The following is a 72,089-nucleotide window of genomic DNA, read 5'->3' as shown; positions in this document are numbered from 1 at the left end:
TACCATCTGCAGCAATTTTGGAGCCCAAGAAAATAGTCTTTCAGTGTTTCCACTGTTTCCCCATCTATTTCCCATGAAGTGATTGGACCAGATGCCATGATATTAATTTTTTGAATGTTGGGTTTTTTCACTCTCCTCTTTTACCTTCATCAAGAGGCTTTTTAGTTCCTCTTCACTTTCTGCCATAAGGGTGGTATCATCTGCATATCTGAAGTGATTTCTGTTTCTCCCAGCAATCTTGATTCCAGCTTGCGCTTCCTCTAGCCCAGCATTTCTCATGATGTACTCTGTATATAAGTTAAATAAGCAGGGTGACAATATACAGCCTTGACATACTCCTTTCCCAATTTGGAACCAGTCCACTGTTCCATGTCTGGTTCTAACTGTGGTTTCTTGACCTGCACACAGGCTTCCCAAGAGGCAGGGAAGGTGGTCTAGTATTCCCATCTCTTCAAGAATTTTCCACAGTTTGTTGTGATCCTTACAGTCAAAGGCTTTAGTGTAGTCAATAAAGTAGAAGTAGATATTTTCCTGGAATTCTCTTGTTTTTTCTATGATTCAATGAATGTTGGCAATTTGATCTCTGATTCCTCTGCCTTTTCTAAATCCAGCTTGTACATCTGGAAGTTCTCAGTTCACATACTGTTGAAGCCTAGCTTGGAGAATTTTGAGCATGACCTTGCTAGCATGTGAAGTGAGTGCAAGTGTGAGATACACTGAACATTCTTTGGTGTTGCCCTTCGTTGGAATTGGAATGAAAACTGCCCCTACTTTGGCAATACTTTCCCAGTTTTAATTTAATCCTCAGAATCAATAATAACCTTTGTTAGAATGATAATAGATAAATGAATGGCTGCAGTACCTGAAATTCTTATTTTCCTTCTGAGAGTTTGAGCTGAGTGGGTACCATAATCTTAGCTTTTCACATACATTTTCAAATATATCATGATACAATAGAAACTATTTAAGAAATAAGAAGATGCCAGCCACTGTTGGCATTTAGAAATAGTCCATGATGACACAGAAGAAATCAAATGTTCCACTTCTGCAACATTTTTCAAAGACCTTCAGTCAGGCCTAATGCCTTCAGAAATAAATGAAGGGGAAAGATGGATTGCTGTGCTAAAATTTTGGCAAAGAAACAACTGAAAGCTAACTTTGAACCCATCAAACACATCTGCTTCTGTCTGATCCTCACCAAGAACTCTGTATATTTCCTTCAAATTCTATTCTGACTTCCTTCCAAATATCCATAGGACTTCCCTTCACTCCCAGGGGGATTTATTGTCACTAAGCATCCCAAACATGATGCATTTAGTTCCTTGGGCTGCTGTCTCAAACTACCATTACCACAAACCAGGTGGCTTAAACAAATGGAAATTTATTCTCTCACAGTTCTAAAGGCCAGAAGTCTGGGATGAGGGTGTCAACAGGGCCATGCTCTCTTTGAAGACTCCAAGGGAAAATTCTTTCTTGCCTCTCCCAGCTTCTGGTGGCATCCCTGGCTTGTAGATGGCATCACCCCAAGTTCTGCCTGGTCATCACAGGGTCTTCCCCCTTCTCTGTGGGTCTCTGTGACCAAATTTCCTTTTTCTTACAAGTCTTTTTGTCTAGGGGCCCATTCTCATCCAGTGTGGTCTCATCTTAACTTGACTACATCTGCAAAGACACTATTTCCAAATAAGATCCCGTTCACATTCAAGGCATTAGGGCCTCAACCTATCATTTCAAAGGACATCATTCAGCCCACCAAAATGCCCAAACTTTGGGTCTTCTACTCTGAGAAAATCCCACCATTGGCCTTCCCTCTTTCCTTCCTTTTGAAAGATGAAGTAAGAGTCCTACATTCAAAAGATTTAGACCTACCAAGTAGGAAGATTCAGAGTTCATCTAAATCACAAAACAAGATGGAAGGTGGTAATTGCCGTGAGAGTCATAAACACAGTGACACAAAAATACAGAGAAAAGCAATCAATTCCTGCTGGGGAGAATCAAGCAAGATGTTTGAGCTTGACCTTGAAGACTATCTTACATTTGGATTTTCAGAGATTAGTAAAAAAAATCTCCAGTTGAGCTGGGTGAGGCAAGAGGACAGAGGTGAGTACAGAGGCAAGAAAGCATGGCATGTTGATGTTTCTCTGTGTCAAGAACCCCTCCTGTGTCATTGCTACAAACACATTTCATAAGTGTTCAAAGAAAAGAGGTTAAAAGGAAAAGCACCAAAAAAGCAAACTAACAGAAATCATCTCCAGGAGGTGAAAATTTCCTTTGTGGTTTTATATTTTTTTCTAATTTTCTTCAATGCTTTATGCCTTTTTCTCTTTTTTTGCCACATTTTGTGGCATGCCAGGAGGATCCATTCAAACCTGTGCCCCCTGCAATGGAAGTATGGAATCCCAACCACCGGACCCTCTGGGGATTCCCTGAATTTTTTAAAATATCATGCATATTTTTATTTTTTTAATTTATTTGATTGGGTTGGGTCTTTGCTGGCGCATGCATGATCTTTAGTTGTGGCATGCGGGATCTATTTCCTGATCAGGGATCTAAACCCAGGCCCCCTGCACTGGGAGAGTGGCATCTTAGCCACTAGCCCACCAGGGAAGTCCTATCCCTCCTGCATTAATTAGCAAAACAATACTTGCTTTTTTTATGAAAGATTTTCAAATTATCTCACACAATTGTCTCCAAAAGGGAGAACAAATTAAATCTTTCCTGATACAGGATTATTACTGCGTGACTTTAATTGAGTCACTTGTGACAGGGAGGAAGAAAACCACCAGAAGATGGGAGCTGATGGATCAGCCGGTCGCTGCAGATAGCGGCATTTCATCCTGTTACTTGACCAAGGAGGTGGGGGAAAGGCGGGTTTTCCTTTAGGTGAGCAGTGCCTGCCCTCTGCTGGTGATTCAAAAGTTAGTCACCAAGGGCGAGAGTTTTTCTTCCCAATTTCCCAAAGTGATGAAGAGACAAGAAATATAAAAGTCTCCCTTCTGATTGGAAGGGGCTTCCCTAAGGGGCTTCCCTAAGGGGCTTCCCTGATAGCTCAGCTGGTAAAGAATCTGCCTTCAATGCAGGAAACCTGGGTTCGACCCCTGGGTTGGGAAGATCCCCTGGAGATGAGAAAGCCTACCCACTCCGGTATCCTGGCCTGAAGAATTCCATGGGGGTCCCAAAGAGTCTGCCATGACTGAGCGACTTTCACTTTCTGATTGGAGCGCCGTTCGTTTTGATTCCTCTGTCTGGGTTGTGAATTACTTTAAGCGGAGGACAGAAAAGTCTGCTGGTCCCCCTTTCCTTCTTGGGCCAGTAGCACAGCCTGTCCTCGAGGCTGGGACTTCAAAACGTCGCTTCCCCAAGTGAGAGGCGTTTGTTCAGTTGGCGGCAGGGCGGGTGCTTCTGTCTGCAGGCGGGTAAGAAAGTAGGGGTGGGCGGCGGTAGCCGCGAGCTCAGTGAGGCCTGGCCCGGCGTGGAAGCCCGGCGTGGAAGCCCGGCGTGGAAGCCCGGCGTGGAAGCCCGGCGTGGAAGCCCGGCGTGGAAGCCCGGCGTGGAAGCCCGGCGCGCAGCCCGGGAGCCTGAGGCCGGGGCCTCGCGTGCAGGCGCTGCCCGGCCGGGCCGTGAGCCGGCTGGTCTGCGCGGAGAGGCCTCCCCGATGCCAGCTGGCGCCCTGCGGCGCTGAGCGGAGGCCGTGCCAGGGCCGCGCGGAGGCGACTGCGGCAGCAAGAAGACGCCCCAAAGAAAGAGCGCTCCGCGCCATCCTCCTCTGCCTCTGACGCAGAATTTGATGCTGCGGTTAGATATTCGGCCGACATTATCATGGATGATGATTTCCAGAGATTACAGAGGCATTTCATGGACAAGTACCACCAGGATTAGAAGACATGGAAGGCAATGAGTTCACCTACACATCTGTTTCTAACAAATACGTTTCTTTGGTAGAAAAGTATATAGAAGAAGTGGAGAAGGCAATGGCACCCCACTCCTGTACTCTTGCCCGGAAAATCCCATGGACGGAGGAGCCTGGTGGGCTGCAGTCCATGGGGTCGCGAAGAGTCGGACACGACTGAGCGACTTCACTTTGACTTTTCACTTTCATGCATTGGAGAAGGAAATGGCAACCCACTCCAGTGTTCTTGCCTGGAGAATCGCAAGGACGGGGGAGCCTGGTGGGCTGCCGTCTATGGGGTCGCACAGAGTCAAACACGACTGAAGCAACTTAGCAGCAGCAGCAGCATATAGCAGCAGGGATGTGGCGGATTTCCGGATTTAACATGGCGGCTTCAAAGCACCATGAAGATGAAGTGACATTTTCCATGAGGTGCTCACCATGATGGACTCTCTGGCTTTTAAAGATGATTCTGGACTGTCCAGCCGAAAAAAGGGTCAGAGACTGGACTTCAGCTGCAGTTTAGTGGTGACTTTATTGTGTAAATCATCTTCTGTGCACCTTCCCAGAACAGTCTGCCACCCTAGCTCCCACCTCCAGGTAGTGGGATCTTTCTGGGCATCACCAGCCCAGGAGACTGGAGAGGCTTTGAATAACGATGTCGGAAGAATACATCTCGGAAAGACTGACTCTGTTCTGCACCTCTTCATTAATGTTAAGTATTGATAAGTCAGGTGGAAAATTACCTGATGTTTCTGGGACATCCTCTTATCTTCAGTAACCCTAGTACTCCTCCCCAAATGACACCTCTCAGGGGCTTCTGAGGCTGGCTCCTGCAGCAAGCCCAAGTCTAGCGTTCCACCTGGGGGCCCTTCCCCAGCCTACATATTGGTGTGTCCCTGGGCTTTGTGGGCTAAAGAAGGGTCAGCTAATGAGCACCCACAGGCCAGCTACACACCTTTATAAATAAAGGTTTACTAGAACCAACACATCCACAACATTGAAACCTTTAGGTGGCACTTGGGCGGGGGGAGGGGGCGGGGGGGAGGGGGCGGGGGGAGGGGAGAAGGGGAGCGGAGGGGGCGTGGCTCCAAGGAGCTCCAGTCTTTTATGTCTCAGCACAGAAAGAATTCAGCAAGAGGAAAAGTGATAGATAAAAAGTGATTTATTAGAAAAGGATCCTTGTGAGATTTATAAGCAGGTGGGCAAGAGGGTGCCGTGCCAAGAACTTAGTGGGGTAGTTTTATATTCCAAAAAAAAGTGAGGAGGGCAGAGAAGACCACCTTCTGCATTACTGAGTAGACGTCACACTTCCATCATCAGCTTGTCCTCCAGGTTGGATAGGGGAAATTTTCAAGCCTGGACTGTCCTGGCACTATGGAAAAATTATTTCATATCTCAGCACAATAAGGGTCTTTTGTTTTGAAATATCACCTTTCCATAAATTATTGTTTTCTATGTGTGCAGACCATGTTCCAGGGGTCATTAACTTACTGTGCTCACTGGGCAGGATGTGGGTCTCATGCCACCATTATTTTGCTGTTGGGAGCCATGTCCATGCTTCTGCTGCCTAGGTTTTGTTGCTAAGCAAGCCTGCTTGGTTATGTGATTAAGCAAATCTGCTTTCTTTTGGGGGGTGGATTTTTTTTAATTGATTTATTTTTAATTAAAGGATAATTGTTCTACAGTATTGTGCTGATTTCTACCAAAAATCAACATGAATCAGCCGTAGGTCTACCTAGGTCCCCTCCCGCTTGAACATCCCTCCCACCACCCCCTTCATCCCACCGTTGTCACGGTGCCCCAGCTTGAGTTCCCTGAGTCATACAGCAAATGCCCATTGGCTATCTATTTTACATATGATAATGTATGTTTCCGTGTGGCTCTCTCAATGCATCCCACCCTCTCCTTCCTCCCCACCCCCCTATCCATGTTATTCTCAATGTCTGTGTCTCCATTGCTGCTCTGCAAATAGGTTCATCAGTACTATCTTTCTAGATACCATATATGTGTGTTAATATACAATATTTATTTTTATTTTTCTGACTTACTTCACTCTGTATAATAGGCTCTAGGTTCATCCACCTCATTAGGACTGACTCAAATGCATTCCTTTTATGGCTGAGAAATATTCCATTGTATATATGTACCACAGCTTCTTTAACTCATTCATCTGTTGATGGACATCTAGATTTTGTCCATGTCCTAGCTATTGTAAATAGAGCTGAAATGAGCATTTTTTTCTTCTTCAATTGAAAAATGTCTTTTTCAATTTTGCAAACCTGCTTTCTTGAGGAATCACTAACTTCAGGGTCTCTTATATTCTTTCTTTACTTACAGTCCCCTAATGGGATTAACTATTTAATCACCTACTTTGTCACTCTACTCTGTCCCTATCAACATCATTTGTGTGGTGTCAGGGCAGCTTTTGTCCTGCACAAGCAGACTCTGGTCTGCTCTAAGTATGCAACACAGGCTGTATGACTCTCAAAGCCTAAAATAGCTCCTAAAATGCCTGTAAAGAAAACTCCCCAATCCCTAGGTGTAGGGATAGCTGGAGGGGTTATGGTAGGGAAAGCTGTGAAGGGAGATAAAAGGCAGGAAATTGCTGAATCAAACCCCTGAGAAGAATAGCAAAATGGCAGTGTGTAAGTTAGCACTTGGCTCAGCTGCATATAACAGAAAACCCAGTCTTAGACTCTAACAGAATAAAGGTGTCATTGCTCTTACATAAAAGCAGGCAAGTGGTTGACAGTCCAAGGTTAGTTTGGCAGCTCTGTGACCATCAGGGACCTCGTTTCCTGTTGTCTTTCGGTTTCCATCATCTTTAGCAAGAGCTTTTCTTCCTCCAGGTTGTCTTATGGCCCAACATGGCTCTTAGAGCTCCAGTAATTATATTTGTGTTCCCAACAAAGAAAAGATCAGGCAAAAGAATGTACCTGCCTTCTACCTAAGTCAACTGCCTTTAAGAAAATGACCTGGATTTCCCACTCTACATTTCATTTCCAACTCACTGGCCATGTCAAGCTATAAGAAAAAGGGACATGTAGTTTCCCACAGTACTGTGTTCATGAATCCTTCATATTTTTTCCCACTGAGTCCCAGAAGGGGGTATTAGATGTTAACAGGTGCAGTAGGATGCTCATGTAAGAAATAGATATATCTCCTTGCCCATCTTGCTATATTAATATTTTTTCATCTCTCAAATATTTGTTGAGACTCTACTGTGTACCACATACTGTGTTTGCCCCTGAAATGGTCTCTTTTTCTTTCTTTTGTTTTTGAATATGTCAGTATTCTTTTTTGTTATTTCAGAAAATGGAAGGATAGAAGGAAATTTTCAGCTATCATCTGAACCAATGTATTATTCCATGATTAACACATGTGAGCTCTTTTTCCTTTATGTGTAATTGTTACCAAGTGGTACATGTCTTTAGACAGTATGTCTAAATTCTATGGGTTAAAGTAGTTTTGTGATATGGTTAATGTAAAGGGAATGTGTCTTATAAAAGTGCTTGTTCACTATTTTTCTGGTGTTTCTTTCTCCCCACTAGACTATTAAATCTACTATTTAAGAACTTCTTTGTGTTTGCTAACTACAGGTGCTTAACTAAGGTTTAATGAGGGAATGAAAGAATGATCTTCCAGCCTTCAGGCTGAGGATCTTCTGCCTTTATAATTGAACTTGGTAACTATTTCCTATTCTCCTGAGACAGGCAACAGAGATGCAGATGAGACTTTAAGTTTCCATGCTCTGTTGCTTCAGTCATGTCCAACTCTTTGCAATCCCATGGACTATAGCCCGCCAGGCTCCTCTGTCCATAGGATTCTCCAGGCAAGAGTACTGGAGTGGGTTGCCATGCCCCCCTCCAGGGAACCTTCCCAACCCAAGGATCAAACCCTTATCTCTTAAGTCTCCTGCACTGGCAAGCCGGTTCTTTACCACTAGCACAACCTGGGAAGTCATTTTAAATTTAAATGAATCCAAAAACTACAACTTGACGATCGGAATGGTATCAGGTTTTCCTTTTACACTGACTGTCATTAGGAGAAGTTGTTTCCTTCCTTCCAATTGGTCTACTAACTTGGTCTTTACATGCAGAATTTGAAGGTGTCCATTTCCAAGTGCTAGAAGAAGCATCACTACCTTCTTCAACTGAAGAAAAATCAAGTAGCGAATTTAAACAGGCTCAAAACCAATCCAGGTTGAGACTTAGTAAAAATTTTCTGAACATAAAATATGTGAAGCAGTGGACTGCTTTCCTAAAAGAGGTACAGAAACAGCATAAAAATGGTGGTTCCAGAACCACTCTCATTACAGTTTTCCTATGGAAAAACCTGCAGGAAAGTATTTGACCACCAGAGGGTACTCTACCAAAATCCAAAGGCACTCCCTCAGCGAACTCCCTATGAAACGCCTCAGGTATGAAATGGGCTTCCCTCATAGCTTAGTCAGTAAAGAATCCGCCTGCGATGCAGACCACGGTTCACCCACTCCAGTATTCTTGCCAGGAGAATCCCAGGGACAGAGGAGCCTGGTGGGCTGCCGTCTATGGGGTGGCACAGAGTCGGACACGACTGAAGCGACTTAGCAGCAGCTGGTTTACATTTGGAGAAGGGAATGGCAATCCACTCCAGTATTCTCGCCTGGAGAATTCCACGGACAAAGAAGCCTGGGGGGTGGGGGGTGGGGAGTGGGCTACAGTCCGTGGGGTCACAAAGAGTCGGACACGACTGAGCGACTAACACACACACACACACAGATATGAAAGACCTACCAAGGACTAGGTGCAAAGCTTTCATGGTTATTTTCCCAACCAATTGTTGGTAAACTGTACTCCACGGAAAGCACTGTATCTTTGGGTCTCGATTTCCAGATCAGGACACCATTTCTTAGCGGCGGAGAGTCACGTGGGAAACTTTGCCCCAAACTGGTGTTCTGTGCCAGCTATAACCCTCTTGCACTAGTGACACCTGCCTTATTGTTGCATCTGCTCATGAATATAGAAATTTACATATGGTTAATTTATGTTTTCCGATCCTCTTAAGTACATTGATGATGAATAAATCAGAACAATATGAGAACATATGAAGCTGTTGCATTTAATTTAGCAATTAATATTTAAGATTAAAGGAACTGTTTATCATTTAGAAACACCAGGATTAATCCTTTTAATTACCATCTGGATTTCTTGCAAATTATTTGATTTGTTTAATCGTTGTTCACTTCCATTTAAAAGCCCTCCGATTTCACTGATTTCGCTAGATTTTCAGCTAATCGCCTCTAGTTGAAAACGAAACAAAATATAAGGAACTTAGCACTGGAACCACTCTGGCGGTTGAGAAAGAATGAGGGATGGGAGAGACCTACCTTCTAATCCCAGCAAGCCACCTGTGGGATCCTGGGCAAATCACTTCCCGCCTCTAAACCTCATTTTCTTCCCTCATAATATGAGAGAGGGCTGAACTAGAGCGGAGGACTTTTCTTTTTAAGTGGATGCATTCTTCTGTAATGGAAGGGGAGTATTCTATCAATGTCCTGACTCTAGGGTGATGGAAAATGGGTTCCATCTGGATTCACCAAAGTACGGGGGGGTCTCCCTTCCACACCGCACCACCTCTCCAGGCCCGCAGAAGCATACCCCCCATCATGTATGTGGGACAGGTGTTCCAACTGCAGTTGTCCACACAAAGTCAAAGTCGTGGGGCCCAAGGGTGCTCAGTTAGATGTTTCTGAAACTAAATAGTGGCTTAAGGGAAGGATTTATTTCTCTCCTGCAGAAAGGAAACTGAATAGCAAGTACCCAGCTCTAAAGTAGTTGGCCCCTCCACGTCTCTGCTCTGCCATCCTCAGCAAAGTGTCACAACACATCTGTAGCGTCTTTGAGCATCATGTCTCCATGTCAGGCAGGAAAAGAAGGGAAAGGTGAGGGCAGAGAGCCCATGCCAGCTGAGTCTGTCCATTTTTATTAGGAAAGCAATAGCGTTCCTGGAAGTTTTATCCAGCTGAAGATGGAAGACTTTCACTCACATCTCATTGGCCAGAACTATCTGCATGACCTTGAAGGAAGCCTGGGAAATTTTTGATGGGTCCATTGACCTCCTGAACCAAACTGGAGATAGAACAGCAAGGGAAAAGAGGTGAATGGAAATTGAAAAGGCTGCTGGCTGCTTATATCACAGGGATGAGAAGGTATTGGGACACGGAGGTCCTCATGCTAGTTATTAGATAACACGCACATGTCTGTCTAAAAGGGAGTGCTTGGGAATTCCCTGGCGGTCCACTGGTTGGGACTCCGTGTTTTCACTGCCAAGGGCCTGGGTTCGATCCCTGTTTGGGGAGCTAGGGTCTCTCGAGCTACGAAGCACAGCCCTTTTTAATTAAAAGGGAGTCCTCACCAGACACCAAGAAATCCATTATCAAAACTCCTTGTCGGGGATGTAGCGCTCACTCCAATGGAGACTTGACTCGTTTGGGACCCAACACAGGAAGCCATTCCTCAATGGCTCATAAGTCAGGGGAGTCTGGCAGTCACTAGAAGCTGACTGACCCTGCATCTCTCAGAATCTAGTACCTCACTCAGGCCCCACAGACCTCCCCACTGTTCACGACCCTACTTCCTCTCCTCCCAGCTCTGAGTCCTTCCTCAGGCAGGAGTCTTTGCCTTTCCTCATTTCCCAAATTTCTAGTCTATGCACAGGAATCTGTCCTTTTGGAAGCCCAGGACTTGGAAATTTACAACCAAAGAATGCTTTCTTTTCTTTGTCCCTCTGTTTCCTCTGAATCGTCTTCTCCCGAGGCAATGAACACAGAAAGTATGCTCACCAAATGGGTCAAGGAGCCAGGGGAATAAAGAAACACCAGAAACAAAAAAACTTAGATTTTAAAATATTATCCCTCTGTTCTTCATGTGAAATCTTATCCAGAAAGCCAGAATGTAAGAGAGATAAAAACTAACCCACGTGGTTAAAGGGTGGGTGGGAGATGGGAGGGCCCCAGGGCCCTCCCCATGAGACCTAAGAGAAGTCAGCCAAGCAAAGTTTGAAAATTCACCAAACTGGAAAATCTCTATGGTCTCTTCCAGCCTGAAAGTTCTATGATTCAAAGTTAAAGAGCAAACATTTAGTCTATTTTCCCAAAACTTGAAAATAGTCCCACATAATGAGTGTGGCAAATGAAATAAAGGATGATTAATGCGGGCATGTTCCCGGCCTTCCCTTAATCCTGACCCTACTCTTGTGGGATTTACAGCTGAGTAGGGTTTTGTGATGGTGAAGGAAGGGTAAGCCTGGCACGCTGCAGTCCATGGTGTCACAAAGAGCTGGACATGACTGAGCAACTGAACAACAACAGCAAAGGGTTTTGGATTAGGAACCAGCATGGAAAAATGAGAAACAAGAAGAGACACTCCGTCAAACAGCTAAACACAGAAGTAATACGTGTTGTTGATGTTTAACAGAAAACAACAAAATTCTGTAAAGCAATTGCCCTTCAATTAAAAAATAGATTTTTTTTAAAAGCCAAAAAAAGGCTATATGACCAAACAACTGTACTCCTAGATATAGACACAAAACAATTGAAAACAGATACTCAAACAGACCCTGTACCTTCATATTCATAGCACCACTCTTCACAATAGCTGAAGGTTAAAAACAACCTAAATGCCCATCAACAGATGAATGGATAAATAGATTGCGGTACATAGATACATACCATGGGATGTTATTCAGCCATCAAAAAGATACACTGCAGATACATGCTGGGTGAATCTCAAAAACATTATGCCGGGAGAAAGGCTAACGAGACGCAAAAGGCCATGTATTGTAAGATTTCATGTATATGAAATATCCAGAATAGGTGACTCCATAGAGACAGAAAGCAGGTTGGGGAATGCCAGGGGGCTGGGGGAGGGGAGAGTGGGGAGTGGCTGCCTCTCAGGTTCCCGGTTTGGGAGGATGAAATATTACAGAGGTAGAAGTCCCATAATGAGTCCCACACTCATTATGTAAGTCCCTGGGTTGGGTCCCAAAGGAGTCAAGTCTCCCACAGACTCAGAGGTAGTGATTGCACAATATTATAAATTTATGTATTAAATACCACTTAATTCACCTGAAAAAGGTTCATTTTATGTTTTGTGAATTTCATCTCAGGTTTTTTTTTTAAGTCAGTTGAAGAAAAATCATAAGAGACAGTATCAGGGAACGTTTGCAGGGAGAGGGTTTGCGGGCAGCTGCTGAGAAAGGAGCTACTGAGTATGGGGGTGGCGGACAGTGGAAAGTTGCTGGCCATTTTCTGTCCCTTCCTCATCCCTGAAGTCCTCATCCCTGAAGGACTCTAGTACTGTTACAGTCAAGAGCACAAGTTCTGGAACCAGACTGCTCGGCTTTAAATCTGTCATAGACTAACTGTGACCTTGGGCAACGTTCTTAGCCTCTCCATACCTCAGTTTCCTCATCTGTAACTTGGAGATGATAATAACACTTAGTTCATAGGAGTTGTTAAAAGGGTAAATTAATTAATCTACACAAAATACTTAGAAGAGTATGCAGGTTTCCCTACTGAAATCTTCTTCCTTGGCTTCCAAGACCATGGAAACTCCTAGTTTCCTCCTTAAGTCTTGGGAGGTCCTTCTACTTCTGTCTTATAGATTTCTCTTTCCTGCTTGTACTTTGAATGTGAACGTTCTCCTAATAGCCTCACCTTGGCAGTAGTCTCATTTGCTCACTTGGGAGAGCTCTCTCTCATTCTCACACCTGGAGAATCTCCTGGTTATTAATTACATGCAGGCTAAAAATAGCCATCTGTATATATATTATTTCCAAACTCCAACTGCCTACGGGACGTTCTCTATTTTGATGTCCACGAGACCCAAAACCGCACATCCCAGTCTGAAATTCTCTGTTCTACATCCTTCTTTATATTCTGTATCGAGGTTTTAGAACATCACCACTGACAAAGAATCTCTCTTTGACTAAACTCCTCAGGACTTTTAGAACTCTCTTCTCAATGGCTGACTTTTGGGCTTTCAGATTTGTCTCTCTATTATTCAATTTTAAGAAAGAATCCTGTTAAGTCACTTTAACTAGAATCTCCAATCCTGAATATCTGATCACGTTTCTCATCCTCTACCATGCCCCAGGTGACAGCTGATCACCTTGGTCTGCCTTTAGCAAGAAACCTGTTAGGTTGGTTTACCTAGAATCCTCCCTTACCCTGGTATTTCTTCTCAGTATTTTTCCATCCACTCTGCTCTTTGGCTATAAATTCCCACTTTTCTTTGTTATATTTGGAATGAGTCAGTCTTTCTAACCTACTACAAAACCCCACTATAATAGCCCCCCTTGAATAAAGTCTAACTTTTTTTTTTAAGTCACTCAGTCATGTCTGACTCTTCACGACCCCATGGACTGCAGCCTACCAGTCTCCTCCGTCCATGGGATTTTCCAGGCAAGAGTACTGGAGTGGGGTGCCGTTGCCTTCTCCGAAAGTCTAACTTACCACTACTTTAAAAACAAAAAGAAGAAGAAGAGTGTGGGCCATCACAAAACTACAGTGAACATTACCTTGTGTTGTCATTTTTGTCTCATAGGTCTTCCTCTCTGACCAACCCATTCAAGAAATGAGTATGTCAGTGTGCTGTATAAATCTTATATCAATGTGGACCTATTCTATGATTTTTTAATGCAGACTTTGAGACAATTGTAAATAACACTACCTCCCAAAAAAAAGGGTGGTGTAACAGGGTACCACAATCTGGGTGGCTTCAAACAGAAATGTATTCTCTCACAGTTCTGGGGGCTAGAAGTCAGATACCAAGGCCTTGTTCCCTCCAAAACCTCTAAAGATGGATCCTTCCTGGCTTCTTCCAGCTTCTGGTAGCCCCAGGCATTCCTTGGCGTGTGCCTGTGAAACTCCAGTCTCCGCCTCCATCATCACAGGTCATCTTCCTGGGTGTCTTCATATCATCTTCCCTCTATGCATGTCTGGGTCCAAATTTTTCTGTCCTTATAAGGACACCAGTCATATTAGATTAGGGACGCACCCCACCGCAGTATGACTTCATCTTAATTTAACCAATTACATGTGTAAAGTGTGCTGTGCTGTGCTTAGTCGCTCCGTCGAGTCTGACTCTTTGCGACTCCATGGATTGTAGCCTGCCAGGCTCCTGGGTCCATGGGAATTATCCAGGCAAGAATATTGGAGTGGGTTGCCATGTCCTCCCCCAGGGGATCTTCCCAACCTCGGTCTCCTGCATTACAGGAGGATTCTTTACCATCTGAGCCACCAGGGAAGCCCACATCTCTAAAGAACCTATTCCAAATAAGGTCATTCTGAGGTTCTGGGGTTAGAACTTCAACATATATCTTTCAGTTCAGTTCAGTTCATTTGCTCAGTTGTGTCCGGCTCTTTGTGACCCCATGAATCGCAGCACGCCAAGCCTCCCTGTCCATCACCAACTCCCGGAGTTCACTCAGACTCACATCCATTGAGTCAGTGATGCCATCCAGCCATCTCATCCTCTGTTGTCCCCTTCTCCTCCTGCCCCCAATCCCTCCCAGCATCAGAGTCTTTTCCAATGAGTCAGGTCTTCACATGAGGTGACCAAAGTACTGGAGTTTCAGCTTTAGCATCATTCCTTCCAAAGAAATCCCAGGGCTGATCTCCTTCAGAATGGACTGGTTGGATCTCCTTGAAGTCCAAGGGACTCTCAAGAGTCTTCTCCAACACCACAGTTCAAAAGCATCAATTCTTCGGCTCTCAGCTTTCTTCACAGTCGAACTCTCACGTCCGTACATGACCACAGGAAAAACCATAGCTTTGACTAGACGGACCTTTGTTGGCAAAGTAATGTTTTTGCTTTTCAATATGCTATCTAGGTTGTTCATAACTTTCCTTCCAAGGAGTAAGTGTCTTTTAATTTCACAGCTGCAGTCACCATCTGCACTTTATTTTTTTTGGAGCCCAAAAAATAAAGTCTGACACTGTTTCCACTGTTTCCCCATCTATTTCCCATGAAGTGATGGGACCGGATGCCATGATCTTCGTTTTCTGAATGTTGAGCTTTAAGCCAACGTTTTCACTCTCTACTTTCACTTTCATCAAGAAGCTTTTTAGTTCCTCTTCACTTTCTGCCATAAGGGTGGTGTCATCTGCATATCTGAGGTTATTGATATTTCTCCCGGCAATCTTGATTCCAGCTTGTGCTTCTTCCAGCCCAGCGTTTCTCATGATGTACTCTGCATATAAGTTAAATAAGCAGGGTGACAATATATAGCCTTGACGTACTCCTTTTCCTATTAGGGGTACACAACTGAACCCATAATACCCCCTCAATTGCTATAGCTCTCTTAATGTGTTCATCAACTCCACTGCCACCAGTCTGTGGCCCATTCCAGGCAGCCAGCTGCTGGAACAGTCCTGAAGGAGCAAAACACTTTCCTTCTGCAGACACATCTCATGTGATACAGGCGTACTGTACTATAACAATCGGTTACAACAGGTACATGTGCTGTAACCATTGGTCACACTTGGTTCCATAGTGGATGGTTCCTCATCCACTATGAACCCCCTAAGGGTAGGGGCCATATCATATTTGACTCTGAAGAATGAGAAATACTAGAACAGTACCTAGTACTCAGTGAAGTACTCAATGGAGCCTTCAACAGGAAGAAGGGAAAGGAGGAAAGTAAGACTCAGATGTCTGCTGGCTCAGCGGCCCCCACCTGTGAGGCCCCCACCCTTAGCACTCCTTTCTGTTTGTTCCACCTCTTGTTTCTCTCATATGGGCCCCATCTTTGTTTTCATCAAGGTTTTGCTCTGGATTGCCAATAGCCATGCTGACCACAGGCTGGAGCAGATAGCTCCCTGCAGCTCTTGCATGAAAAGAACTTCTCTTATCACTACAGACAAGTCTTTAATGGGCTTAGAGTCAAAGCTCTCTTTCTTACAAGACCAGAACTAGAAGACACAAGCCCTGATTACCTGCAGCTCAGCCCAATGCCTACATAAATAAGAGTAGCTTAGCCTAATTGAGAACTTACTATATGCAATTCTATTCTATTCTGTTCTCACATGGATCAGTTCATTAACACCTCACAATAATCCAATGTGGTGGAAACTGTTGTTATCTCAGCTTTATAGATGAGGAAACTGAGACTTAGAGAAGCTTATAACTTGGCCAAGACCACAGCTCATGAGAATGGGAACCAGGGTTTGAATCGAGACAACCTAACTAATGTTAAGACAAAAATATCCAAAACTTGGAAAAGATGGCTGCCCATCTTTTCAGAGTCATGCTAGAACATTACAGAGCCACTCCAGAATTAGTCTAGTGTCTAGGGGGTTGGTTTACCCTAATGACTGATTCTCTACTCTTGCTTAAGATATTCTACAACTTCATAAAAGTAAGTGTTAACTGTTCAGTTCAGTTCAATTCAATTCAGTCGCTCAGTCACGTCCGACTCTTTGTGACCCTATGAACCACAGCATGCCAGGCCTCCCTGTCCATCACCAACTCCCAGAGTCCACCGAAACCCATGTCCATCGAGTTGGTGATGCCATCCAACCAGCTCATCCTCTGTCATCCCCTATTCCTCCTGCCCTCAATCTTTCCCAGCATCAGGGTCTTTTCAAATGAGTCAGCTCTTTGCATCAGATGGCCAAAGTATTGGAGTTTCAGCTTCAACATCAGTCCTTCCAATGAACACCCAGGACTAATCTCCTTGAGGATGGACTGGTTGGATCTCCTTGCAGTCCAAGGGACTCTCAAGAGTCTTCTCCAACACCACAGTTCAAAAGCATCAAATCTTTGGTGCTCAGCTTTCTTTATAGTCCAGCTCTCACATCCATACATGACCACTGCAAAAACCATAGCCTTGACTAGATGGATCTTTGTTGGCAAAGTAATGTCTCTGATTTTTTATATGCTGTCTAGGTTGGTCATAACTTTCCTTCCAAGGAGTAAGTGTCTTTTAATTTCACGGCTGCAATCACCATCTGCAGTGATTTTGGAGCCCAGAAAAATAAAGTCAGCCACTGTTTCCACTGTTTCCCCATCTATTTCCCATGAAGTGATGAGACCGCATGCCATGACCTTCGTTTTCTGAATGTTGAGCTTTAAGCCAAATTTTTCACTCTCCTCTTTCACTTTCATCAAGAGGCTTTTTAGTTCTTCTTCACTTTCTGCCATAAGGGTGGTGTCATCTGCGTATCTGAGGTTATTGATATTTTTCCCGGCAATTTTGATTCCAGCTTGTGCTTCCTCCAGCCCAGCGTTTCTCATGATGTTAATTGGGGGCGATTCAAATGATTCTTGACCTATACCAGTGCAAGTGAGTTTTTCTCTAGTGGAAAGAATAACTCCAGCGGTTATAGTTGTATTGTTCTCTAGGAGACTAGCCTGCTTTGCATCTAATTTAGCAGTCTCAGACCAGCATTCTTTCTTTCAGGGACTATTAATACTTCTGTTTCAAATACAACCCTCTGAACCAGGTCCACCATCCTGCTAGTTCCCTCATTAATGAGTTAATTAAATGTGTGGCACATTCATTCTGTATTTGTATGAGAATTACATTTTTAACTTTTTACTTGGCACACCAAAGCCCACATGCTTATCTGCTATACTAGAATGAATTAATGAATGAGTGAGTGACTGAAATTAAATATATGTTGATTATGTTTAAGAAAGGAGTACAAGGGAGTTGGGGAGAGATGGATTTGGAGTTTTGGATTCACAGATGCAAACTATTATATATAGGACGGATAAACAACAAGGTTCTACTGTATAGCACAGGATATTCAATATCCTGTGATAAACCATAACAGAAAAGACTATGAAAAAGAATGTGTATGTTTATGTATAACTAAATCACTTTGCTGTATAGTAGAAATTAACACACCACTACAAATCAACTATATTTCAATAAAGTAAATTCTAAAAGAAGGGAGTGCAAACCACAATTGGAACCCATCAGTCCCTAAAAGGGCAAGGAGTAAAGTGGTGAAAAAGAGAATTACATATAATCTATTAGAATACATTATATATTTAAAATATATATCCCACAAAATATCTAATGAGTGAGTGAAGTCACACAGTCGTGTCTGACTCTTTGCGACCTCATGAACTGCAGCCTACCAGGCTCCTCTGTCCATGGGATTTTCCAGGCAATAGTACTGGAGTGGGTTGCCATTTCCTTCTCCAGGGGATCTTCCTGACCCAGGGATCAAACCCAGGTCTCCCACATTGTAGACAGACGCTTTACTGTCTAAGCCACCAGGGAAGTCCAGATATCTAATACATCCCCACAAAAGACAGTATAGACACAGAACAACAGAAACTGCTTCAGAGAAATCCTGTTGGTTTATTTGGGAATTTGGTGGAAGCAAGACAGACCTTTCCCCCTAGAGAATGAACTGTGTGTCTCTCAAAGGGTGTATTAGAAAACAAAATTCAAGTGAGTAACTTTTAAAGATCTTATCGGCTTTATTCAACAATTAGTGAATCAGACAGCATCACATCTAGCAGATGGAGAGGAGCTCCAAGGAGCTGTACAAAATGAAGGACTTTTATAACCAGAAGGGAGCAGAAATAAGAAAGTTATGCTAGGCAAAAAAGTAGGTGGATTATTGGAAGGTCACTTTCCTTTACGGGATGGTAGGGAGCATCAGGAGGATTACCTAACTAATGCTGATCAGGCCATTCCTGATTGACTAGTTTAAGATTCCATTTCTGGGAAAGCCGAAACTGTAATTAACTCAAATTTCAGTTTGATAATGTGGGGCTTAGCATAAGCAACTCCACGTGGGGCCCTTTGGCTTGTTTTTAACAGGTATAACCTCCTGGGGATTCTTAAAAGGGAAAATAATTAACACCTTTACCAATGACCTGGTTCGGCAGAAACCGAACACCCTAATTCAAGATGGCTAACAGAAGTTAACAAGTGAAATAACAATGATATTGTAAGCATGATATTGTTGCTTGGAATATAGAAGCTGCTTAATAAATATTAAATGAGTTCAAAAATTGACCCCAATGCAGAAAAATGACTTCTGTAGAAAATACAGCCAAGTTGAACCAATTCAGTCAAAGACATCTTTCAGAGCTATTAAAGTTGTTTCCTTTATTTGGGAAAGATTATGACACACCTACTTAATTCCAACTCACTGCTAATAACTTGCTAATGGTGCTAATGGAGTTCTTAATGGTATGGGAAAGACTGTGAATGACCTATTTACCAAGTGTTCAGAAACACAGGCATACGTTAAAAATCCATTGTGTTTCTGTTTCTTCTGCACATTTCTGGGATGATTGCAGACATTTGTGGTTTCTGTTTATAAATAGAAGGATACCAGTGGCACAACACACAGAAGGGAAACTCCAGGCAGAATTAAAGGGATGACCTTGTAAAACGTTAGCAGGCTTCCTGAAACGTGTTCCTAGTTAGCCAACATACTTATTGATTCATTCAAGGCGCTCTTAAGCCAAACGAGTATAACAATAAACAATACACAAATTGCCTTGTCATCCTGGAGTTTATATGCTGGTGGGGAGAAACAGACATGAAAATAATAAAAAAAGAAATGCCCATGATGATAGGTGGTGACAAGTGCTGTCGAGAAAAGGAACAGAGGGACAGCACAGAAGGATTTCCAAGCGAGGTTTGGGGGGCTTGCTACCTAAGAATAGAATGGAAACTATAAGCAAGGTGAAAAGACAGCCTTCGGAATGGAGGAAATAAAAGCAAACAAACAACTGACAAAGAATTAATCTCCAAAATATACCAGCAGCTCATGCAGCTCAATACCAGAAAAACAACCCAATCAAAAAGTGGGCCAAAGAGCTAAACAGACATTTCTCCAAAGAAGGCATACAGATGGCTAACAAACACATGAAAAGATGCTCAACATCACTCATTATTAGCGAAATGCTCATCAAAACCACAATGACGTATCATCTCACACCGGTCAGAGTGGCCGTCATCAAAAAGTCTACAGACAATGAATGCTGGAGAGGATGTGGAGAAAAGGGTACCCTCTTACACTGTTGGTAGAAATGCAAACTGGAACAGTGTGGAGATTCCTTAAAAAACTGGGAATAGAACTGCCATACCACCCAGCAATCCCACTGCTGGGTATATACACCAAGGAAACCAGCATTGAAAGAGACGCATGCATCCCACGTTCATCGCAGCACTACTTACAATAGCTAGGACATGGAAGAAACCTAGATGTCCATCGGCAGACAAATGGATAAGGAAGTTGTGGTACATATACACAATGGAATATTACTCAGCTATACAATGGAATGCATTTGAGTCAGTTCTAACCAGGTGGATGAACTGGAACGCATTATACAGAGTGAAGCAAGTCAGAAAGAGAAACACAAGTACGGTATATTAAGGCATATCTACGGAATTTAGAAAGACGATGATGACAATCCTACATGCAAGGCAGCAAAAGAGACACAGGTGTAAAGAACAGACTTTTGGACCCTGTGGGAGAAGGTGAGGGTGGGATCATTCCAGAGAATAGCGGCGAAACGTGTATATCACCATATGTAAAATAGATGACCAGTGCAGGTTGTATGCATGAAGCAGGGCTCCCAAAGCCAGTGCCCTGGGACAACCCAGAGGGATGGGGTGGGGAAGGATACGGGAGTGGGGGTTCAGGCTGGGGGGACACATGTGTACCTGTGGCTGATTCATGTCAGTGTATGGCAAAAACCATGACACTATTGCAAAGTAATTATCCTTGAATTAAAATAAATTAACTAATTAAAGAAAAAAATAGAATGGTCAGGGATAGCCTCAGTGAGTAAAGACTTAAAGAGATGTGAGAACGCAAACAATAGGATTCAGTTACACATACACACGCATCTATTCTTTTTCAAATTCAATGCTCCAATATACATTTAAAAAATACATTTTCGAAAAGAAAACTTCACATTCCTTGTGAAAGATAAAAGATAGGTATTTGAGGAAAGGGCATTCCAGCAAGAGGGAAAAGCAAGGGCAAGGTCCTAAGGCAGGAGCATGCCTCTTTCGTTTGAAAGACAAAAATTTCACAGGAGACAATAAATAAGAACTCTTTTGATTTGGAAAAGAAAAACAAAATTCCACAGGGGAAGTGGAGTGAGGGAGGGGACAGAGCAGAAAAAGGAGGGGGTGGGAGGACAGGTTGGATGGGGGGAGGACTCGCATGAGCAACTGGTGTCTTACCAGGATCACCCTGGCCGCAGGAGTGAGAGCAGGCTAGAGAGGTGTCAGGGCCAGAGCAGGAAGGAGTCGAGAGCCGTTGCCCCACAGGGTGGAAGCCACTCTTCCCAACAGCCTTCCCCTGCAAATGTGTCCAACCTGCTCTCACAATGTCATCTGGTAGTGCACACGTTTAATCCCTGCTTGGTAAGAAAATCAAAAAGAAAAAAAAAAAGAAAAGAAAACGGGGCTGGACATGAGGGCTCTCATTTCCTCGGAAATGAGAAATAAATAAATAAAATTGCAATTTGTGTCTTTGACAGGGAAATTGAGTGGACTCAAGTCTCTTTTGGAAGAAAAAAAAAAAGCTTATGTTAGTAAGTTAAAAATAACAGCGCAATCCAGAGTGTGCTGGAATAATTAGCTTGGAAAAGGGGTTGCCCCAGTGATCTCATTACATTTCCCCAGATGACTTTTCCAAGCAGTAGCAGGTGAGTAATAAGAAACCACTGGATGGTCAGGCATAATGGTCTAGTTTTTAAAAGCTCTAATTTAATATGGAAGTAAATGTCAGAGTCCCCAAACTTCAAGAGTAAATGATAGTTAAAGAAAACGACACACACTCGGGCCCTGTGATTGGCTCTCCTGGGATGTGCTAGCATCCTGTCCTTTGCTGCAAGTCAAGCCCATGAGCCACTGGTATCCTTGGATGCCTGCCGAATGCACGTGGGTGAAGTTTCCTGCCTGTTTAAATTGTCCAGTGCCCATTTAGCTTAGATGCAGAAGGTTTGTAGAGCTTTTTCTTGCACTGCGCTTATGGAAACAAGAGCCACTGCTTGAAGGTTAATGTTTTGCTGCAGGTCAGTGCTTTTTTCACCCTGCCTGCTGACTTGTGTGAACCGAAACAAAAACCAATTACTCTTCAAGATCAAAATCTTCAGTGGCCTCAGGAGCAGTTTTAATTTAGTTTTAGAATTTCCGACCAGCTTTCTCCCTCGCCTCCTGGTGTCAGATGCAGCCAAATTAAAAACATTGCCAAGTAATGGAAAGTTACTTAAATCTTTCTCTTCTGACTGTTTTCTCTTTACAACCATTATGATCATTTTCCGGCTGGCCACAGACACATTTCTTTTAAAATGGAATGCCGCTTGGCTCATTTTGAGCTTTTTTTCTCATCCCCTTTATATTGACCTCTATTCCTTTATCTCATTCCCTTGGAAACCTGAACCTCAGTTCTATAAATACATTAAAAATAAAAACTGATCCCATTTGGAACGAGGTCATATCATTGAATTTATTCTCAGATCACATCACGATAAACAATTCTGGTTTGCTCTACAATATGCTTAGAATGCAAGTCTGACCAGGCTTCAACTTCTTGACATCTGTACTGGTCAAAGGGGAGCCCTCACATTGTACTATTCCCTCCCAGACCCAGCTTCCCATGCCCAGCCCCCATGCTGGCCCTGCCTGTCCTCCAGGATTGACTGTCTTACCATCTCTCAGCTGGTGGGCTGGGTGCCACCCACTTAGCAGCAACAAGCAGTTGTTGTTTGGCTGGTAAGTTGTATCCAATTCTTTTCGCAGCACACCAGGCTTCCCTGTCCTTCATTATCACCCAGAGTTTGCTCAAACTCATGTCCATTGAGTCAGTGATGTCAGTCAACCATCCCATCCTCTGTCACCCCTTTCTCCACCCTCCTTCAATCTTTCCCAATATCAGGGTCTTTTCCGGTGAGTCCTCTGTTCATATAAGGCAGCCAAAGTATTGGAGGTTCAGCTTCAGCATCAGTCCTTCAGGGTTGAATATTCAGGGTTGATTTCCTTTAGGATGGACTGGTTTGATCTCCTTGCAGTCCAAGGGACTCTCAAGAGTCTTCTCCAGCACCACAGCTCAAAAGCATCAGTTCTTCAGCACTCAGCCTTCTTTATGGTCCAGCTCTTACGTCCATACATGACTACTGGAAAAACCATAGCTTTGACTAGACAGACCTTTGTTGGCAAAGTGATGTCTCTACTTTTTAATACAAGCAGTTACTAAATAGGAAGCTGTTCCCTGCCTGTAATTTCATCTAACTCTGCATCTCAGAAACTAGCCCCGGCAGAAATGTGGTCTCCAACCTCAACCAACATCTCAGTGTATTGCCCAAGAATTCTACATGTGTCTACTCATTAACTCAAGTCATTTCATTTCACCTACTGTGTGCAAGGAATTGAGCCAAGCATAGGACAATTCCACCGTCTGTTCCTCCCTCAGCTATTTCTAACCTACACTGTTCTCCTGGAAACCCCAGCACAAACACCTCCCTCGTTCCTCTTGGAAGTGACCTAGCTGATTTCAGAGAAGGGCTCCCTTAACTTCCTATCCCATCTTGACACCTACATACATATCAGCACCTTATCTATCTTTCCCTCCTTGCTTCCCACCTCAGTGGAAAAGGTATGATCTGGCTTCCATTAGTTTCCATTTCCATTTCCACCAACTTTTCTCTCTCTTTTCTACTTTCAATCTCATCCTGCTAGTGGTTCTTTTCTAACAATATTTTTGCATTTTCAGGTCTATCTCAAATTAAAAATTCGCCAAAAATGTGGATGTTGCCTCTACATCCTTCTCTAGCATAACCTATCTCTGTCTCTCTATAGCCAAGCTTTTAGAGGAATCTACGCATTCAGTCCCTACTTCATCATCTCAGTGACAACATGAGCTCCCAAATGTGGTTCCCAAATGTGAATCTACGTCCTGGGTTCCTCCTTATGTGATCAAGGACGTGTTGGATATTACCACCATTTAGATGGCCCAAGGCCCCTCAAGCCGCATAAGCCTGAAAACAATCTCATCAACCAGCCTAGACTACAAGAGTTTAGATCCACCTCCACCATTTACTGGCAGAGGGACTTCGGGTAAGTTACTGAACCATTTGTCTTTCAACTTCCTCCTGCGTGAGCATCGAGAACTATGAAGAATCTGAGATGGTACCCTCCTTGCAAACTAGCAATTTACCCTGCCATACTTTCATAGATGCTGGTAGAATATATGAAACTCCTGGGTCAGAAATAAATGACAGTTTATTACCGACAAGAACTGCAGTAGCCAGAGTATCAGCATGTTTTATACTGGTTCCTTGAGCTCCAGTCTGGCAGGGAGAGACAAAAGTCTGCACCTGCCACGCGCTTACAGGAGAGGAACCTTGAATTCAGGGAAATTGCTCTTTGCTCCAAAAGAAGACAGTTTGTCTCCCAAGGCTGCTTGTTACATGTTCAGTAAAATGTGGGGAATGTAACAGTAGCTACACTGCCAGGTTGTTGTAATAAATGTGTTTTTAAAAAATGCCTTTAAAATAGAGCTAAGTACATATAAAACCCCATTGGTTTTTTATGTAACCTAGGGGCTTTCCTGGTAGCTCAGATAGTAAAGAATCTGGCTGCAATGTGGGAGACCTGGGTTCAATCCCTGGGTTGGGAAGATCCCCTGGAGGAGGGAATGGTTACCCACTTCATTATTCTTGCTTGGTGGATTCCATGAACAGAAGAGCTGAGCAGGCTGCAGTCCATAGGGTCAGGAAGCGTCAACACAAGTGAGTAGCTAAGCGCGCACACACACTAGTTCACAGCCCCATTTCCCAGGAGCTCGCTGGCTGAGGGTGTATCTCACTTATCTCTTTGTACCAAGTCAACGTGCAGCACCATGTGTTGTCTGTGTATACAACAGTGGCATGTCTGCTGAATCACTGGTTGTCAAATACCTAAAGATCTTGAAATACCACGTGTACTATTTCACATTCCAGGCTATGCTCAATGGCATAATGGTAGAAATCTTAAATAATGACTCATCTTGAACTTCACAAATAAATTACAGTGCTGATTATGAGAGCTGTCAAGTTGACATGAGTTGTGTAGGGAAAAAAAATCACTTAATACCCTGCTTTTCAGAAGATTTCATAATGTCTAAAAGCATGTTTTAAATATCTGTTCCATGAAGAGGATTATTTTCCCTTTACACAAGTTACAGGTTAATAGGGGCAGTTTCAGACCAAAAAATCGCCTTTGCCCTTACAGTTCATTTGACCTATAGCACGGTAAGTGTCTGATGACCCACAACCAAAAGTCAGTGACTTTTACTTTAACATGAAACTTATCTAGTAAACAAAGATTAGGGAGTATATTCTTTGTGCCAAGCACTTTCCCAGGCAGCAGGGTTATCTCAGGCAGAGGAAAGGGCCATTACCCTTCCTGCCCTGGAGGACTCACATTCAGAAGGGAGGTTAAGCATCAAAAGCTCAAATATAAAACCATCGGGGGAGTTGAATGGAACACCAACAAATAGCATCCCCTTTTCCTGCCCACGTTCTGAACCAACCAAGAAGTTAAAGGATCCACATGTGGAGATGAAAACATCACACTTAAAGCTGACAAGGCTAAACCAAGAACCCGGCTTTAGAAGATGGCACCTCGGTGCCCCTGGAGAGTCAAGTCACAGAAGATGCTGGACCACCAGAGGCAGCTGGGGAACACATGTCCCTGCAGGCAGGCAGGTCCCGAAAAGGAAGGTGGCAGAAGGGCCGTCTCTGCTGCTCATGGTGCACGTCCTCCTCAAGCTCACTCCTCAGTCACCCCACTTCCATCGCTAGGGATTGTTACAACCCACCCCCAACGGCACTTCCTGCCTCCCTCCCCTACTTCTATTTTTTACCAACAGTCATCATCACCATCACCCATGCACTTTTTAAATTTTTGTTATTATCTATCCCTTCCTTATTCCCTACTAGAATATAAACTCCATAAACTGTGGTACACATATACAATGGAATATTACTCAGCCATAAAAAGGAATAAAATTGGGTCATTTGCAGAGATATGGATGGACCTAAAGACTGTCATAGAAAATGAAGTAAAGTCAGAAAGAGAAAAATGAATATTGTATATTAATTAACACATATATGTGGAATCTAGAAAAATGGTATAGGTGATCTTGACTGAAAACCAGAAATAGAAACATAGGCATAAAGAGCCAATGTATGGATACCGAGGCGGGGGGATGAATTGGGAGATGAGAACGGGCATACATACACTATTGATACTATCTATAAAACAGGTAACTAGTGAGAACCTCCTGTATAGCTCAGGGAACTCCAGTAAATGCTCTGTGGTGAGCTAAATGGGAAGGAAATCCAAAAGAGAAGGGATATATGTATACGTACAGCTGATTTACTCTGCTGTACAGCAGGAGCTAAGACAACATTATAAAGTAACTGTACTCAAATAAAAATTAACTTAAAAACAAAAAACAGCAAAACCTTTGACCTTTTTTTTTTCACTGAAGTCTCCTGGCACATAAGAACTCAGTAAATTTCTATTAAATGACTGAACAAATGATTGAAAAAAGGAATGAACTGAATAAATGGGTATCTTCCCAACTATAACACTTGAGGGGCATTCACACTCACCAGCGAACAGAGTCCCTGAGAATGGCCCAGGGGAAGCAGATGCCTGCTGGTCTGATCCTGGCACAGAAGTGAAGCGGGGGACCCTTCCTGAGAGCCACATTCACCGGAGGCTTTCAGAGGGAGGGCTCCAGCCTGCTCACAAGTGACCCCGAGTCCTGCGCCTCCAAGAGTCTTCACATGCGGAAGACGGTACAGGAACAGCAATGGTTTGCTGAGGGCAAGGCCCAGGGCCTGCCGGCCCGCCTGCTGAGTATCCGACTACACGTTGAGTGGCAATCCCCCAGAGTAGATTGTTTTGCCAAAAATTTTACTTTCATTTTACATTTGAGGGATTTGTTAACAAAAGAAACCACTGGTTACACACATACACAAGTTCAAGTTTTTTACAGAAGATTATTTGACTTAATTTCAACATACAATTAGTAAGAGAAACGAAACAATAGGGAAAAGTAACAGCATATGTATCACCAAGTTGGGTCGACCTACATCCAGACTTGAGCCGCGCTGGGAAGTCCCTCATGAACAGCAATCTGGAGCCCCAACCTGGAAGGGTCCCAGGTGGTGTGCCCACCCCACCCGTGGTACTGCAAATTGCAGTTTGGGGGGTTCTCCCCCCCTTAAAATCGCAGGTTGCAAACTGATAGCATCATCAATTTGTGTGCAAAAATGCGGTCTGGTTTTACTTACACCTTTTTACAATGCTGTTTGTTTCGCCTTGTGGGTCATAGGATTTCATTAGACCCCAGGGAGGTGGCCAGACCCTCAGGGCTCAAAAATTCCAAGACCCACTGCCTTTCTCATCTGCGACGCCTGAATTGCTGTGCTTGTGGGCAGGCACGGAATCCAGGCAGTGTCCAGGCAGATCAGAAGCAGGTCAGAGTCCTGCTCTCCTGCTTCTGAAGCCTGAGCAAGACTTCCTCCATTTTAATTTCTCTAACATAGATGGAGCAGAGAAATGTTATAATCCTCATTTATGGAGAGAAGGCTTGACTGGTTTAGAATCACATAGTCATAGGAGTTAAAAAGTGGGAAGAGCTTATAGATTGGGGGGTTTTACCATTTTGGGGTTCCAGAGCTCTATGTCTGGTGAACCATATTAACCCCTTCTGAGGCAAATGCTTTCAAGTGTATATTTAAAAAAAAAAACAGAATTACAAGGAAACCTATTACATTAAAATATAGATATCAAAATATTTTTAAAACCTGATGATAGTTGTACAACTGTGTGAATGTAATTAATGCCACTGAATTATACATTTTAAAAATGGTTAAAGTGGCATATTATATATTTTTATAATAATAACAAAATATTTACAGTTTGTAATAGAGTAATATATATTAAAAACCAAGACCTAGTCACAAGTCTCATAACTACTGTCAATCTAAAGCAGAAGAGAGTAGATATTTGGAGACATCTCCCAGGTGGCGCTAGTGATAAAGAACCTGCCTGCAAGAGACATAAGAGACGTGGGTTCGATCCTTAGAGAAGGATATGGCAACCCACTCCAGTATTCATGCCTGGAGAATCCCCGTGGACAGAGGAGCCTCGTGGGTTACAGTCCATACGGTCGCAAAGAGTCAGACACAACTGAAGCAAGTTTGCCCACACAACTACCACCAGAATGAAAAGAAAATATCTGATTTCTATATTCAATATTACATAGGAACCTACAAGGGAAAAGCATCTGAAAAATAATTTTATATAATTGAATCACTGTGTGGTACACCTGAAACTTATACAATATTGTAAATCAACTATATTTCAATAAAAAATTTTAGAAAAAAAATCTATGGTTTCTATTGATAAGAAAATCTCAAATACTGCCAAGAAAACTGTGGTGTGTGGCCTGTATTTGTAACTTAAGGAAATACTGAATTTCAATTAGTAGCCAGTGAAGAAAGAGAGATAATCATGATCTCCCATTACAGAACATCTCGCTCTGCCGGTTCCTTTTGGAGATGGGAGGTCTCAGATAGGCGGATATCTGAGAAGTCTAAGATGAGAGGTCTAAGAAAGTCTCACCTCCAGGCCCCTGACTCCCACACAGAGCACAGAAGGTCAGAGGAACCTCAGAGCCAGAGAAGGATCTCAAGTGCTCGAATATGTCATTTTACTCGTCTAGGAATGAGGCAAGTAAATGGGAATTCAGCTATCTCCATCTTCTCTAAGGACTATCTTCCCTCAACAAATGCTCTGCATATTGATTCTACTATTGAAACCTAGTACATATTTTTAGGGGTTTCCCTGCTGGCTCAGATAGGAAAGAATCTGCCTGCAATGCCAGAGACCAGGGTTCTATCCCTGAGTCAAGAAGATCCCCTGGAGAAGAGAATCACTATCCACTCCAGTATTCTTGCCTGGAGAATCCCATGGACAGAGGAACCTGGCGGGCTACAGTCCACCAGAGGTCACAAAAGAGTCAGACATGACTCAGTGACTCACACACACACACACATACATGTTTTTAATCTCTGCATTTGAGATTAAAATCTGTAAAATGAGACCAGTAACTACTTACCACACTGGGTTGTTAAGATTATGTGAAATATATTTAAATCTCAGTCACAGCCCTTGGCAAGTTGTTTAAGATAAATAAATAATGCTTATTAAAATATCTCATGGTTCCTTAACCCTCAATTCTTTTTTAATGTTGACAGGTAATCTGTCACTGCAGTGTGAGAGTTAAATGTCTTGGGATTCTGTAAAAAATGACTGGTTAAATTTAGAGATCATGGTTTCTGTCTTTCCAGACCTACTTTAACATCCAGACTGCTGTCGCCAGGCTCCACAGCCTCACTCCTCTGCAGAGCTGCTGCTAAGTCACTTCAGTCCTGTCCAACTCTGTGTGACCCCATAGACGGCAGCCCACCAGGCTCCGCCGGCCCTGGGATTCTCCAGGCAAGAACACTGGAGTGGGTTGCCATTTCCTTCTCCCATGCACGAAAGTGAAAAGTGAAAGTAAAGTCACTCAGTTGTGTCCGACTCTTAGTGACCCCATGGACTGCAGCCTACCAGGCTCCTCCGCCCATGGGATTTTTCCAGGCAAGAGTACTGGTGTGGGGTGCCATTGCCTTCTCCACCTCTGCAGAGCGAGCTGCCGCAAATTCTTGAAAGCCCACTTTTGGAGACTCTCCAGGCCTTCCTGAGGCTGGTGAGACAAAGATCACCTGTGCAGGTAGGCGACCTGAGTAGGTAGCCGTGGCCTCTCTGCCCCCAGCCAAGGAGCACACGCGTGATAGACGTTTTCTTACTGATTCTTCAGGTCTGAGCATAAGTGTTGGGCAAAGTAAACATAAGTCTATCCTTCAAAATATTTGGTGTAAATATTTAGTGTTATTAAGCTGAAAATTCTGCTGAATTCACAGGGAAAAAAAACCACACAACTACTCTAAATGAAGGCTCTCTGACGATAATTTTCTGTGAAGGGGAAAAAACAGTAGATTCTGGAAAGCATGGCTGGGTGGGGGCTATGGGAAATACGAGGAGGCGGACAGGGACCCCAGGATTCAGGCAGTGGGTGGAGCCTGCGGTGGGAACTCGGGGGACTGGACATCTGTGTGGCAGCCACCAGGCAGGGGGGCCCCGTGCCCCTTTCTCTTCACACTCTGCTCTTGCCCCCTCGATGCCACATCTTGTCTCTGTCCCCCCTCTACTCTATCCCCTCCCCAGGATCACCTACACAAGTTGCAGGGCCCAGCCCAAAACGAAAATGTGAGGTCCCTTGTTCAAAAATCATTTGCAAAAAGTTTAGGATGGCCAGAGTTTAGAAAGCAAAACTTAAAGTGAACCTTCCGTGTGTGCTGGGGGCCTGTGCCACAAGGGGGGGTCACACCCTAACACAGCCAGCCCTGTCCCCACCTCTCTGCTGGGGCCTCATTCCTCACCCAGCTTCCTCCCCATGGTGACCCCCCAGCCGCCACCCCATGCAGATGCTGAGACCATAGACTCCCACACCGCTCAGGCTGCAGAAGACCCCAGAGGCCAGCCCCATCACTTAGAGCCCCGAACGCCAAGGGGCTGGCTAAGGGGCAGCCACAAGGACATGCCGGGTGGACCACGGCCCCCAGCTCTCCCCGCTCACTCGCCTGGCTGCCCACGTCTCTCACCCCCACTCTTCCGGGGGTTCCTTTTGTCTCTCACGTCCCTGACTACCGAAAGCAGTAAAGGGAAAGGAAGACGGAGAACAAAGCTCAGAACAGCCCCAAATAATCAGCCCATCAAAATACTGCAACTATTTCCCCTTAAGGTGGGATCAAGCTTTGCGTAGCCTAGGAGACATAACCTCGTAAAAGTGGGGAGGAAAAAGAAAGAGAGAGAGAGAAAAAAAGAAACGCTGATTTCAGCTCTTACAATACTTGCTTGGTCAACCAGTATTTGCCAAGCATTACTGCAGGTGTTAATCATAACAGTAAAGAAGGCAAAGTTCCTGATCTCAAGAGCCCCAGGAGGCAGTCAGATCAGTAAGCTATAACCCCTCCTCAAAAATTGAGCTTGAAAAAAAAGCAGGTTATTAAGCTGTGTATATCTATTACACTAACCTTGTTTTTTCAAATATTAAAACTTACTTAAATAGCCCCGTAAAAGTGGTTTTGTTGGCTGATGAAGTTGCTCATTTGATTTTTTTTATAATTCAATATAGTTTTCATGCTTTATTATAATACATATTACAAGAAAAAAAACTAATGTTTTTACCTTTGACAGTGTATAGAATTTCTATGACTCTATTCCCAAATGAAGTGAATTTAAATATGAATAAACATAATCATCACAATAGTATTTATCATAACGAAAAATTGAGGACGTTGTTCTCAACATCTTCCCTGGAGAGTTCTTGAACGACCTCCGAATGTTGCTACTACAATTTAGAGATGGTGCCACTAGGTGGCAGCAGTGAGTCTCTGACGTGTGAGTCCCGCTTCAAAGCTAGCTTGCAAAGCCTTCAGAACCCAATGCTGGTGGAACACTCACTGAAATTCTTTCTCAAAATGAAATTACAGTGTTACTCCCCAAAAGCAATTAACCTAGAAATCCCACTTGTAGGAATACATTATTAAAATAATGGAATAAATGAATACAGATGTATGCATACAATAGCAAAAGTGAAACCACTGAAACTGTCCACTCATGGAAGATTGAGTACATACATTGTGACGATCTATTAATGATGAAGTTCTGTATTGACAGAAAAGGAGGTCCATTAAATGTAGTTTTTAATTGAAAAGAAAGCAGACTATCCAATGGTGATAAGGAAGATAATTTGCTATAAGGATCAAAAGCCTCTAGCGTCAGATGGTCAGCGATCGAATACCAGCTATTAGCTGTGTGAATCTGAGCACGTTTCTTAACCTGTCTGAGCATCACTTACAAAATAGGAATGATATTGCTACCTCACCGGGTTGTTGTGAGGATCAAATGCAGTATTTCAAAGAAAACCCAACAAGAGCATTTAGCATGTACTAAGCTCTCAGCAGATGGTGACTGCAGCCATGAAATTAAAAGACGCTTACTCCTTGGAAGGAAAGTTATGAACAACCTAGATAGCATATTCAAAAGCAGAGACATTACTTTGCCAACAAAGGTCCATCTAGTCAAGGCTATGGTTTTTCCAGTGGTCATATATGGATGTGAGAGTTGGATTTTGAAGAAGGCTGAGCGCTGAAGAATTGATGCTTTTGAACTGTGGTGTTGGAGAAGGCTCTTGAGAGTCCCTTGGACTGCAAGGAGATCCAACCAGTCCATTCTGAAGGAGATCAGCCCTGGGTGTTCTTTGGAAGGACTGATGCTAAAGCTGAAACTCCAGTACTTTGGCCACCTCCTGCGAAGAGTTGACTCATTGGAAAAGACTCTGATGCTGGGAGGGATTGGGGGCAGGAGGAGAAGGGGACGACCGAGGATGAGATGGCTGGATGGCATCACTGACTCGATGGACGTGAGTCTGAGTGAACTCCGGGGGTTGGTGATGGACAGGGAGGCCTGGCGTGCTGCGATTCATGGGGTTGCAAAGAGTCTGACACAACTGAGCGACTGAACTGAACTGAAGCTCTCAGCAGCTCTTAACTACCACTGTGATAGCAACTATCAGTGTGCCACTATGGTCTTTTTTTTTAATTATCATTTTGTTTCTGGCTGTGCTGGATCTTTGTTGCGACACACGGGCTTCTCTTGTTGCAGTACTCGGGCTTAGTTGCTCCACGGTATGTGTGATCTTAATTCCCTGACCAGGTATCTAACCTACTTCCCCTGCATCGGAAGGTGGATTCTTAACCACGGGACCACCAGGAAAGTCCCATCGTTGTTTTTTCAAATACCCAAAATATCTATATATGGACATATGCCTTTTCCAGGAGGATACATATCAAACTGTTACATTGATTATATTGACAATATCGGGGTGGTGAAATTACAGGTGATATTTTCATTAAAGCTCCTAGTAATTTGCAGGAAAAATCCTGATGATGGCTCTATATGCTAAAATACGTGGAGATCTGGAACTATATCTTCCACTCTGGTTTCCAGGAAAAAAAATCTTTTTTTCAATTTCTTATTTAATACCAACAACCAAAAAAATCAAGTTTTAAAACAAAGTCTACAACATATCTAATAATTGTCCCTTTTACTTTCTTTTAAAATTTGATTCCACCTCTCACCATGCCAGAGCTTGTTTTGAACATTCCTTTATATCCACCCTTAATTCCAACTTGTCGTCAGGATCTTCCCCAGCCCAGGTTAGTCCAAAGCTGGGGTCAGCTCTGCTTTCCATGCCCACCTGGCTCAGCTGGTTTCCCCACCCCCGCCACAGCCCGCCAGTCCTCCAGGTACGCTAAAAAGGGCTCCTTCCATTCTAGTCTTACTTCCTCTTCCTCCCACTGGCCCCAGACAATTTCTTGTTAGAGAAAACTGCGTTCTGCTCTTAGGTTCCCTCCAGTCACACTGTTTCTCTGGGGCTTTTTTTTTTTTTTTCTGTTTGTTTTAAACACCATTTCCCAATTAGTTCCTTTGAGCAACAGAGGATGAGATGGTTGGATGGCATCACTGACTCAATGGGCATGAGTTTGTGCAAACTCAGGGAGATAGTAAAGGACAGGGAAGCCTGGCGTGCTGCAGTTTATGGGGTGGCAAAGAGTTGGACACGACTGAGCGATTGAACAAGATAAAAAGAAGAGGTCCTCTCCTCTTCCACCGACCACCCTTCCCTCAAAACCCCTTCTTCCTTTTTGTCTGTCCCTCTGTATTCTTTGTCCCAGTGAAGAAACATTCCTCAGCTCCCTCCCCTGGGGTTTTCTCTTTACAACCTTGCCAGCTCCTCCAGAAACAAAGATTAACGTTTCAAAATCCTGACATGTATAGGGAATGTTTTGTTTAGAGAATTAACAGCAAATTAAACTGTTTTTCATGGCATTAGCTTTAATTGCACCCCACTCGATTGCCAACATAAACTTGCTGCTGGTTATGGAGTTATCTCAGTTAGCTTTTCCACCTATGCCCTCATTCTCAATACTAAGAACGAATGAATGGCCTTCAAATAGAAACCTCTACATTTGCACCTTTGGAAGTAGAAGTCAGTGAATTCTCAGCAAAACTGAAGTTGGGCTCCCTCTGCTGATGTTGAGAATATGACGTAGATACTGGTTCTTGCATAAGGCAATCTTTTGCATTGCCTTAGTGATTAAAATGATGGAAGTGACCGTTAGTACAATTTTTTTAAGTGAAGCCACCAAATTTAATTCATATACGTGTATATTGCAGGTAAGATAATGGTACAATTTTGTAAGGATAAAATACAGTAAATGAAAATAACTTCTACTCACACAAAGGACTCACAACTTGACACAACTTTTATAATGTTTAGTAAGAGTTGTTCATATAATTTCATTGATAAAAATCCTAGAATGTAAATCATTAATAATAATAGCCTCTGATTTTATTCTAAATCAACCTTAGCCATTTAGATTTTAAAATAATTTAAATTAGTTTTTATAGTATATTATGTTTAACTCAAAAATTTCCTTTTAATCAAAACAAAGGTCACTCTGAGGATTTATTCATTTATCAAACATTAACTTGGAACTTATGACTAGCACAGTGTGCAGAGCAAAGTCGTGGAGGGGTGGACTAAAAACACCAGAGACAATTTCTACTTCAAAGGAGTTTGTCATCTACTTCGCAAAGCACACACATAAAGTAACTCACAGGAAATTTTTGAGAGCAACAAAATAATCAAGTGTAACAATATTTGGAGCTTACTTGTTTTTTAAGACTTTGAGGTTGCCAGATAAAGTGCAAGACCCCCGGTTAAAATTTTAATTCTTAGTGTAAACATGTCCCATGTTAAAAGGAAGGGGGGAAAAGTATTCATTATTTATCTCAAATTCAAGTTAACTGGGCATCCTGTTTTATTATTTTCTTAATCTGACAACTCTACATTTGAGGTTATATGCGGAACAGAAAGGATCCTAACAGAGTGGAGTAGGTCAGACAAGCTTCCTGGAGAATGTGAGTTTTAAGCCAACTGCTGATGAAGGCAGTGGATGGAAACAGAAGACATTCCAAGTGTGGAAAGCAAGTGTCCATGGCACTGAAATCGAGATGAGCAAGTAATTCCTGGTTAGGATGGCAACCAGATTATCTTAGCGGGAGGAAGATATTCAGGAGGACAAGAGCGCTGAAAACTGCTGATGTAAGTTCAGTTCAGTTCAGTCACTCAGTCGTGTCCAACTCTTTGAAACTCCATGAACTGCAGCACGCCCAGTCTCCCTGTTTATCACCAGCTCCCGGAGCTCACTCAAACTCATGTCCATCAAATCAGTGATGCCATCCAATCATCTCATCCTCCTTTGTCCCCTTCTTCTCCTGCCTTTAATCTTTCCCAACATCAGGGTCTTTTTCAAGGAGTCAGTTCTTCGCATGAGGTGGCCAAAGTGTTGGAGCTTCAGCTTCAGCATCAGTCCTTTCAATGAATATTCAGGACTGATTTCCTTTAGGATGAACTGGTTGGATCTCCTTGCAGTCCAAGGGACTCTCAAGAGTCTTCTCCATCACCAAAGTTCAAAAGCATCAATTCTTTGGCACTCAGCTTTCTTGATGGTCCAACTTTCACATCCATACATAACTATGGAAAAACCGTAACTTTGACTACATGGACCTTTGTTGGCAAAGTAATGTCTCTGCTTTTTAATATGCTGTCTAGGTTTGTCACAGCTTTTCTTCCAAGGAGCAAGCGTCTTTCAATTTCATTGCTGCAGTCACCATCTGCAGTGATTTTGGAGCCCAAGAAAATAAAGTCTGTCACTGTTTCCATTGTTTCCCAGTCTATTTTCCATGAAGTGATGGGACTGGATACCATGATCTTAGTTTTTTAGCTGATGTAAGTGATCACACTTAACTTGATTTCTTTCTGTGGAGTTTGTTTAAGGGACAATAGTCCTACTTTCCAATCAATTAGACTCTTTTAAAAAATAATTTTTATCTATAAGCCAAAGCCACAGATTTCAATGGCTTAGATGCAGAAGATTTAAATTGTATAGGTCTTTATCGCCACTGGTTATCTACATGAGCATTGCAATTTGAGTTTTGTAGTTACATATCTTCAAGATCAAAAAATTGTGTTTGAAATGTACAATATGTCCAGTTGAAATATATATTTGTTTGTTTTCTTACTTATTGATTTATTTTCCCAGTGGCTCTAATGACGGGGTCCTGATAGCTGAGTCTTTGCTGACTGGGGGAAAGGGTCAAGAGTGTTAGAGGGAGGAGGGGGTGAGCTCTGCAGAGTGGAAAGAGCAGGGAGCCTGGATCGTGCAGAGTGCTCCTTTGGGGCAGAGAAACTACCAAGGAGGAGAGGATACTGAAGGGAATAATGAAACAAACCCTCTTTTTTCTTCTGCCTTCAAATCTGCATTTCCTATATCTAGCAGCCCTATTTCTAGACAGCTATCATAAGCTCTGGGATACATTGTTAAGTAAAGAATAGTATGCTAGACCTGTAGGAGAACACAGTATAAAAATATATGTGCTTACATTTTTAAAATATAAATGATTATATTTTAAAACAACAAAAAAGATAATCATAAAATTAAAATAATAATACTTACTATGAAATGAGTAGGAAATGAGGTAGAAAAGAAAAAAACACAAGCTAGACTTCTTTAGATCTGCCTTGTTTAATAGATTTAACTTAGATCATGTAAATATTTAAATAATTTATACTTAAAGAAAAAGCAGTACTTAACAAAAAATGAAAGGAAACAAATGAACATAACTGTACATCCAGATGAGGGCATAACCACCAGAGAGGAACTATTCTAAACATGTCAGTCAAAAACATGTAATTTGACTGACATCCCCTGTGGGATACACTCTATGGATAGAAGGGACTGTTTAAAACAAAAACTAATAAAATCTTAAAGGTTTTGAAGTGTGAACTGTCAATGTCTGAGCTGTTGTGTCTATAACTTGGGAATAAGCAAATGAGTAATTATGTGATGCTCAGATTCTCTCATATCCAGCATTATTGAGCACTGGGATTCTTGGCATAGACAGAAAAAAGAAAATAAATGAATTAGAAGAGATTAAGTAAAAATCCTATAGTCATAAATTTGAATATAAAGTATCAGTATAATGAACAAACGACTCATTTTTTCTTTAAGACAAAAACTATATTTCCTAGCTCTGTCTGATGAAAGTTCTAGAAGCAAGGACCAAAAAAAAGTAGAAATAAGCACCCTAGTGCTCCAGTTGTGAACTTAAAATAGCATTTCCACTAAAAGAAATAAGGGCTCATTAGAAAGGACTGGGGCTTCCCAGGTGGCTCAGTGGTAAAGAATCCACCTGCAATGCAGAAGTCACAGGAGACGCAGGTTCGATCCCTGTGCTGGGAACATCCCCTGGAGAAGGGAATGGCAACCCACTCTAGTATTCTTGCCTGGAGAATCCCACAGAGGAGCCTGGCAGACTACAGTCCATGAGGTCTCAAAGAGTCAGACACAACTGAAACCACTTAGCACGCGTGCAAGCACGCAAAAAGGGCTAATTCTAGGGACAGAGAAATAAAAGGTGAGCTTAGAACATCTCGTCAGACAACGGAGAAGTTGTCAATAACTACAGAGTCATGTCAATGGGGCTCAGGCATCAGTTTGACCAAAGATGGAACCATTGAGCATCAATATGAATAATAATGGAAAAGAATTTAAATATATCAAATATGTTGATTTCATGAGTTTGTAAAGATAGTAATGCAAAATAAAATGTATTGGTCACTGTTGAGGGATACTAGTGAACTGGCTTATCATTCTGAACACTGATAAAGAGAATCAAATGTTTATCCTGACTTTCCTATGTAAACTCTACTACTTTGTGGCCAAATAGTATTCCAACTAAGAAAGGAAGAATGAATAACAGAATTAGAATACCACCAGTCTAAAACTTCAAGTGAATTAATGGATCTAGGCATTAACCATCAATGCCATCCCAAAGAGGTGACACTAGTAGTTAGAATATATTTAAACTAGATGTCAGGTACCTCCAGGTAGAGGGACCATGTGATCTATGAAGGGGTCCTGCAGAAAACTCCAATCTGAATCTAACAAAGCTTCAAAAATCTAATTACCACTGAGCCTCCCAGGCTGCACAGCCAGCAATGCAATGAACCAGCCCCTCCCTCTAGCAGGCTGGCACCAGCCCAAAGCCCTCTGAGCCCTGTAGAAAGCCATGCAGGGACCCAGAACTGCCCCCAGCAAGCTAGAAGCAGTCCTGTGTACCCCTCAACTGGAACTGGGGCTACACTGCCAACCATGCAGAAATACTACCCTACCCTCCAGTGGGCCCACAGCTATTGGACAAGATACAACCTTGCAGCTAATTGGGAGCCAACCTTACCAGTGCACCCATGGTAGCTGGTCCCACCACAGTAGAAAGATGCATACAACTCACACAGAGGGCACCCTCAGAGCATATAGCTCTGATGATTAGAGAGGAACATGCTTCTGGGCCCACAAGACTTCTTCTACATAAGGCCACATCTCCAAGATTGGGAAATGTAACCAAATGTAACATGTAGAAATAAACACAGGAAGCTATGGGAAATGAGGCAGAAGATTATGTTCCAAACAAAGAAAAAATGAAAGTGAAAGTCACTCAGTCATGTCTGACTCTTTGTGACCCTATGGACTATAGTCCATGGAATTCTCCAGGCCAGAATACTGGAGTGGGTAGCCATTCCCTTCTCTAGGGGATCTTCCCAACCCAGGGATCAAACCAAGATCTCCCACATTCCAACTGAGCCACCATGGAAGCCCTCCAAACATAGAAACAAGACAAAACCTCAGAAGAACTAAGTATAGTGGAGATAAGCAACTTATCCAATGAAGATTTCAAGGTAATGATCATAAAGACGCTCACTGAACTTAGGAGAAGAATGGATGAACACAGTAAGACTTTCAACAAAGAGAAAATAAAAAGAAGAAACAAACAGAGCTGAAGAATACAATAACTGAAATTAAAAATACCCTGCTGCTGCTGCTGCTGCTTCAGTCATGTCCAACTCTGTGTGACTGCATAGACGGCAGCCCACCAGGCTCCCCCGTCCCTGGGATTCTCCAAGCAAGAACGCTGGAGTAGGTTGCCATTTCCTTCTCCAGTGCATGAAAGTGAAATGTGAAAGTGAAGTCACTTAGTAAGTGTCCAACTCTTCATGACCCCATGGACTGCAGCCTACCAGGCTCCTCCATCCATGGGATTTTCTAGGAAAGAGTACTGGAGTGGGTTGCCATTGCCTTCTCCAAAAATACCCTACATGGAATCAATAGTAGATTATATAATACAGAGGAAAGGAGCAGCAATCTGGAAGACAGAGTAGTGGAAGTCACCCAAGCTGAGCAAAGAAAGAAAAAAAGAAAGAAAAAACAATTTTTAAAAAACAAAGATAGCTTGAGACCTCTAAGACAATACCAAATGTACTAATATTATAGCAGGCACAGAAGGAAACAAGAAAAAGACAAGAGAACATATTTGAAGAAATAATAGCAGAAAATTCCCTGACCTGGGAAAGAAAATAGACATTTAAATTTCAGAAGCACAGTTAGTCACAAACAAGATGAACCCAACAAGATCCACATCAAGACACACTGTAATTAAATGTCAAAACTTAAAGATAAAAAGAGAATTTTAAAAGTAGCAACAGAAAAGCAAATAGTTCTGAATGAGGGAACACCCATAAGATTCTTAGCTGACTTTTCAGTAGAAAATCTGCAGGACAAAAGGGAGTAGATGAAAGGAATAAAACCTACCACCAAGAACACTCCACCTGGAAAACTTACCATTCAGATTTGAAGAAGAGATGCAGAGTTTTACAGAAGAGCAAAAGCTAAAAGAGTTCACCACCACGAAGCCAGGTTTATAAGAAATGTTAAAGATACTTCTCTAAGCAGAAAAGCCCAGAACTAGAAATAGGGAAGTCATAGAAAGTCACTAGTGGGACATCCCTGGTGGGACTCCTCTGGTAGTCCGGTGGTTAAAACTCCACACTCCCAACGCAGAGGCCGCAGGTTCAATTCCTGGTCAGGGAACTAGATCCCACATGCCTCAACTAAGAGTCTGCATGCTGCAACTGAGACCCAAATAGCCATTTAAATACATACATAAACAAATAATTTTCTAAAAGTCATTGGTAAAGACAAACATACAGTAAAGGTAGAGGATCAACCACCTAAAGCTAGAAGGAAGCTTAAAGACAAAGTAGGATATAAAAAGGATATAAAATATGATGTCACAAAGAGTAAACATATGTGGGTGGGAGTGAAAAGGTATGGTGGTTAGAATGTATTCAAACTTAATTATCAACTTAATGATGTGTTTACCTCATGGTAAGCACCAACTAAAAACTTATAAACACATCCAGACAGAAAATCAACAGAAAAATACTAACATTAGACAACACATTATATCAGATGGACTTAATAGATATATAAAGAACATCCCATGCCAAAACAGCAGACTACACACTTCAAGTATGCATGAAACATTCTCCAGGATAGATTACATGCTAGGCCACAAAAAAGTCACAATAAAGTTAGTAAGACTAAAATCATATCAAGCATCTTTTCCAACTTCTGGTATGAAACTAGAAGTCAACTATAAGGGGAAAAAAAAACTTCAAAAAAACAAATACATGAGTCTAAATGATATGTTATAAACAACCCATGGGTCACTGAAGAAATCAAAGAAGAAATCAAGAAGTACCTGGAGACAAGAGAACATGGAAACACAATGATCAATAATCTATGAGATCCCGCAAAAGCAGTTCTAAGAAGGAAGTTTATAGCAATACAAGTCTACCTCAGGAAACAAGAAAAATCTCAGATAAGCAGTTTAACCTTACACCTAAAGGAGCTAGAAAAAGAAGAACAAAGAAAACCCAGTTACAAGGAAAGAAATCATAAAAATAAGAGTAGAAATTGATTAAATACATACTAAAATAAACACAGAAAAGATGAATGAAACTAAGAGCTGCTTGTTTGAAAAGATAAAATTGATAAATCTTTAGCCATTCTAATCAAGCAGAAAAGATAGAGGGCCCATACAAATAAGATCAGAAATAAAAGAGAGGGCTTTCATGGTGGCTCAGGGTTGAAGAATCTGGCTGCCAATTCAGGAGACATGAGTTCAGTTCCTGATCTGGGAAGACCCCACACGCCGTGAAGCAGCTAAGACCCCACACGCTGTGAAGCAGCTAAGACCCCACACGCCATGCAGCAGCTAAGACCCCACACGCCGTGAAGCAGCTAAGACCCCACGTGCCGTGAAGCAGCTAAGACCCCACACGCTGTGAAGCAGCTAAGACCCCACACGCCTTGCAGCAGCTAAGACCCCACGTGCCGTGAAGCAGCTAAGACCCCACGTGCCGTGAAGCATCTAAGACCCCACACGCCGTGAAGCAGCTAAGACCCCACGTGCCGTGAAGCAGCTAAGACCCCACACGCTGTGAAGCAGCTAAGACCCCACGTGCCGTGAAGCAGCTATGCAATGTGCTTAGTTGCACCACAACTACAGAGCCTGCTGCTCTAGAGCCCAGGAGCTGCAACTGTTGAGCCCATGTGCCGCAAGCACTGAAGCCTGTGTGCCTAGAGACTGCTCCACACTAAGAGAGGCCACCGCAATGAGAAGCTCACACACCTCAGCTGGAGACTAGCCCCATTCAGAGCAGTGAGAAAAGCCTGCAGGGCAGCAAAGACCCGGCACAGCCAAAAATAGATAAATAGATACTTAAAAAAAAGAAATGAAACAAGTTACAACTGACACCCCAGAAACACAAAGAATCATAAGAGGTGACTATGAACAATTATACACCAATAAAAATGGACAACCCAAAAGAAATGGGTAAATTCCTAGAAATATACAATCTTCCAAGAATGAATCAGGAATAAATAGAAAATATGAATGGGCAAATTACCAACAATTAAACTGACTCAGTAATTTTTAAAAAATCTAACAAAAAGCTCAGGACAAGATAGTTTCACAGCTGAATTATACAAAACATTTAAGAAGAGTTAACCTTTACCCTTCTGAATATACTCCAAAAAAATTAAAGAAGGAACCCTTCTGAACTCATTAGCCAAGGCCCGCATTACTCTGATACCAAAACCAGACAAAGATACCATGCACAAGATACCATACACATGTACCATAGAAATTATAGGTCAATACTGCAGATAAACATAGATGCAAAAATCCTCAACTAAATATTAGCAAATCAAATTCAGCAATACGTTAAAAGGATCATATACCATGATCAAGTGGGGTTTATCCCAGAAATGCAAGGTTGATTGAATACACACAAACCAATGAACAGTATACACCTCATTAACAAAATGAAGAATAAAATTCATATGATCATCTGAACAGATGCAAAAACTATAAAATTCCTAGAAGGAAACATAGATAGTTCACCTTTTAATGTCTTGCTGCTGCTGCTAAGTCACTTCAGTCGTGTCCAACTCTGTGAGACCCCATAGACGGCAGCCCACCAGGCTCCCTCGTCCCTGGGATTCTCCAGGCAAGAACACTGGAGTGGGTTGCCATTTCCTTCTCCAATGCATGAAAGTGAAAAGTGAAAGTGAAGTCTTAGCAATGCTGTTTTTGATATGTCTTCTTAGGCAGAGGAAACAACAAAAAATAATCAAACCACACTACATCAAACTTTTTCACTGTGAAGAAAACTATCAACAAAATGAAAACACAGCTGGAGAAGATACTGCATATTATATATCCAATAAGGGATTATTATCAAAAATATACAACAAACTCATACAACTCAACATCAAAAACACAAACAACCTGATTTAAAAATGGGTAGAAGACTTGACTAGACATTTTCCCAAAGAGGACATGCAGATTGCCAACAGGCACACAAAAAGATGTTTAACATCACTCATCATGAGAGAAATGCAAAAATGAAAAATCACAATGAAATATCACCTCCCACCTGTCAGAATGTGTATGTGCTAAGTTGCTTCAGTTGTATCCGACTCTGTGCCACCCTATGAACTGTAACCCACCAGGTTCTTGTGTCCAAAGGATTCTCCAGGCAAATTACTGGAGTGGGTTGCCATGCCCTCTTCAAGGGGCTCTTCCCCACCTAGGGACTGAACCCATGTCTCTTATATCTCCTGCATTGGCAGATGGGTTCTTTACCACTAGTACCACCTATCAGAATAGCTATTATCAAAAGACAACTAATAGCAAGTGTTGTCAAAGATATGGAGAAAAGGGTGTCTTTGCACACTGTTACTGCTGCTGCTGCTAAGTCGCTTCAGTCGTGTCCGACTCTGTTAATGGGACAGTAAATTAGCACAGTCACTGTGTAAACCAGTATGGAGTTTCCTCAAAACTTAAAAATAAAACTGCCACATGATCCAGAAAATTAAATTCTGGATATCTACTCAAAGCAAACCAAGGGGCTCTAACCCAGACTGGGTGAACCCGGAGGTGAAAGGGATCCGGTGACCGATGGGCTGAAATGTAGTGGATCAAAGAAGGTTCCGACTTCAATGCGGAGATGAATCGTCACCTATTTGCTTGGCTTTTTAGACATCTGTCTCTTAACGGTCACCTCCAGTGTCACGTCCATCGCCATTCTCATCAGCTTACACAGATCCCTCTTGACACAAGGCTGTGGGTCTTTAGGCGAAACAGGAATCACATTCTCCATCGTCTGTCAAATAAGAATTGCTCCAGGAGATACTGTCATCAAGATACCAGCATGCTCTGGAAACATAAAGCACTACAAAAATACATGGAGGACCTGAATAAGGAGTACCAAACACTTGATCATCGTTTGCATCACGTCTCTGCCAATGAAGGGGACCGGAGGTCCTTCCTTGACGCGATGGCATGCTGAGCTGGCCCCGCTTGCGGTCATTTACAAAGAAATTCAGGAGGCTGAACAAGCCATTGAAGAATTAGAATCCATGTGTAAAAGTCTAAATAAACAAGATGAAAAACAGCTACAAGAACTTGCATTGGAAGAGAGGCAAACCATTGCTCAGAAAATCAACATGTTATACAGTGAGCTTTTCCAGAGTCTACTGCCAAAGGAGAAATATGACAAAAATGATGTTATTTTAGAAGTGACATCTGGAAGAACGACTGGAGGTGATATCTGCCAACAATTTACCCGAGAAATATTTGATATGTACCAAAATTATTCAAGCTACAAACACTGGAGATTTGAACTTCTGAATTATACACCAGCTGATTATGGTGGGCTACATCACGCGGCGGCCCGAATTTCCGGTGATAACGTCTATAAGCACTTGAAGTACGAAGGTGGGATTCACCGGGTTCAGCAAATCCCCGAGGTGGGGCTGTCATCCCGGATGCAGCGTATTCACACGGGAACGATGTCGGTGATCGTCCTCCCCCACCCAGATGAGGTCGATGTGAAAGTGGACCCTAAGGACTTACGAATAGATACATTCCGAGCCAAAGGCGCAGGAGGGCAGCATGTTAATACAACTGATAGTGCTGTCAGACTTGTCCACATCCCCACAGGACTTGTAGTGGAATGCCAGCAAGAACGATCACAGATAAAAAACAAAGAAATAGCTCTGCGTGTGTTGAGAGCTAGACTCTACCAGCAGATTATTGAGAAAGACAAGTGTCAGCAACGAAGTGCAAGAAAACTGCAGGTGGGAACACGAGCCCAGTCAGAGAGAATCCGGACATATAATTTCACCCAGGATAGAGTCACTGACCACAGGATAGCATATGAAGTGCGTAATATTAAGGAATTTTTATGTGGGGAGAAGTGCTTGGATCAGCTAATTCAGAGACTACTTCATTCAGCGGATGAAGAAGCCATTACTGAATTTTTGGATGAAAACCTTAAATTAGTCAAATAAAGTCGGGTTTATAATTAATTATTATAGAAATGAAATGGGCCTATATCAAGAAGCAGACCAAAGCAAGGAAGCCTTTATGAAAGTTGATAAAGTGCAGCTAAAAATACACAGTACTCACAAAAATATTTTTTTAATGAATCAAGTCATATTTCTTGACCTAAGAGTTTTATTTTAGGTTTCCTGTACAGTCCAACTCTTCATGTAGAACCAAAGTATGCATCATCGGAAAGAGAAGGTATTGAGAACTGACTGTGATTTAGAGCAGATCATTTGTTCTCTGTATATACCTTTTTTTTAAACCGTCTATAAATTAATTTAAACACATTTTAAATCTATTACTTCAGGACTTTGCCCATGGTAAAATCTAGTGATATAAACTTATAAACTTCCTTAAAGACAACGTACCATTATTCAAGTCAGTGTTAGGACTTAAACTACTACTTTTAAATAAAAAAAATAAATAAAAGTTGTGAAGAATATAAGTCGATAATGATGAGCGCTAGTATACAGATGGTCGAGCTCTGTGAGAGCTGAATGAACTCTGTACTGTGCAAACTACAAGTCAATATTTAAAGCAGACTCTCTGGCTTCTGTTTCTTATTGTTCTGACTTAATAAACATTCACAAATGTGGTATAAAAAAAAAAAAAAGCAAACCAAAACATACTCAAAAATATTTGTGCACTCCAACGTTTATTGTAACATTCTTTATAATAGCCATTATGGAAGCAACCTAAGTATTTGTTAATAGATAAACAGATAAAGATTATTATTATTACTTTATATAAAGTTATTTTAAATAAAGATTATTACTTTATATATTTGTATATAATAATAATATGCAATATTATTATTCAGTCATTTAAAAATGAAATCTTGCCATTTGTGACAACATGAAAAGATTAGAGGGTATTATGCTAAAAGTGAAATAAGTCAGACAGAGAATGACAAGCACCATATGATCTCACCTGTATGTGAAATCTAAAAAACAAAGATGTGTAGCAACACGGATGAACCTAGAGATTATCATACGAGCAAAGGAAGTCAAAAAGAGGAGGACAAATATATGATATCACTTATATATGAAATCTAAAATATAATACAAATGACCTTATTTACAAAGCGGAAACAGACTCACAGACTTAGGAAACAAATTTATGGTTACCAAAATGGAAAGAGGAGGAGAGATAAATTAGGAGTTTCGGATTAGCAGATACAGATTACTGTATAAAAACTAGACAAAAAAAAAAAAAACTAGACAACAAGATCCCAATGTATAGCACAGGGAACTATATCCAATAACCTGCAAAACCCATAATGGAAAAGAATATGAATATATATTCATATATCATATATATGTGTGTGTATACATATATATATATAAAATTGCCATACAGAAACTAACACAAATTGTAAATCAACTATGTGTTTTTATTGTTTAGTTGCTAACTTGTGTCCAACTCTTGCCACCCCCTGGAGTGTAACCCATCAGCCTTCTCTGGCCATGGGATGTCCCAGGCAAGAATACTGGAGTGGGTTGCCATTTCCTTTCCAGGGGATATTCCCAACCCAGTAATTGAACCTGCATCTCCTTCATTGGCTGGTGGATTCTTTACCACTAAGCCACCTGGGAAGCCCTTCAAAATTAATTTTTTTAATTAAAAAACTATTCTTATACAAAAATACAATAAATTTTAATTAAAAACAGAGACAATAAATACAGAGAACAAACAGGTGGTTTCCACAGGGGAGGAGGTGGGAATGGGGAGCAAAAGGTAGAGGAGATTACAAGGCACAAGCTCTCAGTTATAAAATCAATAAGCCATGGGGATATAATATATAGTATAAGGAATATGGCCAATAATATTGTAATAACATTGTTTGTATGGGGACAGATTGCTACCAGACATATTGTGGTGATCATTTCAAAATGTAAGCCAGTGTCAAATCACTACACCTGAACGTAACATAATAAGGTATATCAACTATATTTCAATTCAGAAATAAAAGAAAAAAGAATGGTCTAACAACCAGTTAACAAGAACCATTGGAGAAAAAGGAACAGGCTACACACTATGGGTGAGCAGTTAGCAAAGTTCAGATGACCAGTTTCTTCAACAATTAAACTGCAAGGAGAAAAGCAAAGGGGATAAAGAAATCTGCAGATTAAAAAGACTTAGACATATCAACAATAACAATGTGTAGACCTTAACTGGATCCAGATTCAAACAAGTAAACTGATTTTTTTTTTTAATTATGACTTCAGATTAGAAATTTGAACAGCGGATTGATAGTAAATGACATTAAAATTCGTATTAATCTTATTAATTCAATGGAGTCAAACCTAAAGGAAATCAGTCCTGAATATTCACTGGAAGGATTGATGCTGAAGCTGAAGCTCCAATACTTTGGTCAACTGATGTGAATAACTGACTCATTGGAAAAGACCCTGATGCTGGGAAAGATTGAAGGTGGGAGGAGAAGGGGACGACAGAGGATGAGTTGGTTGGATGGCATCACCGACTCAATGGACATGAGTTTGAGCAAGCACTGGGAGTTGGTGACGGACAGGGAGGCCTGGTGTGCTGCAGTCCATGGGGTCGCAAGGAGTCGGACACGACTGAGTGATTGAACTGATTAAAAATTTATAGTTATATTAATTTAATCAATATTAATAATATTATTATTACTTTATTTAACACAGAAAATAGATTTTCTATTTTATCAATTTTTCCACTGAACAGAATATGTCAATATTTTATATATGCTATCAGAATAATAAATGTTAAATTCCTAAAAGAAAAAACTGTAGCTGCAAATCAAGCCCATCATCACTTTATGAGATTACTGATGATATTTAAAAACATGAGGCTTCTCTTTATCCTTGAGAAACATATATTAAAATATTTAGAAGTAAAAAATACATGAAATCTGAAATCTGCTTCAAATGAATGCTGAGGAAAGGAATGGGAAATAATGAGAAATCATATTGGCCACAAAATAATCATCATTGAAACTCGGAAATGAGTACATGAGGGTACATCATACTTTTCTCTCTACTTTTATACATTTCAAATTTTATTTAATGAAACATTTGTAAACTTTATACTACCCACTAATGAACAGCTACAATCTATTGAACACTTAACATGAATTTTTTTCACTTGATGTTGACAACAACTTTGTGAGTTAGGTACTATTACCATCATCTTCATTTTAGCGATACGGAAACTGAGGCTTCGAGAGGGTCATTAACATTTTGAAGGCCCCACAGCCAGAACAAAGATTCAGTTCACCCTATTAACCACCCTCCTATAGTGGATTTTCTAAAGATTGTATAATGCTGCTAAGTCGTGTGTCTAGTTCTGCATGAAATGAGAACAGAAGTAGTCCTTGGGGAAAGTAGGCATCTGGGTTTCAGTCATTTTTAAAAAATTTTAAATCTCCAAAATACATAACAAAAATAATCGGGTAAACAATAGCGTGTCCAACCCATGCCAAAGAGAATGTATCACTACTGCTATTCACAATAAAAAGCCTATTTGAACCAACACATTATCCCTCCCAACAGTATTACCGAGCCTTTCAGGGAATGAAAAAGCAGGCATAATACTCATAGACAGGCAAAAGGACATATGGTCCTTAAGGGAATATGAATTTGAATAGAAAAATTTAAACAATGGAGAACGGTCTGCTTCTTAGATCTCCTGATGTATGAAGTTTGGTTCACTTCCAATAGTAATCAGAAGATGCTGGCAGAGGCCCAGCTGGCCCGCTTGCGAGACCATCTGGAAGAAAGAGGAGTGTCGGCCACACACTGGTCAGGCTGACAAGAGCACTGGATTGCTTGTCCATTTTTACATTACCTGTGGAACTACTAGTAAGGTTAAAGAGTGACATCAACTTCAAATCATCCACCACTTCAAAATAATTAAAGAGTCTTGTCAAGATTTAAAGAAGGCTTTTCAGAAACGGAATCAAGCTTAGAATACTTTATTATCAAGTTTTAAAAAATTAGTCTGGAGTTTATCCCTGGTCTAATTTAGGGCCAATATGACCTTTTTCCCTGAATGTAACTCAAGAAAGCTATCTTTATGATTCTGTTCATATCTAACCACCCAGATATTATGCCCCTGATTTGAATATATAGCTTTGAGATTGATAACTGTTATCTGTCCTCAACATTCTATTCTGGGAAAAAATAACTTTTTACACTGCAAGAAATCAGCCTAATTCTTTATTCTAAGAAACAAAGATACAATTTTCACAAGGATTTCTCAGACACCAGAGATAAAATACTTGATCATAAAAAGGTGATTTGTAAATCCTGTTAGATTCATGGAGAGAGCGTATGGGGTATAGATTTCCAATTGTCCTTTCCCCATTGAAAAAGACATACAACCAGGGTTGCTTTATCACAGTTTTACTGAATTTCAGGTCTGTCACATAGTAATAAAAGGTTAAAAATTAAGAGAGTAAATTCAGAATCAATCAGTGTCTAATTCAAATAGTCTTTGTAAAAACCTTAATAAATTCCCTGGTGGTCCAGTTGTGAGGACTCTGCATCTTCACTGCCTAGGGTGTGCATTCAATCCCTGGTTAGGGAACTAAGATCCCATAAGCCGTGTGGCATGGCCAGAAACAATAATAATAATAATTTTTTAAATAATAAAATAAATTTTAAAACCCACATAGATTATCTGCTACTGCTACTGCTAAGTCACTTCAGTCGTGTCTGACTCTATGTGACCCCATAGACGGCAGCCCACCAGGCTCCCTCGTCCCTGGGATTCTCCAGGCAAGAACACTGGAGTGGGTTGCCATTTCCTTCTCCAATGTATGAAAGTGAAAAGTGAAAGTGAAGTCGCTCAGTCGTGTCCGACCCTTAGCGACCGCATGGACTGCAGCCTACCAGGCTCCTCCGTCCATGGGATTTTCCAGGCAAGAGTACTGGACTGGGGTGCCATTGCCTTCTCCATAGATTATCTAATAGTGCCCAAAGGGGTTAAAAAAGAAAGAACAATAAAAACTAAGAAAATATACAGTAGCATATATGTAGGTAAATTAGGACAACTTAAATTATTGTAGTATATTTTCTACTTCTTCAATATTTTCCACCGAAGAGCAAATGTCAATATTTTATATGCAACTGGAGGAATAATAGACATTGAATTGTTATTGTTAAAAGAAAAGAACTATAACAGCAAACCAAGTTCACCATCAGTTCAGTTCAGTTCAGTCGCTCAGTCATATTCGACTCTTTGCAACCCCATGAACCACAGTACGCCCAGGCCTCCCTGTCCGTCACCAACTCCCGGAGTTCACCCAAACCCATGTCCATCGAGTTGGTGATGCCATCTAACCATCTCATCCTCTGTTGTCCCCTTCTCCTCCTGCCCTCAATCTTTCCCAGCATCAGGGTCTTTTCAAATGAGTCAGCTCTTCGCATGAGGTGGCCAAAGTATTGGAGTTTCAGCTTCAACATCAGTCTTTCCAATGAACACCCAGGACTAATCTCCTTTAGGATGGACTGGTTGGAGATCCTTGCAGTCCAAGGGACTCTCAAGAGTCTTCTCCAACACCACAGTTCAAAAGCATCAATTCTTTGGCGCTCAGCTTTTTTCATAGTCCAACTCTCACATCCATACATGACCACTGGAAAAACCATAGCCTTGACTAGACGGACTTTTGCTGGTAATGTCTCTGCTTTTTAATACGCTGTCTGCTGCTACTGCTACTGCTAAGTTGCTTCAGTCGTGTCCGACTCTGTGCGACCCCACAGACAGCAGCCCACCAGGCTTCCCCGTCCCTGGGATTCTCCAGGCAAGAACACTGGAGTGGGTTGCCATTCCTTCTCCAATGCGTGAAAGTGAAAAGTGAAAGTAAAGTCACTCAGTCATGTCCGACTCTTAAGCGACCCCACAGACTGCAGCCCACCAGGCTCCTCCTTCCATGGGATTTTCCAGGCAAGCGTACCAGAGTTGGGTGCCATTGCCTTCTCCGAATATGCTGTCTAGGTTGGTCATAACTTTCCTTCCAAGGAGTAAGCGTCTTTTAATTTCATGGCTGCAGTGACCATCTGCAGTGATTTTGGAGCCCAAAAAAATAAAGTCTGACACTGTTTCCCCATCTATTTCCCATCAAGTGATGGGACCAGATGCCATGATCTTCATTTTCTGAATGTTGAGCTTTCAGCCAACTTTTTCACTCTCCTCTTTCACTTTCATCAAGAGGCTCTTTAGTTCTTCACTGTTTGCCATAAGGGTGATGTCATCTGCATATCTGAGGTTATTGATATTTCTCCCAGCAATCTTGATTCCAGCTTGTGCTTCCTCCAGCCCAGAGTTTCTCATGATGTACTCTGCATAGAAGTTAATAAGCAGGGTGACAATATACAGCCTTGACGTACTCCTTTTCCTATTTGGAACCAGTCTGTTGTTCCATGTCCAGTTCTAACTGTTGCTTCCTGACCTGCATACAGGTTTCTTAAGAGGCAGGTTAGGTGGTCTGGTATTCCCATCTCTTTCAGAATTTTCCACAGTTTATTGTGATCCACAAAGTCAAAAGCTTTGGCATAGTCAATAAAGCAGAAATAGATGTTTTTCTGGAACTCCCTTGCTCTTTCCATGATCCAGCAGATGTTGGCAATTTGATCTCTGGTTCCTCTGCCTTTTCTAAAACCAGCTTGAACATCTGGAAGTTCATGGTTTACGTACTGCTAAAGCCTGGCTTGGATTCACCATCACTTTATGGGATTACTGATAATGTAGGTGCTGTCTTCTTTAGTTTCAATTTTTAAAAGCACTTATTTATCATCCACATAACTCTCACACCATAGGAAATGTAGATTATGTACATTTCATATAGCAATGCAGTTATTCATTCACTTAAAAAATATAACAATGAACTTGACAAGCCACCACATTATATGCCAAGCACTGTGCTGGACCCAGGGAATACAACTACGAATAAGGTGGTCCCTGTCCACCTGAAGCTCTAGGAGAGAGAAACTACTCAACAGACAATTAGGCAGTAATAGACATGAGGAACTAATGTAATTACAATTCTGATGACTCCCAAAAGGAAAGTGTAGGGCACTTTGAGAGAATGTAAAAATGGACCCTAAATGTGAACATTTATTTTACCAGAAAACTCACCAAGATATCCTTGTTGCCTCCCAAATTTTCCAACCTACCTTGCAAGCCTGCAATTAAACAGAGTCATGAGATTGGCTCTGACCAGTGGCCTGGGAGGAGAAATATGTCACTTCCAGGAGGAAGTATATGAGACAGTGTCTCCTTCCAGCTCTTTCCTCCCCAGCCATGAAGGTCATGGAGATCATATGTTGAGATGAAGTTTCACAGGATATGAGCAGCCTGGAGTTGCAGACCATGAGGACAAGGTACCCTGGAAAGTCACCAATTTCATCACACTTCCTATGATAAAGTCACTGTGCAAAGCCACTGAGATTTTGAGGTTCATTCATTACTACCATAAAACTATTCTACCTTGGCCATATCCTGATAGAAATTTTGCTTTAAAAAAAACCAACAAAACAATAAATCAAGCCCTGATTTGTAGCATTTGCAGATTTCGTGGTCTAAATTTCCAAGAAAGAGCCATCCCCAATTTCAAGCTATCAATGTGACAACCAGGTACATGGAGAACAGAGCTGAGTTGAAAAGAGATGCATCAAAAAAAAAGAAAGAAAAGAGATGCACCAGTAGCTCACTGTTACCTAATTCTTCACCATAGGGACCTAACAGACATAAATAAGCTTAGAGTATAAACATGGAGAAGGAAATGGCAACCCACTCCAGAGAATCCTGGAGAATCCCAGAGACAGAGGAGCCTAGTGGGCTGCTGTCTATGGGGTTGCACAGAGTCAGACACGATTGAAGCGATTTAGCAGCAGCAGCAGCAGCAGAATATAAATAATGGTATACTGTAGTATAATAAGTAGGAAGCAAGGAACTTTGCATATTTATTATCTTTGTTTTAATACAATTTAGTTATACATAAGTTTTTAATAATTAACTGTTTAACAACTTCTCACAAAATTCTTGAAATATACATTATTTTTCATATTCTTTTCCACTATGGGTTATTACAGTTTATTGAAGTCCCTTTAGCAGCAGAAAAATCCTTTTATTAAAAGGTTGAAGTTAAATGACTAAAAGTGTCTTTAAAAAACACAGTGGTGGAAACGGTACATAGTAGGGATAGGCATGCAGTCTATCAACAAACAGTAAGAATAATATACAAGATCCTTTCTTAATTCACAACCTGAAGAGAACATGAAGGCTTCTGAAAGGGAGAAGAAAGTCACCCACAAACAGCTAAAGTTGGAAATCTTCAGCAACTTACCTGGACAAACAGATGTTAACGGGGTACCTTGGTCTCTAGAGCTGTGCACATTTACACCATGACTTGAGAACACAACATCTGTATGACTTGGGCCTTTGTTGTTTTTAACATAATCCATCATAATAAAGGAATCTCAGAAGATCCGTGAAACACTAAAAAAACTTACCTGCAGAAATTTTGACAAATTCCCATCCCACTAAGAATTGAGGTGCAGAGCTTTTTATTATTTTTTTCTCACATTACATTGCAATTGCCTGTGTATGTTTTTGCTTCACAGGAAAATGGATTCTATTTTCTTTATGTTTCTAAATGTGACACATAAGTATCAGCACAGGGCTTCCCTGGTGGTCCAGTGATTCAGAATCCACCTGTTAGGGGGTACAGGTTCAGGCCCTGGTCCGGGAAGATTCCACCTGCCGTGCAGTGACTAAGCCAGTGCGCCACACCTGCTGAGCCCACTTGCCTAGAGCCTGTGCTCCACAACAAGGGAGGCCACTGCAATAAGAAGTCCACGCACCACAGCGAAGAGCAGCCCTTGCCCACCCCAACTAGAGAAAGCCCACACACAGCAACAAAAACCCAGTACAGCCCAAATAAATAAACAAATGAATATTACAAGGAAAAAAAAAGGATCAGCACAGAAAAGGGACAAAAAAAGAGGATCAAGGGGTATCGCTTGCTTTTTGTTTGAGATCTTCAGACCCTCGCTCCAGCTTCACTCCCTTCTCTCTGTAGCCCCAAGGATCATTCATTCTCCTATTCTTCTGTTCACAGGAATCTATCTCACTGGTAAACAACTCAGGACAAATGTTCAAGAGGCCTCTCCGCCCTCACTTCCTCCGTGCTTTAACACCTGCCCTTCTCTAGACTCACTGTTTCCCGATCATTGTTTTTTTTATAACAGCAGCTGTATCCTATTCAGCCATGTGCTGGTAAGTGTATAACAATCAGCTTTCAGGGCTGGGAAGTCAAAGAGAGCTGATTTGTAGCATTTACCAATTTTTGGTGTAAATTGGTGTAAATACGTTCACCATGACTGATTTCTAGATACCAGTGTGACTTCACTGAACACAGATTTGAGAAGAGATGTATATATAGTTACACATGGATGTATGTTGGACTATAAAGTAAGCTGAGTGCTGAAGAATTGATGCTTTTGAACTGTGGTATTGGAGAAGACTCTTGAGAGTCCCTTGGACTGCAAGGAGAGCCAATCAGTTCATCCTAAAGAAAATCAGTCCTGAATAATTGGAAGGACTGATGCTGAAGCTGAAACTCCAATACTTTGGCCACCTGATGCAAAGAACTGACTGAACTGAAAAGACCCTGATGCTGGGAAAGATTGAGGATGGGAGGAGAAGGGGATGACAGAGGATAAGATGGTTGGATGGCATCACCGACTCAATGGACATGAGTTTGAGCAAGCACTGGGAGTTGGTGGTAGACAGGGAGGCCTGGCGTGCTGCAGTCCATGGGGTCGCAAAGAGTCAGACACGACTGAGTGACTGAACTGAACTGTACGTACAGTAATATGATCTCACAACCAACCTCAGCTCCCCACTGATTTACATCTCATCAATTAGTTGTATTTAGCAGTATGACCTTGGAGTTGGTCAGAGCTGGAGTCTAGACCCATTGCTACCACTGGGTGACTCTGGACACCTCATTTAACCTCTCTAAGCTTCCATTTCTTTATTCATAAACTGGAAATAAAAGCAGCTGCTTTATAGTTCTTGAGTGTTAAAAATGAGATAAAATATGTGATAAAACACTTACCACAGTGACTAGCATTTCATAGGTGCTTAAGAGACATCAGCTGCTATCACTATTTTTATTAATCTCCGACCCTTGAAGGGTCACCATTCAGCGTTTCATGGATCATCAGGACACCACCTTTGTCATCTGCACAGCCTGCCAGTTGTCACCAGCAACCCCACCCTATCTGACCTACTGTACAAATATTTGCCTAAGCATTAGTATACTAAAATCCAGCTCTATTTTAGTATACCAAAATTTTTCTTTTCAAACTGGTAGGAGACAGTTCTGAAATATCGAGAATGGAACTGATTTACTTCCATAACAGGAAGAAAGAGATGGAGCCTGCGTTTTTCAAGTACCTACTTTGGCTCACAAGGCACTGTGCTAGGGATTTTGTTTGTTCCCTCGTTTAATCCTCACAAAACCCAGGCGATATTAAATCTTAGTCTCATTTCAATGGATGAGAAGACTTGGACTCAAAGGGATTAAGTAACTTGCCCGAGGTCACACAGCCAGTGGCACAGAGCCAGGGTTCTTCTGGCAGATGCTGAAGCCGCTCTTTGTCCTGCACTGTGGTATTAACCTCTTCCAGGACACTCCAGTGGCGAGATGACAGGCTAAAGTCCTATGAGAATGCATCAGCGGCCACAGCTAACAACTAGCAGATGGATTAGACATGTAAGAGTACATTTAGCCTGCATGTAACAGAAACTCAATTACAGTGTCTTAAAGAAAGGCTCTTTCTCTCATGAAATGAGAAGTCCAAAAGGATGTAGACTAGGCCTCATGCATTTATTCAAGGAGATCATCAAGACCTCAGCCTCCTTTAGCTTTCGGGCTCATTTTTCAGCATGTGGCTTTCTTCTTCATGGTCATGTGAGGGCTACCCCATCTCCAGGTAGCACATCTACCTCCCTGAAAGGAAGAAGTAAGAAGACACAAATTTTCCAAGTGTGTTCCTTTTTTCATAAGGAAAATACTTTCCCAGAACCCTCACCTGTGGCCGTCTGTTTACATTTCATTGGCCAGAATTAGATCACGAGGCCACCCCTAGTTACAAAGGATCGAGGGAATTTTGTCTTTTTAACTGGACACAGTAAGGATCTAACACAGCTGGGATTCTGTTACAAAGGGAAAAGAAGAGAATGGATATCAGGCAAGAGAACAGCCAGCTCGATCTGCAGTGATCCCCAGAACAACCTTCAGTTTTTCAGGGTTGAAAGGAGAACAGCAGCATTTAGAATCTTTGAGATCATTCAGTTCAGTTCAGTTCAGTCACTCAGTCATGTCTGACTCTTTGCGACCCCATGAATTGCAGCACCCCAGGCCTCCCTGTCCATCACCAACTCCCGGAGTTCACTCAGACTCATGTCCATCGAGTCCGTGATGCCATCCAGCCATCTCATCCTCAGTCATCCCCTTCTCCTCCTGTCCCCAATCCCTCCCAGCATCAGAGTCTTTTCCAATGAGTCAACTCTTTGAATGAGGTGGCCAAAGTACTGAAGCTTCAGCTTTAGCATCATTCCCTCCAAAGAAATCCCAGGGCTGATCTCCTTCAGAATGGACTGGTTGAATTTCCTTGCAGTCCAAGGGACTCTCAAGAGTCTTCTCCAACACCACAGTTCAAAAGCGTCAATTCTTTGGTGCTCAGCTTTCTTTATAGTCCAACTCTCACATCCATACATGACCACAGGTAAAACCATAGCCTTGACCAGACGGACCTTTTTTGGCAAAGTGATGCCTCTGCTTTTGAATATGCTATCTAGGTTGGTCATAACTTTTCTTCCAAGGAGTAAGTGTCTTTTAATTTCATGGCTGCAATCACCATCTGCAGTGATTTTGGAGCCCAAAAAAATAAAGTCTGACCCTGTTTCCACTGTTTCCCCATCTAGTTCCCATGAAGTGATGGGACCAGATACCATGATCTTCGTTTCCTGAATGTTGAGCTTTAAGTCAACTTTTTCACTCTCCTCTTTCACTTTCATCAAGAGGCTTTTTAGTTCCTCTTCACTTTCTGCCATAAGGGTGGTGTCATCCGCATATCTGAGGTTATTGATATTTCTCCCAGCAATCTTGATTCCAGCTTGTGCTTCTTCCAGCCCAGCGTTTCTCATAATGTACTCTGCATACAAGTTAAATAAGCAGGGTGACAATATACAGCCTTGACGTACTCCTTTTCCTATTTGGAACCAGTCTGTTGTTCCATGTCCAGTTCTAACTGTTGCTTCCTGACCTGCATATAGGTTTCTCAAGAGATCATTAGTCTAGTCCAACCTCTTGCCTAATGAAGGAATTACTTCTACGGCTTCTCTAGTATATAGTTACCCAGCGTAGTGGTGTCCTGATGCTTGACTATTCTATGAGAGAGAATAGGACTTTAGGCCCTAGCAATAAACTGATTACAGAATTATGGTCAACAGTCCAACTAGACAGCAAAGGGGAGTATTAGAGTCAAGATGAGAAAGTACAGGGCTCAGTGAGTTCCAATCATGCAGTAAAAAGATTTCCATCTTCCTAAATCAGCTGATGAAAAGTTGAAACAAATTCAAAAAGGCTGAAAACTAAAAGATGCCTAAGGGACATATGATGAAAGGCATAGACTGGCCCCCACTGACACAGCAGACAAATCTACTGTGAGAGGAAGCTCAGCATGTCAACCTGTGGCTTGGGTAGAATTATCCTGGTTATGTAGCACCCAGGTTGTGGCCTGATTATTTAAGTCAGTATTATACCTAACTCAGTGGTTTTCAAAGTGTGGTCCGGGGCTGTCTGAGACACTTTCAAGAGGATTTAAGGTCAAAACTATCTTTATAATAAAACTAATAAGTTCTTGCCTTTCCTCTCATTCTCTTATTAGTATTTACTGGTTTGTAGGCTCTTATTCTTCTTAGTCCCTCAGTCGTGTCTGACTCTTTGTGACCTCACAAACTGTAGCCTGTCAGGCTTCTCTGTCCATGGGATTCTCCAGGCAAGAACTGGAGTGGATTGCCATTCCCTTCTCCAGAGGATCTTCCCAACCTAGGGATCGAACCCCGGTCTCCTACATCGCAGGCAGATTCTTTATTGTTTGAGCTACAGGGAAGTCCTTATTAGTATACAGTGAAGTATTCCAGAAGCTACATGACCTGCGATATCACTGCAGAAACAGATATGAGAATCCAATTTTCCTTAATTAAGGCAGACACTTAAAAGATTTACAAAAATGTAAAACAAGGCCTTCTCACTATATTTTTCTTCTCACTCTTCTCACTATATTTCTTTGGCATATCCCCATGTAGCACGTGGGATCTTAGTTCCCCAAACAGGGACTGAACACACGTCCCTCGAATTCCGAGTGTGGGGTCTTAACCACTGGACCTCCAAAGAAGTCCCTTGAAATTTTTAAAGAATTTTTGGGACTTCTCTGGTGGTCCAGCGGTTAAGAATTCGCCTGCCAATGTAGGGGACACAGGTTGGATCGCTGGTCTGAGAAGATTCCACGTGCTGCAGGGCAGTGAAGCCCACGCCACAAGTAATGGAGCCTGTACACCCTAGAGCCCGCGATCTGCAGCAAGAGAAGCTACCACAGTGAGAAAGAGGGTAGTCCCTGCTCGCCGCAACTGGAGACAGCCTGTGTGCACCAACAAAGACCCAGCACAGCCAAACATTCATATTTTTTAAAATTTGTTTTATGCTTTGGAAAAGATAATTTTTCCCATAAAAATTGTGTTATACCGATTAATATGTAATGGGTTTATTGTTGTTTTTAAGTGAATCTATAACTTATAAAAAATTTCTCACATTTAATTTATTTTATAGTGAATATTGATAGCAATAACCATATAAACAAAATCCCTCTGAGGTCCTCAATAAATTTTAAGAGTATATAAAGGTCCTGACACCAAAAATTTGAGAACAAAAAAAAAAACAAAAAAATTTAAGAACCACTGATAAAATTTATAATACAGTGGGGGTGTTTGAGAACCAGTAACTGCAGCCCAAAGGAAGGAGTAAATATGCTCAGTGGGTAAGTGATTTGAAAATACTAAGAAGGCATTGAATTTGAATGCCTTGAAATGAATGAATTGAAAAAAAAATTTGAAGTAAACAAACCTATTGTTAATTCTTAAGTTTTATAAACATCAAGAAAATCTTGGTATATTTGCATTTAAGGTCTTTGAAATGTTTAAGAGAATCTGACATATTACAGAAACTGACATATTAGCAGTATGAATTACTGAAATATTCCATCTTTTTTTTACTTATTTTAGAAAGTGTAACAATTTGTTTACATTTATAAACAGTATTTAAACACTTGAGATATACTACATTTAGAAGTCTGTACTTATTCTGTTCAAGCTACTATAACAAAAATAGCATAGACTGGGCAGCTTATAAACAACAGATACTTATTTCTCAAAGATCTGTAGGTCAGGAAGTTTAAGATCAAGGTGCCAGCAAATTAGGTGGTCCAGTGACAGACCACTTCCTGGTTTGTAAATTGGGCCCTGTTTACAAGGGCACTAATCTCATTTACGAGGGTTCTGCCTTCATAACCTAATCACCCCTAAAAGCCCACCTCCTAATACCTTCACCTTGGGGGTTAGGATTTCAACATATGAATTATTTGGTGGAGGGAGAGGGGTAACAAATATTCAAGCCATAACATGCATATTAATTTAATGTATATAGATTTACAAGAGTTGCTTAAATGCTTAGAAAGATTTTTGTTTGAAACCTAACAAGTAAATTTACTATTTGAGATATTCAGATATGCAATAATCGATACCAAGACCACACTTCTTTTTTTCTCATTTTAACAAATCTACAACCTCAGTGTGACTTATAAGCAATGTGATAAGATAGTACTGGCAGTATTTTTCCTTTCATGAACCTATGAGAAATAATGGCGCATCTCACAATCGATGGCATCTTAGATTTGATGCTATGGAATTAAACTTGTAATAGTACTTTGAAATGTCTCAGGAAATTCAATAAACTAGTTTTATTTAGGAGAATTTAATCTGTTGAATTTGTAAATTAATGGAACATTGACTTAAAAAGCAAGAGAAAACAATTTTTCTTGACTTTTACAAAAATTCACAAGACTTATTAATAACAAATGGCTTCAGAAGCTTAAGAAAATCAAATTTTCCCAATTTACATTATTTAAATACAAGCAAATGTGGACAGTACTTTCCTGCATGATAGCAGCCTCGGTTATAAACTGAAAGGATATCACAGAGTGGCACAAAGAATGTGGGGAAGTTTTCCTTTGAGATTTCTTCTCAGTATCCAGTTTAAAATATATTATTCCATATATATGCCCAAACCATTGTAAGCAATTTATCAACACCTCCTCAGTGCTGAACTTTGAAGTTAATCTATAGGTTAATTGTAATCAGCTTTACACAAATTCATGAACTTTTTTCCGTAACAAAAATGTTCAGCACAAGAAGCCCGTCTGCACTGGACAATCTATCATGGTGCTTTCAGAGACAGTATTTTTATCCTAAAAGACTTGCCACTGTAAGCACTGCTGAGACAGAGGAAGTTCATCTTATTAGAGGAAACACTGACTCTAACGGTATTACCTGAAAAAGCAATAAGTGTGCAAGTGACAGAACATTGTGTTCAAACCCCTCAACTTGCCCAGGGTGAAGGTTATCCACCATTCAAGTGAGCAAGCTGGACTCCTTCTCTGTTCCCATATCTAATCCAGACCCAAACTTTGCTTCTGGATTAGATGTAGAATGGAGCCCTTCACACTGTATGAAGCGTTGGATCTTCTTTTCACATGTTACGACTGTATGATGATGACATTGAGAATGGGGTGGGGCTCATACCTAACCCCTCCCACCTCACTCCCCACCCTCACCCCCTCCCATGCCAATTCTCACTGCCACAGTTATACAGCCCAGCCATTCTTCTTTCCCATGAAATGTGTTCTAAATATGGAAACATTTAGAACTTTAAAACCTAAATATGAAAGGCAGGACTCTCTCTCTCTTGATTACTGCAGGATTTAATTTAAATAAAAAGGTAGTTTAGGACTTCCTTGGTGGTCCAGTGGTTGAGAATCCGCCTGCCAAGGCAGAGGACACAGATTTGATCTCTGGTCCAGGAAGAGTCCACATGCCAAGGGGCAACTCAGCCTATGTGCCACAACTACTGAGCCCAAGCTCTAGCGCCCACAAGTCACAATTACTGAAGCCCATGCACCTAGAGTCCACGCTCTGCAACAAGGGGAGCCACCACAATGAGAAGCCCATTAGCCACAGCTAGAGAGTAGCCCACACTTGCTACAACTAGAGAAAGCCTGCACGCAGCAGCAAAGATCCAGAGAAGCCAGAAATAAAAATTATTTTTTTTTTAAACAAGCTAGTTTTGCTTTTTTGAATGTAGTATCTTTTGTCTTCAACAGATTGCTAAAGAACTGTTGCAGGAAGGGGGGACCCTTTCCAGGGCTCTTGTCCAACACTCAGAAATGAATTCTCTGAGGAGACACACAAGCCGACAAAGCAAGAGACTTTATCGGGAAGGGGCACCCGGGTGGAGAGCAGGAGGGTGAGGGAATCCAGGAGAACTGCTCTGCCACGTGGCTCGCAGTCTCGGGTTTTATGGAGACGGGATGAGTTTCCAGGTTGTCTCTGGCCAATCATTCTGACTCAGGGTCCCTCCTTGTGGTGCACACGTTGCTCAGCCAAGATGGACGCCAGCGAAAAGGATTCTGGGAGGTGGTGTCTCCTTTTGACCTTTCCCAAACTCTTCTGGTTGGTGGTGACTTATTAGTTCTGTGTTCCTTACCAGACCTCCTGTTGTAAAATAACTCTCACAAATGGTTACCATGGTGCCTGGCCTGGGAGGGTGGTTTCAGTCAATGTTTCCCCTAACAAAACTACTGCAGAACATGCACGTGGAAGTTCTAACTTAAGAATTCTGCAACTGTTTTTCAGTGCCTAATCTCTGGTCTCCTGCTTGAGTACCAGTCTTTCCAATGTCCATCTGATGCCTCTCCTGAGGCCATCAGCGTAGACCCTGGGACTGCCCACACAGTTTTTCTTAGAACGACCAGCTCAGCCTCTAAGGCCAGCACCAGAAACTCCCAAGGGGGCCTTCACAGCCAATCAGCTGTTCCTTCTGGCTCTGTTTCAGTCTCAAACTGTGCTCTATTTAAAGGGCTGAAAGTTAAAACCGAGCCAAAGAAACAGCTAGGAGGTGACAACAGCTAAGCCCACAAGGCTTTAAATAGAGTGAGACACAGCATAAGAAGAAGTCTCCCTGGAGTGCTCCTGCACAGTAAAATGGACCTTTCATGAAAGCCGCTCTCTGTATACCACTCATGACTGCACTGGAGCCATAGGCTGGGTGGCAGTCCAGTTAAGAAAAAGGGGGGCTAGTAGCACTTCCCTTTGACAGGAGACAGGTCTCTGTCATTATAAACTAGGGGAAATGCCATTTCGTATGCAGAGAAAAAGACGCTTCACCAAACAAATGGGAGGCATATATCTATTGGTCCATTATGATTTCATCTTACTCTAGGAATTGTTGAACTTCAGATAAGTGATTCTTCACCACAGGAAACTTTATTAATAGCTCCTAAAGAGTCCTTCAACAGCAGGGCTAGGCAGCTCCTAAATGTGTGAAATAAGGTGGAAAATAAGAGTTGACTGACAAGTTTTGGCCCCACCTAAAGATATTCAAACTAAAATACGTAAAAACGCTGAACCGTCCTTGACGAAAGCAAAATACAGCTGTAAGCAATTCTGGCACACATACGCAGGCTTGTCTCCCTGGCTCTCAAGTTAAGTAAAGAGATTATAAAAAGTCACCAAAGGTTTGGAAACACCCTTTTAAATTTGAGGTTACATTTTAGACAGCATGACGCCCTGATGTTGAAGATGAGGTGATACTTGCCTGCTCTTTCTACTCTCCCTCACTCCATTTTTTAGTGCTTATAATACATTTTACTTTGCCAGGTTAGTAACCATTGCATTGTGTTCATAATAGTGGTCCTTCTAGTTATTCAGACTTTGTTCTTTTAAAAAACAGATCCAGTGCCCATTTCTGGGTTTTTTTGGTTTGTTTTTTCACCAATTTTTAATTCTTGAGCTTCATTCACTTTCTGGGCTGAATTTCAACATCAAGTGGCTTTTCCTTCGTCTCTTTGTTCGAAGACTCCTTATATTTCTTATACACTAGATTCTAAACACTATTTTCCCCATATTTTTCATGCTTGACAAAACCTACTTGCTAACTTTACACCCAGTTGTTCAGCCAGGTCACACTCTCTTTTCCTCAGAAGTTTATATATATTGTGGCGTTGCAACATGTCCTTGGATATTGCTGAGAAGTCTAATGCAAGCCTAATTTTCATTATAGGTGACTTATTTTTTCTTCCTGAACAGCTAAAAATTTCTTTCCTTATCCTTGAATGTTGGGCTTCCCTGATAGTTCAGTTGGTAAAGAATCCACCTGCAATCCAGGAGACCTGGGTTTGATTCCTGGATCGGGAAGATCCCCTAGAGAAGGGATAGGCTACCCACTCCAGTGTTCTTGGGCTTCCCTTGTGGCTCAGCTGGTAAAGAATCTGCCTGCAATGCAGGAGACCTGGGTTTGATCCCTGGATTGGGAAGATCCCCTGGAGAAGGGATAGGCTACCCACTCCAGTGTTGTGGCCTGGAGAATTCCATGGACATGGACATGACTAAGCAACTTTCACTTTCATCCTTGAAAGTCAATAAATAGCTTAATATATGTCTTGATGTTCATGATGCTACATCAATTTTTTCTAGCATACAATGTGCCCTCATATCTAAGGATTCAGTTTGTTAATTTCAGAGAAAGTGCGTTTCTTAAGTGTGTAGCTCCTTTTACTGTTCCATCTGGTGTCTGTGTTGGATCGTCTCTGACCTCCATATCACTCGTCTTTTATGTATTTTAATCTTTATCCTTTCTTCTCTGCATTCACAGATTATTGCAAGCATTTCCTCCACATCACTAATTTTATTTTCACTCGCTGTCCATCCTGTTCTTGCTCTTCCTAAATTATTTGTTAACTGTCTTATGGTGCTCTGTGGGGTCTCCGTTTCTTTAGTGCAGAAATTTCTGTGTTCATATTATTCACTTCTTTTATTACCCCATTTGAGGGCCTCAGTGTTATAAAATAATAGCATTATAAAGTTCCTCTACACCTTAAAGCACTCCCAGTAAATCTTTTTGTTTGTTTAGAGAGGGTATATTTTTACTTAAAAAGCCCATTCCCCCCTTAAAACTTCTGTCTTTTTATACCAGGTTCTGTTCTTCTCCTCTTCATCTTTTCTTCCTTCTTTTTGCCTAATGAGTTTGCTTACTGGTCATTGCATTCCTTTTCATTTTTCACTGGACAGCTGTGTCCTAAAGTCCTATCTAGTCTGTTCTAATGCTTCCACCTTATTTAGGACCAATCAGTCTGCCCCGTTTGGAGCTAATTTAATGTGTGGAGTTGCTTTCAAGCCAAGTGTCTCTAGCCTGAGGGCACAGTGGGAGATGAGTGAGCATCCGGGTCAGGAGCAGCCTTCTCCTGTGAAGTCCAGTTAAAGGTCTTGCACCAGTCTCCACCCCATGCAGCTGTGGGTATATTTTCTCATTCATCCAGCTCCCCACAGAAACCTGAAAATTCAGATGACATGGAGGCCTTTCTCAAGAGTAAGTAGGGTTGGCTACACTTGAGGCATTTTCCTCTCCTTTTCTCGGGGCTACCTACAAACTCCCTAAGACTGCTTTTGTCCAGTCAGAAGGCATTAATAAAAATTATCAGGCTTCTCAATACTATTCCTGTGGGTATGAAAAAAAAAGACCTACCCCAAAACCTCTCACATTCTCCTTAGCCATCTTTATTTGAAGCTTCTTTGAAGAGCAATTATGTAAAATTGTTCTCCTTCATTTGGATGCCATTCTTTCATAAATTGTTGCCTTTTTTTTTCACTATTTCTGTTCATTAGATTTGGAGGAAGATTGTTTAATCTGGATTTATCTTGCCATTGTATTCAGATGTCAGTTTATCCTATTTTCAGATCTTATAAGCTTATGATAATGTATGAACAGAAAATATCCAGAGAACTATTGCTGATACTTAATTGTTAAGAAATAAAAACTTTCGGTCAGTCTACTTATTGCTCTTGGTCAGAGTATTTATATGCTCTAAACATTCTAAGACTGCAACTATATGATAGCAAAGAGGCACAGACTTCAGTTTCCAAGCCCTGGAGTCCCACAGGCCTGCCTGTGTTCAAAATCTCGACTCAGCCACTCACTGGCCGTTGGATAATGAAAAAGTTATGTAAAGCCTGTTTATCATCTTAATCTGGTGATAAAAGGGGGATGATAATAAGAATACCTACTTCATCAATTGCAAGGATTAAATAACTCACATTAAGTGCTTATCAGAGTGCCTGGCACTGAACCATCTACTTTGTAAGTTCTATGTGAGGCTTCGCCTTTCCGGAGAAGAAAGGCGATGTAGATATGTGATGTAGCCTGTACAATAGGAATTTTTAAAATTGAAAGGAACCTTAAAGATTATCTTATCTAAACCTCTGTTATATATATTTAAGATCATGAGAAATTACATCAGAAATAATATTAAGCCTATTCCCAAATATCCTGATTCATCTTTTGGTCAATAGATATGAATGTTCTGAAGATGCATTTCTCATTGTAAACTATTAACTAGGTATCTCTCCCACTAAAAACACACGAAATCATTTTGGCAAGACCCGTGACAACAACCGAGGAATTCTGGATTTAGGTCCAGTGAACTTTCTACTGATTGACAGCTTATCTTACATTATTAAAAGAACTACCTTTAATCCATGAAGATTTATAAAAATATTTGCACATAAATAAATGTAGTTTTTTACTTATTTAGTTTGGGTAAAGAGACATATCATTAAAGTGCTATCCTATTCACAAGATATAGGTCTGTCATAGAGACACACTGCTGCTGCTGCCGCTGCTGCTGCTAAGTCACTTCAGTAGTGTCCAACTCCGTGCGACCCCACAGACAGCAGCCCACCAGGCTCCTCCGTCCCTGGGATTCTCCAGGCAAGAGTACTGGAGTGGGTTGCCATTTCCTTCTCCAATGCATGAAAGTAAAAAGTGAAACTGAAGTCGTTCAGTCGTCTCCAACTCTTCGCAAACCCATGGACTGCAGCCCACCAGGCTCCTCCGTCCATAGGATTTTCCAGGCAAGAGTACTGGACTGGGGTGCCATTGCCTTCTCCTAGAGACACACTAAGCTCATCCAAAGCTTGATCTTGGCCATACCCACTATAAAAGTTTTACCCAAATTCATAATTATCGAAATATACCTTTTTAAAGATTATGGTGTCAAAAATGCAGTGACATAACTAGCTAAAAGAAACTAGCTGAATGAATCCTTGGAGGAAAAATATTTAATATAGTAAACCTCTAGCATCATAATATATGGTGTTTCCAGCGCAGACATTCTAAGCCTAAAAGAGGTCAGAGCAGGATAAGCCCTGGAGAATGTTTCACTGGATGAAACTTGTGTGCCATTCCTACTTTTCTGAGGCAACAGTCACCAGTAGTCATCTTTATACAAAGCAGTTCCCAGACCCTGCCCTCCTTAGCTTTGTTGTTATTGTTCAGTTACTAAGTCATGTCCAACTCTATGCGACCCCATGGACTGCAGCATGCCAGGCTCCTCTGTCTTCCACTATCTCCTGGAGTTTGCTCAAATTTATGTCCACTGAGTCAGTGATACTATTCAACCATCTCATCTTCTGCCACCCTCTTCTCCTTTTGCCTTCCACCTTTCCCAGCATCAGGGTCTTTTCCGTTGAGTCAGCTCTTCACATCAGGTGGCCAAAATACTGGAGCTTCAGCTTCAGCATCAGTCCTTTCAATGAATATTCAGGGTTGATTTCCTTTAGGACTGACTGGTTTGATCTCCCTGAAGCCCAAAAGACTCTCAAGAGTCTTCTCCAGCACCACAATTTAAAAGCATCAACTCTTTGGTGCTCAGCCTTTTTTATGGTCCAATTCTCACATTCATACATATTTACTGGAAAAAAATCACAGCTTGGACTATATGAACCTTTGTCAATGAAGTGATGTCTCTGCTTTTTAATATGCCATCTAGGTTTGTCATCCCTTTCCTTCCAAGGAGAGCATCTTTTAATTTGATAGCTGCAGTCAATGAACTGTACTCATTTCACATGCTAGTAAAGTAATGCTCAAAATCCTTCAAGCTAGGCTTCAATAGTATGTGAACCAAGAACTTACAGATGCACAAGCTGGATTTAGAAAAGGCAGAGGAACCGGAGATCAAATTGCCAACATATGTTGGATCATAGAAAAAGCAAGAGAACTCCAGAAAAACATCTACTTCTGCTTCATTGACTACGCTAAAGCCTTTGACTGTGTAGATCACAACAAACTGTGGAAAATTCTTAAAGAGATGCAAATACCAGACCACCTTACCTGCCTCCTGTGAAACCTGTATGCAGGTCTGAAGCAACAATTAGAACTGGACATGGAACAATGGACTGTTCAAAATTGGGAAAGGAGAGGTCAAGGCTGTATATTGTTACCCTTATTTAACTTCTATGCAGAGTACATCATGCAAAATGCTGGGCTGGTTGAAGCACAAGCTGGAATCAAGATAGGGAGAAATATCAATAACTTCAGATATGCATATGACACCACCCTTATGGCAGAAAGCAAAGAGTAACTAAAGGGTCTCTTGATGAAGGTGAAAGAGGAGAGTGAAAAGGCTGGCTTAAAACTCAACATTCAAAAAAATGAATATCATGGCATCCAGTCCCATAACTTCATGGCAAATAGATGAGGAAACAATGGAAACAGTGACAGACTTTATTTTCTTGGACTCCAAAATCAGCGTGGATGGTGATTATAGCCATGAAATTAAAAGATGCTTGCTCCTTGGAAGAAAAGCGATGACAAACGTAGACAGGGTATTAAAAAGTAGAGACATTACTCTGCCTACAAAGGTCCACAGAGTCAAAGCTATGGTTTTTCCAGTAATCATGTATGGATGTGAGAGCTGAACAATAAAAAAAGCTGAGTGCCGAAGAAGTTATGTTTTCGAACTGTGGTGCTGGAGAAGACTCTTGAGAGTCCCTTGGACTGCAAGATGAAACCAGTCAATCCTAAAGGAAACCAGTGTTGAATATTCACTGGAAGGACTGATGCTGAAGCTGAAGCTCCAATACTTTGGCCACCTGATTCGAAGAACTGACTCATTTGAAAAGACCCTGATGCTGGGAAAGACTGAAGGCAGGAGGAGAAAGGGACGACAGACGGTGAGATGATTGGATGGCATCACTGTCTCAATGGATATGAGTTTGAGCGAGCTCTGGGAGTTGGTGATGGACAGGGAGGCCTGGAGTGCTGCAGTTCATGGGGCGTCAGGGACTCGGACACAACTGAGCGACTGAACAAGTCACCACCTGCAGTGATTTTGGAGCCCAAGAAAATAATGTCTGTCATTGTTTCCATTTGCCATGAAGTGATAGGACCATCGGATGCCATGATCTTATAGAATGCTGAGTTTTAAGCCTGTTTTTTCACTTTCCTTTTTCACCCTCATCAAGATGCTCTTTAGTCCCTCTTTGCTTTCTACCATTAGAGTGGTATCATCTGCATATCTGCGGTTGTTGTTGGTATTCCTCCCAGCAATCTTTATTTCAGCTTGTGATTCATCCAGCCCAGCATTTGCATGATATACTCTGCATAATTTAGCTTATCACCCTCAAAACAGCCAATGGTCATTCAGACTGTATTGTTGCCAAAATACTTACTCAAGCTTCTTTTATCCTCTGAGTGCCAACCAGGTAATGGGATAAACAGGTCAGTTATAACTGGTAATGAGCTAAATAATTAGGCCAGTGGTACAATATCCCACTCCCTTCCCCTCCCAGAAAACATATTCACAGACAATATCTTCACTGCTATGGCTTAACCTAAAGGAATGCCTTCAGTGAAAAAAAAAAAAAAAATTCATGCCACAGAAGCCAGAAGGAAGTTATGGCACCTCACAGCTGTCAGAGGTCCCTAAGGGCTGCCCTAGACTACTAAATGAAATGTGTCCTATAAGACTTGGAGGACTCCTCAAAGAAGCCCAAGCATACAGCTACTTAGTCCAGGTCTGGTATCAAACATCTCAAGCCATCGTGACTCTGGAGCTTCAGGAGATGGCCAATATGGGTCACTTGTGGCATGTGGGATCCAGTTCCCTGGCCAGCGGTTGAACTCCAACTGCATTGGAACTATGGAGTCTTAGCCACTGGACCCCCAGGGAAGACCCAGAAGTTGCGTCTTTTTATCCTATGCATCTTTTTATCCTTCTTCTCCCTTCTTAGTGCCTAGTGACATGCCATCTAGGACCATGCAGATGAGGCTCATATTTTAGGGCCACAGGTTGAATTGCAGGATAGAAGGCGCCTACATAACAATGTTATATGAGAAATTAATTAGACTATTAAATTCTATATGATTCTATATTGTTTAAACACCTGTCTTTGTTAACAGTAGCTTATTCTGTACCCTAACTGAAACACTTTATAATTTCATTAGTTTAACATTTATAATTTATGCTTTTACTTACTAATTGCTATTTCATTTTCTCTAGCTGTTGCAGACCATTTCCATCAAGGAACAATAAAGTACTCAAAGAAATACATACATTTCTGTACAAAGAAAGATGGCAACTTTGCTAAAATGGGTGGGTGTTAAAATCAGGCATAGCTCAGGATGATCATTTTATCAGCTAATTATAAAAATTCAAATTGGGTAAAACAAACCCTATTCCCAAGGTTACACACAGTGCTGTCAACTTGTATAGAATATTAACATTGTCTGTTAAGAGAAAGTGCACCTGAATACTGAACTTGATTCTTTTTGAAACAATTAGGGCACAAACTAGAAGAAAACATTCCAGTCATTCAAGATAAATGATTTCCTGTTGCTGAATCCTCTTAGCAGATATAAACAAATTACCCTAAATCTATATTTAACAATATTTTAAGTTTCTAGCACACCTGGCCGAGAGGAGCTACCCCTCGCCCAAGGTCAGGGGCGGCGACTGAGAGCGCCAGGCTGCGACGGTGCATGAGCGGCCGAGAGGAGCTAGCCATGCCCGAGGTCAGGGGCAGCGGCCAAGAGGGGCAACCCCACGTCCAAGGTGCAGGAGGGCCGAGAGGAGCTACTCCATGTTCAAGGTCAGGAGGGGCAGCGGTGAGGAGATACCCCTTGTCCAAGGTAAGGAGCAGCGGCTGCGCTTTGCTAGAGCAGCCGTAAAGAAATACCCCACGTCCAAGGTAAGAGAAACCCAAGTAAGATGGTAGGTGTTGCAAGAGGCATCAGAGGGCAGACACACTGAAACCATACTCACAGAAAACTAACCAATCTGATCACATGGACCACAGCCTTGTCTAACTCAATGAAACTAAGCCATGCCGTGTGGGGCCACCCAAGACAGGCAGGTCATGGTGGAGAGGTCTGACAGAATGTGGTCCACTGGAGAAGGGAATGGAAAGCCACTTCAGTATTCTTGCCTTGAGAACCCCATGAACAGTGTGAAAAGGAAAAATGATAGGATACTGAAAGAGGAACTCCCCAGGTCAGTAGGTACCCAGTATACTACTGGAGATCAGTGGAGAAATAACTCCAGAAAGAATGAAGGGTTGGAGCCAAAGCAAAAACAATACCCAGTTGTAGATGTGACTGGTGATAGAAGCAAGGTCCGATGCTGTAAAGAGCAATATTGCATAGGAACCTGGAATGTCAGGTCCATGAACCAAGGCAAATTGGAAGTGGACAAACAAGAGATTCCAAGAGTGAACGTCAACATTCTAGGAATCAGCGAACTAAGATGGACTGGAATGGGTGAATTTAACTCAGATGACCATTATATCTACTACTGTGGGCAGGAATCCCTTAGAAGAAATGGAGTAGCCATAATGGTCAACAAAAGAGTCCAAAATGCAGTACTTGGATGCAATCTCAAAAATGACAGAATGATCTCTGTTCATCTCCAAGGCAAACCATTCAATATCATGGTAATCCAAGCCTATGCCCCAACCAGTAAAGCTGAAGAAGCTGAAGTTGAATGGTTCTATGAAGACCTACAAGACCTTTTAGAACTAACACCCCAAAAAGATGTCCTTTTCATTACAGGGGACTGGAATGCAAAAGTAGGAAGTCAAGAAACACCTGGAGTAACATGCAAATTTGGCCTGGGAGTACGGAATGAAGCCAAGCAAAGGCTAATAGAGATTTGCCAAGAAAACGCACTGGTCATAGCAAACACCCTCTTCCAACAACACAAGAGAAGACTCTACACATGGACATCACCAGATGGTCAACACCAAAATCAGATTGATTATATTCTTTGCAGCCAAAGATGGAGAAGCTCTATACAGTCAGCAAAAAGAAGACTGGGAGCTGACTGTGGCTCAGATCATGAGCTCCTTATTGCCAAGTTTAGACTGAAATTGAAGAAAGTAGGGAAAACCACTAGACCATTCAGGTATAACCTAAATCAAATCCCTTATGATTATACAGTGGAAGTGAGAAATAGATTTAAGGGCCTAGATCTGATAGATAGAGTGCCTGATGAACTATGGACTGAGGCTCGTGACATTGTACAGGAGACAGGGATCAAGGCCATCACCATAGAAAAGAAATGCAAAAAAGCAAAATGGCTGTCTGGGGAGGCCTTACCAACAGTTGTGACAAGAAGAGAGGCGAAAAGCAAAGGAGAAAAGGAAAGATATAAGCATCTGAGTGCAGAGTTCCAAAGAATAGCAAGGAGAGATAAGAAAGCCTTCCACAGCAATCAGTGCAAAGAAATAGAGGAAAACAACTGAATGGAAAAGACTAGAGATCTCTTCAAGAAAATTAGAGATACCAAGGGAACATTTCATGCAAAGATGGGCTCGATAAAGGACAGAAATGGTCTGGACCTAACAAAAGCAAAAGATATTGAGAAGAGGTGGCAAGAATACACAGAAGAACTGTACAAAAAAGATCTTCACGACC

At 41.8% G+C, this 72,089-nt stretch overlaps 1 protein-coding gene across 1 annotated transcript; it reads left to right on the top strand.

The window, feature by feature from the left end:
• The first annotated feature begins 43,574 nt into the window (after positions 1 to 43,574).
• LOC128059544 (peptide chain release factor 1, mitochondrial-like) lies at positions 43,575 to 44,919 on the top strand. The gene is given in 2 exon segments (XM_052651958.1): positions 43,575 to 43,892; positions 43,894 to 44,919. Coding segments are annotated over 2 exon segments (1,344 nt in total).
• The last annotated feature ends 27,170 nt before the right edge of the window (positions 44,920 to 72,089 follow it).

The sequence above is a fragment of the Budorcas taxicolor genome, chromosome 14, assembly GCF_023091745.1.
Source record: "Budorcas taxicolor isolate Tak-1 chromosome 14, Takin1.1, whole genome shotgun sequence".
Classification (NCBI taxonomy): Eukaryota; Metazoa; Chordata; class Mammalia; order Artiodactyla; family Bovidae; genus Budorcas; species Budorcas taxicolor.
The sequence above is the reverse complement of the archived record's forward strand: the minus strand, read 5'-3'. Positions and strand labels throughout refer to the sequence as shown.